The 52,590-nt window shown below is 45.2% G+C and overlaps 1 protein-coding gene across 2 annotated transcripts; it reads left to right on the top strand.

Moving 5' to 3' along the window:
• The first annotated feature begins 731 nt into the window (after positions 1 to 731).
• On the top strand, positions 732 to 48,580 carry APLP1 (amyloid beta precursor like protein 1). 2 transcript variants are annotated; one of them, XM_087970869.1, is made up of 17 exons: positions 732 to 1,271; positions 8,713 to 8,880; positions 11,070 to 11,199; positions 14,188 to 14,300; positions 15,115 to 15,293; positions 16,385 to 16,674; positions 20,889 to 21,019; positions 22,517 to 22,591; positions 24,955 to 25,113; positions 28,429 to 28,557; positions 28,724 to 28,823; positions 30,047 to 30,181; positions 32,321 to 32,344; positions 32,489 to 32,556; positions 34,786 to 34,854; positions 45,205 to 45,348; positions 47,025 to 48,580. In XM_087970869.1, the coding sequence occupies exons 1-17, from the start codon at positions 1,125 to 1,127 to the stop codon at positions 47,121 to 47,123; spliced, it is 2,160 nt and encodes a 719-aa protein (XP_087826995.1). In that variant the 5' UTR covers positions 732 to 1,124; the 3' UTR covers positions 47,124 to 48,580. The 2 variants fall into 2 exon arrangements, with proteins under 2 accessions (XP_087826995.1, XP_087826996.1); XM_087970870.1 differs by lacking the exon at positions 32,321 to 32,344 and having other exon boundaries at positions 739 to 1,271.
• Positions 48,581 to 52,590: the final 4,010 nt, after the last annotated feature.

Genomic DNA, 52,590 nt, shown 5'->3' with positions numbered 1-52,590 from the left:
TCTATTCTATTCTGCATTCTATTCTATCCTATCCTATCCTATCCTGCTTTCTATTCTATTCTATCCTACACTTATTATTACTTGTAAAGAAAATCGGAAACCACTTATTTCTATTTTCTCCTATTTCTTTTGTATTTTTAGCTTTGCTTTTCCCCTTCTCTTTTCTGCTTTCTTTACTAAGCATTACTTCTGTCATTTAAAAAAAAAAATCTTGTTTATTAAAAACCTTAATAGTGTTCCATGGGGACGGTGGGGGGAGGAAAACTGGAAAACCAGAGCTCTCTCCGGCTGGCCCGATCCAGCCCTGGGATGGGGAGGGGGGAGGGGGAGGCCTGATCTATCTACAACCCCCCCTCCCCCCCATTTAGCTTTGCTAAAGAGAACCACGCCAAAGCCGCCCCTCGGCTCTGTCCCAGCCCCGCGCGGTCCAGTGGAGGTTCCCTCGCCCTCGGTAGCCGGCAGAGAGGCGGCGCTTTTCCCCGCCGTGGCGGAGAGTCCCTGCCTGGCCGCCTGGAGGCGGGGAGGGGAGGGGAGGGGAGGAACTGTCCGAAAGGAGCTCCCCGCCTCGGTCTCCCTCCCGAACCGGGAGCAGCGCGTCCCGACGGTCTCCGCATCCCCAGCCGCGCTCCGCCCTCGCGCGCTCCGCCTCCCGGTGGCGGCGGCTCCGGCGGTCCCCTCCTCCTGGGCGGTTCCGTGGCTGCAGGCAGAGCGGGCGGGGCCAGGCAGGAGGCGAAGCGGGGAGGGGCCGGCCAGAGGCTGCAGCCGCAGCAGCAACAGCGGGGCAGGCGATCGGTGGCAGCAGCAGCAGCGGCGGGCGGCGGCGGCGGCAAGAGCGGCGTCGGGGCCAGCTCCTCCTGTCACACAGCCCAGCTGGCAGCAGCAGCCCAACAGCAGCAGCGGCGGCGGCGGCGCTGCTCCTGACTTAGCGCAGCGCAGCCCCGGAGAGCAGCCGCCTCCATTTGCAGCCGCCTCTCCTTTGCCTTGTGGCCGCCTCTCCCGCTCCAAGGAGGAGCCCAAGCCGAGCGAAGGGATCGGGCCACCCGCGCGCGCGGTCTTTACCCCCGGCGGGGGGACGAAGAAGCCCGAGCCCCTCGGCCGAGCGAGAGCGGACGGGGGCGAGAGCCATGGCTCCTGGCTCGACGGGATGCGCCTCGGCTGGCTGGGCGGCTGCTGCTAATGCGGCTGCTTTGGCGGCGGCGGCGCGATGGCTCCTGGCGCCCCTGCTCGTGCTGGGCTCTTTCCCCGGACCGGGAGCCGCAGCCAACACCCAGGTGAGCCCCGGCGCGGAGGTGGGGCGGCTCGAGCAGCTCAGGGCGCCTGGACCGCAGCAGCAGCAGCGCCGCCCGTTGCGCTTGAGGGTGGGGGGAGGCGGCGGCTCGGTGGGGAGGAGGGGGAAACCATCGGTGTGCAAGGTGGGGCTGGGAAGAAGGAGAAGGGGCTGCAGCCCAAGGTCACGGCGGAGATCTGCTCGGAGACCCTTCCCCGTCTCGGGTCTTTCCAAGGCATTGGGCGAGAAAAGGAAGCGCTTGCCGGGAAATCCCAGGAGGGAGGGAATGATGGGGCTGGGGAGGGGGGGGGAGGTGGATAGAGGAAAGCGCCCGTCTGCCTTCCACGCCCCGCTGCCCTCCAGCTGGGGGGGACTCCACCGTCTGTCATCCCCAACCCTCGAATCCGGTTGGGAAAGGCCACCGGTAGACCGGGGTCTGGCAAGGGGAGGTGGTGGGGGGGCTTCGTGGCCGTGGGAAAGGTGCGTCATCGTAGAATAACAGAGTTGGAAGGGACCTCGGAAGGTCATCTAGTCCAACCCCCTGCTGGAGCAGAGTCGTGGCTTTCTGCCGTTTGACTTGCCTTTGCCCGGCACCAAACCTTAAGAAAAAGCTGCTCTTTGCTTTGTGTGATTATTATTTTTTCTTGGCTAGAATTTGGGGTAGGTGAAGGAGATCCACTCCACCCATCCAACCAGATGCTTCAAAGTGGGAAGTGATCTGGCACTGGCTGGTGCCCTGTCCTTAATCAAATCACTTCCTCCCCCCCCCCCCCCCCAAAAAAAAAGGCATTGCAACCTTGTCCTCAAGACTGGGCAACTGTGATCAGCATTTCGGAGCCAATGGCCACCTTCTCATTTCATAAGCTGGTGGCAGGTTTCCAAGTCACATCCGCTGGAGGCTTATTGCTACAAATGAGCCCCATGGACTTACTGTTGGCTGGGTAGGCGAGGAAACCCACAATCTTTTTGCAAATCCCTCCATCTTCACGGAGGGATAAGTACGGGGAGCCAACATTGGCCCAGATCGTCTAACACAGAGAATCGTACTTGGCCATCTTGCTGTGTCTCGGTCTGGGACTGGCCCTTTGCAAAAACAGATGTACTCAAGCAAAGATGGCCAGAGAGCCATAGCTTCCCCATAGTCTGGTCGAGGGAAGGAGATGCTACCCTACTTATAGGAGGCAAATAGCCATCAGATGGCTTTCAGATGAGACTAGATGACCTCAAGCCAAAGGATTGGTCTCCACTGTCTGACTGCCTAGTGGATACTCTGCCTGATGTACTCAAATCCTGCCAAATGGGCTCACAGGCCTGCCATTCTCATTGGGGAACAACCCAGAAAATTCTTGGGTCGATGTTCGCAGGGAGATAAATGAGCTTGTATAGGGTCTCCCACGTCGTTTATTCCTTCCATGGCATTATCAGCATTTGAATATATTGAAGCAGAATCCATTTGTGTGTTTGTTTTTTAAAGATTTTTTTTTATTTTTTAGACAAACTTACACAAACAAAACATAAAACATAAAACCATCTTTCAATTACATACAGTGTGTCAGTTGGTATAAGTCTTTTGTGCTTCATCTCCATAGTCTTCACTTATAGTTTGTATAAATTCTCATATTATCAATCTAATGCATATATACATACATACATACATACATACATACATACATACATACATGGTCTAGGTGTGTTCGGGTCTTTTCCCGTGTAAGATTAAGAGTATCTTGGCGACGTTTGGCGAGGTCCCACTCGCCGAAATGTCGCCAAGATGCTCTTAATCTTACACGGGAAAAGACCCAACACACCTAGACCTACATACCTGTACCCATGAAAATCTACGAATATATATATATATATATTTTTCTTAAGTTTTCGCAGGTACTTACATGTATGGTATTCAGCTTTGTTCGGTATTTTCCCACGTCATTATAGTTGTGCTTTTAAAAGCACAACTATAATGATGTGGGAAAATAACCGAACAAAGCTGAATACCATATATACATACATACATACATACATACATACATACATACATACATACAAAATCATTATTAATCATTTATTTGACTATTACTATTTTCCATCATTTTATGCGAGCTATTCACCATTTTAATTTAATTTATGTTATAACATTCATTTCATCATCATAAATCCATCCAATAATAGTATATCCTTAAAGCAGAATCCATTTGGAATCATCAATTAAATGCATCTCATTTTAGCCCTTCTGCTCCAAAATCTGGAGAGGCCCTATACATATTCCAGTTTTAATAAGAGGCAGTGGCATCAGCAGTTTTCCATCGCAAATATTGCAGACTGTGTGTGACATTGGCCCTAGTGCAGCCCCTTCTCTCCCCGCCCCCCCAGCCCTGTGTGATAGGACCAGCCAATCCTCCCCAAGCTGGGATCATTAAAAGGCCTCATTCAGAAATGTGGGAAGAGGGCCCTTCAAGCAAGAATGAGAGGAGCTGCCAGCCTTTCAAGGCTACCTGGCCCGTGATTATGAAGGCAGCTTTCTCTCTCCGTCAAAGGATATGATCAAATTCTGCACCGAAGGGTTAATGCCTTGGTTTTATACATTTGAATTTTATTGATGGGGAGAAGGTTGTGGTTTTTTCCCCCCCTTTTGTGAGGAAGGGGGCTTCGCTCTCTTGCAAAACTGTGTTGCCATCCTAGGGGATCTGGGGGAACCTGCCTGCGAGGTGGAATTTCTCCTGCCAAATTGCCTAGAGGGAACTATAGAAAATCTGGGTTGAACAATAACCGGGTCGCAAACATGTTTCTTGAGTGAGGCGTAAGTGAGCCTTCCTCTCCCACTTCTTATGGCTCAGTGTGCTGGAACTAAATGCTGCTTCCTTTGTGGTTAGCAACACCTGCCACAGTTTCTTTCAATCCCACAAAAAGGCAGGTTGTCAGTGCATTCGGCCAATAGGAAAAGCCACGAGGTTAGGAAGAGTCTCAGTCTAGCCATCCCACTGCACCTGGACTGGTTTTCAGGTATCCAAAATGATGTGGTCCACTCCTAGGAGACTGGTACCACTGGAGATCTGAAGAGTTGGCAAGTAGGAAGGCAAGCAGGCAGGAAGAAAAGAAGGAAAAGGGAGGGAGGGGTGGGGGAGGGAGGGAGGAAGGAAAGAAAAGAGGAAGGGGGGAGGGAAGAAAGAAAAAGAAGGAAGGAAGGAAGGGAGGGAGGAAGGAAGGAAGGAAGAAAGAAAGAAAGAAAGAAAGAAAGAAAGAAAGAAAGAAAGAAAGAAAGAAAGAAAGAAAGAAAGAAAGAAAGAAAGAAAGAAAGAAAGAAAGAAAGAAAGAAAGAAAGAAAGAAAGAAAGAGAAGAAAGAAGGAAAAGAAGGGAAGAAGGAAGGAAGGAAAAAGAGAAAAGGAAGGAAAGGGAGAGGGAGGAAGGAAGGAAAAGAGAGGGAGGGAGGAAAGAAGGAAGGAAGGAAAAGAGAAAAGGAAGGAAAGGGAGGGAGGGAGGGAGGGAGGAAGGAAGGAAAAGAGAAAAGGAAGGAAGAAAAGAGGGAGGGAGGGAGGGAGGAAGAAAGGAAGGAAGGAAGGAAGGAAGGAAGGAAGGAAGGAAGGAAGGAAAGGTAGTATATGGGAAATGGCTGAAATAGCTCAGTGAAGAGTGACAGAAAATGCCTGTATGGGGAGAAGTATGTTGGAAGAGGGCATAGCTGAACAGAATCCTAAAGGAAGAACATTTAACATTAGCATATTCTGTCTCTTCTTCATCCGTGGAATCAATGGTTCCAGAGGATGGGGTGGGGGCTCCAAAATTAGGTTTATACACCACGATGAGCCATAAGATGGTTTGCTTCATTTTGGTGTAATATTGCACGTCAACGGAACTCCATCTTGGTTGTTTATAAGCTGTGCTTTCTGGTTTCATGGTATGTGTGAACCCAGGCAGTTGCAGCTTGGGTGAATAAACTGTGCTTTGGGGGAAGCTTTGCTAAACCACGATGCACGCACCCTGTTAGTGAAAGGGCTGTGATTTGTGTGCATGACCATCAAAGGCACAGGCAGGGCTGGTTGAGAATGCAACGGTGTTCAAAAACCACACAATTCTTGTCCTCCTCCAGCCACACAATTTTTGTCATCTTTTCATTGGGCAGCTCTCCAAGAGATTCCAACCCAACCTTTTTCCTCTTGGAGGAGACAAAGTCAACCGAGGCTGCACCTACACCCACCAGGCCACCCTTAAGTGTCCCTGCTTGACTTACAAGTGTTTAAGAAGGCCTGTGACTTCACCTTTGTTTCCCTTAGGAGGTTACAGACAACAGCTAAAACCGCCTCTCCATCCAATCCTTAAAAAAAAAAAAAGGACAATAAAAGGGAAGCCCCAAAATAAATGCGATCACGTGATTTTTACTTTCATAATTGGACTATAGCTTGAAGTACTTTAAAAGGCCGGGAGGAGGGACAATTTCTAGTGCAGCGGCAATGGGGGGGTGGGGTGAGACTAGATGGCCTTTAAAGCCTCTGGAGAGACCTTTGAAGCATCTTCTAATCTAACTGGATGATGCTAACATTCCCCAGATCTGGCTTTGCAGAGTGGGAGGAATTTCTTTCATTCTTCTCCAAAAGAGGCCGGAGAAGAGATCCTCCTGCTACGTAGAGGTTGGAAGGGAGCGTCCACCTTGTGTGGTCACTTCTTCCCCAGCCTTCAGCCCAGGCCCTTTTCCATCCATGTTTCCCCTGACTTCTAACAGAGAGGGAGAGTGGGGGGAAGAAGCTCCCTTAAAGGCCACAGCCCTGGAAAATGTTGGGAAAATTCTCCCACCGCTGCCAAAAGGGACATCATCCAACCGCAAGGGACTTCATCGCTTCCCCGCCAACCCTGCTCCTTCGGTGGGCCAAGGGACCGGCAACCCACCTCGCCTTCCTTCCGCTCACCCCTTCCCAATTCTTCAGGCCCACGGGAGGGCTGTCTTCCTTTTATCTCACACCCCCACCCCCACCCCGGCACACCTGCCCTGCTGCTGGGTTGGCCAGAAGCCCAGCCTTCGCCATCTTGGCCTGGTCATCTAAACCAGACACCTGGCCTTCCATCGGTGGGAGAAAGGGAAGAGAGCGGGATGGGAGAGCCCAGAGAAAGCAGGACCCAATGGGCACGTGGAGGAGTGGGGTGGGGGGGGGGGAAGGATGGGGGGGGGGAACCTTTTCAGAGGCTTTTTAAATTCCTTTTGAAAGCTTCCTCTTCCTGCCACCCCTTTGGAAGTCTGCCCTTTCCCCTGCTGTAAAAGGCAAAGCATCAAGGTTAGGGGAAAGAAAGAAGGGGGAGACCAGCTCAGCTCACCCAATGCCAGGTTGGGCATGTGGGGGGGTGGGGAACAGAGGCAGGGATTAAAGCTCATTTATTAATCCTATCTCCATTAACCACTTCCCACCCGAGCCAACATCCACCTTCCTGGGTTATTTACAGAGACAGCTCAGGCAGGCAGGCAGGCAGGCAGGCTGGCTGGCTGGCAGACCCTCAATTGGAAATCCACTCCACTCTTTTCTTTTCTCTTCCTCTTTCTCTCCCTCCCTCCCTTCCCCAACCCTGCATTTGATGTAGAGTCCAGTGGTCAGCCTTCCATCAAACTGCAGCAGCAGCTGCTTAATCACTTAAAGCATAGGCTTAGCCATGAGATCTAGCTTAATCCAGGCCTGATTTCTCTTTTGCCCCTCCGTTTTTTTGTTTTTTTGTTTTAAATCCATTAGGTGGACCCCACCCTCTTTTTTCCTCCATCCTGCCCCTCCCTAGGAAAAAAAAAAAGCCAGCTTCCACTAATATGCAGGCCACTGCTTCTCCCTTGTATGCTTCCCACCTCTGTTTTAGGGATGGACAGCGGGGGGAGATTTCTGATTTTTAAATTAAATTGTCGCTTTCCAGAAAAGAGAAATTGATGCACTGGGTGGAATTCAGTCCAAAGGTGGGAGTGGCAGGGCGGGAAAGAGAAATCGGCAGCTACATCGCTGCCGCTTCTTTCTGGTCATCTGCAACCCTCCAAATCCCCTTTTTGTGGGGTTAAACCTCAGGATTCTTCTCAAGCATTCTCATCCTTAAAAAAAACCAAAGCATTTCCCCTGCCTCTTCCAAGGCTCTGCAATTCACGGCCTTTTCCAACCCACAGCCAGCCTCTCTCTCTTTTACTGCGTCCAGTATTTTGGTCCCAAGCTTTTTCTGATTCAGCTAGCTCGCTGGTGGGGTTGTGTGAATGGATGCTTGAGAGGTCTGTGTCAGTAGCTGTCAAAGGGCACGCCTTACTAGCACTGAAGATGCTACTGGTTAGGGTAATGAAAGGTCTGCATGAAAACAAGAAAACTCAGTGAGCACCAAGGACCCCACAGTCCTCTTCCTCCCCCCATCTTCCTCCTTCTCCACTCCACAATCCCCATCTCCTTCTAGCACTGATGTTGCTACCTAGTTAGGGTAATTAAAAGTCTGCAAGAAAACAAGCAAGCTCAATGGGCACCAAGGAGCCCTCACGTCAATCTGGAGCTACAACTGTTCTTTATTGGAACGGAGGCTTGTTTCTTGCTTTGGTACGTAGGATGCAGTCATGGAAGCAGCTTTGATGTTGAGGCTCAGATTCCCGTGAGAAGGAGGAACAGCTAGAACTGAGAAGAACAAGGACCTCGCCAGCTTTTGCTACCCTTCCTTTTGCCCAACCCACGAGGCTAAGCTAAATTAGGTTTCGATAGTCTGCCAGATAGAACGCGACGTGCCTGGGAATAGCGTCTTGTGGGAATGCAGCCCTTGCGTTTCGCTAACTCAGGTACAGGACCAAAGGTCCAACCAAATCCAGCCCAAATTGGCCAAGCTGTGGCCTCTTTCTGAGAGGTGGTCCCCAACATCGGTACTGAGATGCTGCAAGAAGCTGTTGCTGGAGGGGCAAATAAGAGGAAGGGGGGTGCCTTGATGAAGAAGGAGCAGAGAGAGGGGGAGGAAGAAAGGTGAGGTGAGGAAGAAAGAAGGAGGTGGAGAAGGAAAACCTGGCAATTGTGGGTGGGGGGTGGGTTTGGACCCTGTGAAGAGAAACAGCAGAGAGGGAAGGGGCTGGTGATGCAGTATTAATTTCCATCTGGGAGCTGGTCTCCATGGCAACAGAGAAGATCTGGCAACTCCATTGGGAGCGGTTACCACAGCAACAACATCCTGGTGGTTGCTGGAGGAGGAGAAGCCGGAAAGAAAGATGGTGCAAACAAAGAACGGGAGGGGTGGGAAAAGAGGAGGTTAAAAAAAAAGATAAAATAAAATAAAGGAGCGGGGTGGGGGTGGGGGTGGAATTTGCTGAAGTGGCAGAGCCTTGCGTGACAGACGATGCCCTTTGGGTGTCACCTTGGCTGCCGTCCTATCGCAGTCACAGTGCATGCCTAGAGCATCCGCTTGGGCGTTTTTGGCCAGACATGTTGACTAATCTTCCCTCCCCCCCCCCTTCTTTTTGTGCTTTCAGGGGATGGGAGCAGCCCTTGGGCCCTCCCTGGGGACCCCCCAAGTGGCCATGTTTTGTGGGAAACTGGTCCTCCATCTCAACGTCCAGACAGGCCACTGGGAGCCTGATGCCATCGGCACCCGGACTTGCTTTCGTACCACTGAGGAGATCCGGAGCTACTGCCAGGAGGTATATACACACCAGCATGTACACACACACACACACACACACACAGAGTCATAAATATGCATAAGCGTGCATAAGTGCACAATCGCACCTACCGTCCCTGTCCTATTGTCCTCAATTATTAGTTCCTATTTCTTATATTTAAACTTATGTTTATTCTTCTTTCTATTGTATTGTAAGCTTTTGACAAAATAAGTAAATAAATAAAATAAATAAATAAAAATGTACGCCCCCATTGAGCTCATTTTTCTAGTACAGGTAGTTTTTTGGACAATTGAGCCCCAAATTTCCGTGGCTAAGCAAGTTAGTTGTGAGTTGTGAGTTTTGTCCCATTTTACAACCTTCCTTGCTCCAGGTATTAATAGCAATAGCCCTTAGACTTATGTACCGCTTCACAGTGCTTTACAGCCCTCTCTAAGCGGTTTACAGAGTCAGCCTATCGCCCCCAACAACAATCTGGCTCCTCATTTAACCCACCTCGGAAGGCTGGAAGGCTGAGTCAACCTTGAGCCTGGTGAGATTCGAACTGCCAAATTGCAGGCAGCCGGCAGTCAGCAGAAATAGCCCTGCAGTACCGCACTCTAACCACTGAGCCATTGCGGCTCTTAAATAATCACTGCGGTTGTTAAGTTGGTAACATGGTTGTTGAGTGAATGTGCCTTCCCCTCTTCATTGACTTTGTTGGTTGGAAGTCAAGCTGGGAAGGTCACAGACAGTGATCACATGACACTACAACTGTCATGAGTACATGCCAGTTGCCAAGCATCTGAATTTTGATCACCTGACCCTAGGGATGCTGCAATGAACTTAAGTGAGATACAAAATGGTCGTAAGTCACTTTTTTCGGTGCCAACAGTCACTAAACGAATGGTTGTAAATCAAGGACTACCTGTACCCATTCTTCTGATGTCATCACCCCTTCCTACTTTTTCATCACGACTCCTCTGAGCCAGTCCATCTGCTGTCAATCTTGCTGTTCCTACAAACCCGTCTTTTTAATTTTCAGCCTCCTACTTGCCAGGCCTATTCTTGTGTAATCAACCAACACCTCTTCTGTTGACAGTCCTAGAAACTCAGAAAACAACCTTCCGTTCCTCTTAATTCTTTTTCTCAAACCCTCTGACAGTAACTCCAACAGGGGTTAACTGAGGGAAAAAGAAATCGTATGTTCTATAGCAGGGGTGTCCAACCTTGGCAACTTTAAGACTTGTGGACTTCAACTCCCAGAATTCCTCAGCCAGCAAAGCTGGTTGAGGAATTCTTGGAGTTGAAGTCCACAAGTCTTAAAGTTGCCAAGGTTGGACACCCCTGTTCTATAGGTAGCCCTTGAGTTACAACCGCAATGGGCAGGCTCCGTGTTGTAAGTCTCGAGGGTCCTAAAGCAGGTTGCTCATATGACTGACCTGATTTTAGGATGGTTCTTTTGTGGCAGTCGGTAGTTTTGCCCCCTAAAATAAAAAAAATAAATGCTGCTTTTCAACAAAAATGCCATAAAATGTCACCCATGCAGTGGTGGGATTCAAAAATTTTTTACTACCAGTTCTGTGGGCGTGGCTTGGTGGGTGGGCCATTTGACTGGGTGGGCATCACTCCGGTTTTTTTTTTTGGCAGCACCCCTCCTCCAGGGTTTTTTTTGGGGTCTCCTGGGCCTCGGGAAGCCTCCTGGGGCTGTTTTTGCTCCCAGGAAGCTTCCTGGGGCCAGGAAGGCAAAAACAGAGCACGGTGCAGTTTGGGGGCGGCTGTGCACCCTTTTTGCTTCCTGGGCCTGAGGGAAGCTTCCTGAGAGCAAAAACGCCCCACCCCACCCCGTGGAGACTTCCCTAAAGTCCAGGAGGCAAAAGAGGGCGAAGCAGTAAGACAGCGAGGGGGATCCCGGCACAGCTGATCATCGGAACGACTGATTGTCGGGAGGGGGGGGGGAAATATAAAACGCAGTCAGCGATGTCGCACATGCACGATAAGGACTGACTGGGTGGGGAGGGGAGGGGAGGGGCAGGTGGAGAGGGGTGGGACCAGCCAGGGGCACGATTGGCCCGTTCTCCAAACTGCGCAGTATCACAACAACCAGTTCTGTAGAACCTGTCCAAACTGGTAGAATCCCACCCCTGCTTTCAAGTGTCCCAAGGGAGATCGACTTCCTGCTTTTCTCTTCCCTCTCTTTGATGCCCTACTAACGGCCGTTTGCCCTGCAGGTATACCCAGAGCTTCAGATCACGAATGCTGTGGAAGGTACGCAGCCAGTTACCATAGACAAGTGGTGCAAGAAGGGACGCTCATCATGCAAAGGCCAGATGCACATTGTGGTACCCTACCAGTGTCTTGGTAAGCACAGAGTCCAGCAGATGATCGACCTGTTTGCATTTCCAGTTGGGGATGATAAGGACTGGCTTTAAAATTGGGAATGAAATAATGTGTGGTTGTCATTTTTCTTGTCCCTTCTGCTGCCTTGGGAGGTTGTGCCTTTGAAAGCACCAGCTAGAAGGCAAGGGATGTCTTGCTACTGATAAAATGCAAGCCCCCTCCCCACTCCTTCGGGAGCCTTTTGGCAGGTGAGGGCTGAAGAAAGTTTAAAAACGTGTAGGGTAGGCCAGTGTTTCTCACCCTCAGTGGACTTAGGATGGATGGATGGACTTCAACTCCCAGAATTCCCGGCCAGCATGCTGAAGTTGAAATCCACACATCTGAAATCCATCCATCCGAAAGATGCTGAATTGAGAAACACCGATGCTGACTCATGCTAGAAAGTTATGGTCAGTGGTGGGATTCAAAAAATTTTTAATACTGGTTCTATGGGCGTGGCTTGGTGGGCCTGGTGTGGCTTGGTGGGCGTGGCTTGGTGGGCATGGCAGGGGAAGGTTACTGTAAAATCCCCATTCCTTCCCCACCCCACTAACCTGCTTTCCAGCTCCGTTCTCCTATTCAGGGCAACAAAAGAAGACCAGCCAATCAGCTGGGACTCAAGCGGCAGAGAATAGATGGGGGCGGGGCCAGTCAGAGGTGGTATTGGCCGGTTCTCCCAACTACTCAAAATTTCTAAATGTAAAGAAACTCCAAGTGAAATAGAAATAATTAGGAAAATCTGGATGTGCGTAGAAATGGACAAATTGACAAAAAAATTAAAAAAAGTAAGGATGAAAGTATTGGATAAGTTTTATGGTTGGTTAGAAAAGAGATAGGATCAAGATAATAAGAAATGATTAAATGTATGTATATATTATATACTATGTATATAGAATGTAAACATGCACTATTTTTATATGTGATTTAGCAATGTAAGACAACTATGTGGGTTAGGAGGATTGTACCATGTTCATTGTTTTTAATGTTTCTTTTTGTTTTTGTGTTTGTTTATTTAATAAAAAAAAAATTTAAAAAAATTCTGGTACCAGTTCTCCAGAACTGGTCAGAACCTGCTGAATACCACCTCTGATTACGGTATACACTTAGCTCTGATTTAGTGGAAATGGAGGTTACATTCACTTAGACCAGTTCAGTGGAACTTTATTTTTGAGCAGAAATGAAGAAGCTGCTATTGGTGCAGAAATTGATTGTGGACAAAACTCCTGTGTCATTCTTTTCCAGGAGAAAGTGCTGTGATAGCATTATTTTATTTTCTAAATGTTTATTGCATTATAATTAGCAAAGCAACCAGAAATCCTTCAATAGTTTAGAGTCTCAATATCTGTGGGATACAGTAGAATGACCAGTGACAAAGGATTTAGAATAGAATAGAACAACAGAGTTGGAAGGGACCTTGAAGGTCTTCTAGTCCAACCCCCTGCCTAGGCAGGAAACCCTACACCACTTCAGACAAATGGTTATCCAACGGAGGAGTTGCTTGCCATCTAAACTTTGGTGTAGAGGACCCCAAATTGTCTATCTCTGTAGTTTAACATTATTTCACCTGTCTTGGAGTTTTCCAAACTTGGGGTTGTAGATAATTCTTTTTTAGATCTTTTGGTCTTGCCTGCTTTGCAGATACTTTGAAGGAAATATTGTCTTTTGTCAAATTAAACTTTCGTCCATCCTGATGAACCTTTGACAAATTAACACCTTCCATACTTGCCAGACGTCAGATCCCATAATTCCAGGCCATTTAACACCAAATCTGATCTACCTCAAGGCAAATTTGGGGACCAACCTCCGTGCCTTCAAAACTGATGTTAAGCTACTCATCTCTCTGGGAAGAATCAGAGTGATAAAAGTAGAGGAACCTGCAGCTTTCCTAATCTTAAAAACTATGGGATCCTAGCTCCCATCATTGCTTAGTTAGCATGGTCAAGGATGCTGGCAGTTGTAATCAGTAAAAATCTGGAGAATCCCAACTTTCAGACCTTTAGTTAGTGACACAAAAGATGGAAGAATAGAGGAATCATTATAATCCTAATGATTGTAGCCTATCCTGTCAGGCATAGCTACAATAAATACCTCATCATTGCTCCTTTCTTCATTTATTTACTAGCTCGATACCTGTGCTTCGCTACGAAACTATGTGGTCAGGCTTAGTTTTGGGGGAGGAAAATAAGGGGGGGAATTGTGCCTCTGCCTACCAGCATCCATCCTGTCAGTGTGTGAAAGAGTTGAGGGTTGTTTGGAAACTGAAACAGTATTTGCTGTGTGAGCAAGAAGGAGACAGCAAGGAGCCTGGGCGTGGCTTAGCTCAACTGTTCTGTACTAAAGCTGCTTGGTGCTGTGAAACTAAAACAAACTCTTCTGCTTGTGTTTTGCATTTGGAAGATATTTCTTTTCAGGTGGGGAGGGGGAGTAGAACTCCTTAGCATCAGAGAGTGTTAATAATAATATACGAAATACTAATGCTCTGATGGACATTTTGAAAAATCCTTTCTTGTGAGCACCTAGAAGCCAAGAGGAACATACATGCCGAATTTCGAGTTTGTAGGCTTTACGGTTCTGGAGATTTTGTGATGATGAGTGAGTGGTATTTTGCTTTTATAGAGATTGATTGATTGATTGATTGATTGATTGATTGATTGATTTATAAACCATCAATGTCTACATGAACCGCATGTTGTCTGGGTACAATTAGTTTGGAGAAATAATAGTAATAATATTAGCAATAATATTCATAACATTAATAGTGATCACATAATAATAGCAGTATTTGCTTATCTCTCTCAGTAAACCTTCTATGCCATCATCTCTTATTTTTTTACTTTTTAAACATACAGTATATAATACTAATCTTAACTTCTAGCCTTTACTTGTACATATTAACTATAATAACTTTCTTTCGTCATTACTCCTTGATAGGGCAAAGTGATAAACCTACTTGCTGTTCTCTTTCCCCAGTGGGCGAGTTTGTGAGCGAAGCACTTCTTGTACCAGACAAGTGCAAATTCCTACACCAAGAGAAAATGGACTCCTGTGAGACCTACTTGTATTGGCATAGTGTGGCTAAAGAGGTGAGTAACTGTGGGCTTCTTACCAAGCATTTCTACTTGAGTCTGGTTGTCTGAATTAAGCCATCTCCTAAATTAGTGTTAACTTAGATCAAATCATTCTTAGTTGCGGTTAAACATAGCTGTGGTTAAGCTATAGTATGATTGCCTCATCCAAGCAGGTTTTGTAATGGTATGTAGGAAACACCTTGGGAGACTGGATCCAGAGATGCTACCTAGGGAACAGCCAGATAAGAGACGGCATAGCCCACAGCTGCATAACAGGCAGATAAAGAGGCTCAAAGAAGACCCTCCCTAGTTTCTCAGTCTGTAAAGGGTTAGGAGTGGCATGGTGGCCTAGAGGTGGAGACTGTGAGTTTGATCCTAGGTAGTGTCAGATACTTATATTTCTGGCCCCAAAGAGAAAATCTCTGCTGCAAACTCCATGTAGGCTCAGTTCCATTAAGTCATCCCTACTCCACCCCAATGCAAAAGATTACAGGGTCCTTAAAAGAAAAAGAAATAAACCAACAAGATGAGGGCAGAATAGTATTTTCAGACAGATGCTGTTAATATAACTTCACAGTAAAGTAGAATTAGCTCATCTGGCCACATCTCCAGTCTGCTCTACCTAGTAAGTAAGGCTTGACAAGTTTTCACAGCATGCACTGTGTTAAGTGAAGGATACTCTTCTCACGTTATCTGAGTTCACACGACAAAACTCAACTGTACGGCCTATAGGTTTACCTGGCACTCTAGGCAGGTTCACCGTATCGTGTGAACCAGTCTCGGGCTGTTGCCTCGCAGCATTTTAACCTTGTTCATGTCCACCTTTCAGGCCTGCAGTGGTGAACATCTTGAGCTACACAGCTACGGCATGTTACTGCCTTGTGGAGCTGACCGCTTCCGAGGTGTGGAATACGTGTGCTGCCCTTCACGCCCGCCAGCCATCAGGGTGGAGCAAGCTACGGAGGGACCCCCGGTGGTTGCCCATTTAAGGGAAGAAGCCCTGCGCAGGTGAGACGATGAGTCTGAGCAGGTCCAGCTGCATAGGAAGGCGGTTAAGATTCCATTGGAGACCAAATTTTACCCCTTGCAAAACTTATTTCATTTAGAATGTTCCTGGATCTGGCTCTTACAGGGGAAATCTGACAGGAAATGTTTAGATATATGTGTGTACATATCAGTGGTGGGATTCAAATTTTTTTACTACCGGTTCTGTGGGCGTGTGGCTTGATAGGCATGGCCATGTGACTGGGTGGATGTGGCTTTTTTTTTTTTTTTGCCTTTTTGCCACTCCCACCCATTTTTGGGAGCTTCCTAGCCTCAGAGGAGCCTCTAGGAGAGGGGGCGTTTTTGCTCCTCTAAGGCTTTTCTGGGGCTCTGGAAGGCAAAAAATGGAGGAGGGGGGCCTGAGCTCCTCCCTCCATTTTTTGCCTTCCTGGGCCTCAGCAAGGGGAATCCTAGCGCAGCTGATCTATGCACAGCTGATTGTCGGAAGGCGAGGAAAAAAAAGAAATACCTTAGGCGAATGTCAGGCGAGCGGGTAAGCGAGCATCGGGGAGGGCGATTGGGGAGGGCCAGCCAGAAGTTCCTACCAGTTCGGCAACCCACGCCAAATTCTTGCTACCAGTTTGCTCGATCTGGTGGCCGCTGAATACACCACTAGTATATATGTATACATATACAATTGATTGCTTTATTAGCCAAAATTGAAGACTGGTGCATGGCAGAGGTGGAGCTCACAACCTGTGAGAAGTTTGATCTCAGATAGCAACAGATATTTCTCTCTCTGGGCACAATGAGAATGTATCTGCTGAGGAAAAAAACCTCTGCATTGGCAACAGGAAGGGCATCCGGCCAGTAAACATTCAGCTCCATTCCGTTGCCTCGACTTTACCCCACAACGTAAGGGATTACGGGATCATTAAAAGACCAAAAAGAAAAAAAAGAAAAATAGCACAAAATTGAAGACATTGCTCCTACAGGATTATGTAGTTGAATGGGAATATTTTCCTTTTCCCATGCCTTTCCCCTGCTCTTCAAATGCATCTTCTTGCTTGATGGATTTGTTTTGGGATCTTAACTCGATGGGTCTTTTTTTCCAGCAACAAAGTACCAACAGGGCGTATTCCAATAGAGGAAGAAAGTTTAGAATTGGAGGAAGACAGAAATATGGATGAAGAAGAGGAAGAGGAGGTGGAGGAGGAGGAAGAAGAAGAAGAGGAGGAGGAGGAAGAGGAAGAAGAGGAAGAGATTCCTGGAGAGAGTGCTCCTGACTCTAACCGTTTCCGTGCTGCCTGGGATGACTATTATGTGGAACCAGGATATTACGATGACAGCATCACTCAAACCACCATCACCACTACGACTCAGACCACAGAAGAAGATGTCAAAGGTAAGCAGTGGAGGCAAAGACCCATCTTTAAGAGTCAACCTCATAGAGCACCTTCCAAGGTCCATGTCCTTTCTTGCTATTGCTTACCGTCTCAACCGAGACCCGGGGTTGGGCTGCTACAGATTCGCCTGGGTTCAGGCGGACCTGTAGCTAACGTTACGTCTGGTTCGGCGAACCGCTAAATCCCACCCCTGGCTGGTCCCTCCCACCATGCCCTGCCCCTCCGAGGAGTCTCTACGCGGCCCATTTTGGATGTGAGGTAAGTACAGGGACTACACAGAGGCTCAGGGAGGGGGGGGAAATGGGCCTTCTGGAAGTCCGGAAACGGGCCTGAGGGAGGCAGTTTTCACCAGGAAAGCCTCCGGAGCCTCGGGAAGGCGAAAAGCCTGCCCCGCACCCTCCCGCCATGGTGCTGGAGGCCAACTAGGCCACGGCCACTCAGCAACGGGGCAGAGAACCCGTCGCTGGAATTTTTGAAGCCCACCCCTGGAGAGACCATATCAATGAAGAGAGAGAGAGAGAGAGAGAGAGAAGGGCAGCCTCTAATGCTTCTCTGGATGACCACATGGTTAGATTAAACAGGCAAACAGGGGAAACATCATTTGCTAAAATCTTTTTGGCCTCCTGAGTGCCGCGGACGGTGTTGCTGGTGATTTCATGACGTCCCCAGAGGTTTGAAAAAAAAAAGGCTTGGCCTTTGAGGTTGTTTTGATGGATTTGAGGTTAAGTTATCCTCAAATGTCTCTCTAAACTGAAAAAAACAAAAACCAGGATGCTCTGGGACTTCAAAAGAGGCCCAGAGGGGGCAGAGTATCTGAAGGCCATAGGCCAGGGATGTCAAACTCAAGGGCCGGGGAGCCAGATCCGGCCTGTGGGGTGCTTAGATCTGGCCCACAGGGCCACCCTGCAAATAGCTAAGGGACTGGCCTGTGGTGCCTCTGCCAGGGAAAACGGAGCTCAGGAAGGCCATCCTCCCGAGGTCCGTTTTCGCTGTCAGAGGGTTGCAGGAGGCTGACACAGCCGAAAACGGAGCTCAGGAGTCCGTTTTTGCTGGCAGAGAGCTCTGGCCACCACAGGTGCCCCTGACACGAGTGACGTCGAGTTGGCCACACCCACCCTGGCCACACCCACTCCAGCACCCCCGAGGTCAAACACAACCCTGATGTGGCCCTCATTGAAATCGAGTTGACACCCCTGCCATAGGCAACGATTACAAATCTGTGGATTGCAGGTAGTCCAATATTTAGTGACCATTTGAAGTTACAACGGCACTGGAAATAGGGGATTATGACCGTTTTTTCATGCTTATGACCATGGCAGCTTCCCCATGGTCACGCGGTGAAGATTCAGATGTTGAGAAACTGCTATGTATGTCCCAGGATTGAGTTATCACCTTTTGTGGCCTTCTGACAATCCAAGTCAGTAAGGGCAGCAACAATCCTGTTGCTAACTTAACAACGGCGGTGATTCAGTGAACCAACTGTGGCAAGAAATGTCATCACATGGGGCGAAACCCACTTAGCTTGGACGGGGGGGTGGAGGGGTTGGACTGGATGACCGACAAGGTCCCTTCCAATTCTTTTAATCTGTTACATGTCTTGCTTAGCAACATAAATTTCGGGCTCATGTGTGGTTGTAAGTAGAGGACTACTTGTGCATCTAGAGGAAGAAAAAAAGGCCACCCTATGAAGACTGGGGTTTTTTTTTGTATGTATTTATTTTATTTTAATTATAAGAATACAACACAGGGCAGCCGTTCTGGTGTTACAATTGTTATACAGTACATATATAAATGTTACTTTACCATTTACAATCCTCTTGTTTGATACATGGTTTACTAATTATTCTAATCATCATAGGTAGTTATGTTCTGACCGTGCCTTCTTCTATGCAACCACTGATAGAATTTATTCCACATTTCATAGTTACTCAGATTCCCCCTTGTTTTTTAATTCTAATTTTAATTCTGCACAGGCCATAATTTTCCTTATTATCTCTGTTTCTGGCGGTATGCTTTCCTTCTTCCAGTATTGCACATATATTATTCTAGCCGCCATCAACACATGTACTATTAGATAAACTAAGTCCTTCTGGTATTATTATTCCTAGGAGAAAAAACTCCGGCTTAAATGGAATACACTCTCAAGGGCTTCTCAGAACTTTGAGCCATTGGCAGCCATGGTAAAAATCATTGCTCAAAGACAGATCAAAAGAAAGAGGAATATAGGCCAGAGGTGGTATTCAGCCAGTTCGGACCAGTTCTGGAGAACCGGTAGTAGAAATTTTGAGTAGTTCAGAGAACTGGCAAATACCACCTCTGACTGGCCCCGCCCCTATCTATTCTGTGCCTCCCATTGAGTCTCAGCTGATCGGCTAGGTCTTCTTTGGTTGACCAGCACAGGAGAATGGAGTTAGTGGTTAGTGGGGTGGGGAGGGAATGGGGATTTTGCAGTATCCTTCCCCTGCCATGCCTACCACGCTACGCCCACCAAGCCACACCACACTCACCAAGCCATGCCCATGGAACCGGCGGTTAAAAGTTTTGAATCCAACCATTGATGTAGACCGTGCAAAATAGGGACCTCTGGGGCACGGAAAGGAGAGAGGCAAGATGCCAGCTACTACTAGGTTGAGAAAGCAGGAAATGCTCAGCTGCTCAGCTGTTTCTCTGAGTGCCCATCACCTCCTCCTCGTCACAATGGGAAGTCTGTCTTGGAGACAGCGCTGAACCTAGCTCTCCCTGACACTAAAGGGTAGAGGATGCTTAGAATCAAAGCCTCGAGGGGGCTGGCCTGCTTCTTTCCGTCCTCAACCAAATCACTGCAGGACGCCATGCGCCCAAATAGATTTGCATGCATGGATGGTTTTAAATATTCGAGATAGGTGACTTCTGCAGGGTCAGGCATATTTTAACAGGGGAAGCAATTGCATCTGCTTTGGAATGCAAATCCATCGATGTCAGGCTGCCGCAGAAGTTGGGACCCATGGAGGAGAGTAATGGAATCTTAATTATATTCCAGGAAGAGTAAGGATTGCAGTTGAATTTCTGAGCAAGGGAGAGAACCCTGTCGTAATTACACTGAGCCAGATCTCAAGCCTTTCGCTAGCTCTTGCAGTGCCGCCCTCTCTCAAGGAGAAATTGGATTGTCTCTTATATCTCTAGTCCTAATCATGTCCAACAATAATGGATGAGTGTTTACATTCTCTGCATTCCTAGACTCCCTTTTTAGATAAGTCCACCTTTTTAGACTGGATTCACCCAGTAATTGAGCCCTGGTATGTAGCAGTTGAGCCCTGGTATGTAGCAATGTACAGGGACATGGTGGCTGAATGGCTTAGACGCTGAGCTTGTCGATCAGAAAGGTCAGCCGTTCGAATCCCTAGCGCCGCTTAATGGAGTGAGCTCCCGTTACTTGTCCCAGCTTCTGCCAACCTAGCAGTTTGAAAGCATGTAAAAAATGCAAGTGGAAAAATAGGGACCACCTTTGGTGGGAAGGTAACAGCGTTCTGTGCACCTTCGGCGTTTAGTCATGCCGGCCACATGACCAAGGAGACGTCTTCAGACAATGCTGGCTCTTTGGCTTTGTAACAGAGATGAGCACCATTGGGGGACACTGCTTTACAGCACTCTCGAAGCCAGGGATGTCAAACTCCATTTCTTTGAGGGCCACATAAGGACTGTGGTTGAACTTGTGGGGGGGCAAGTGGGTGTGGCCAACTGGTGAGTGTGGCCAACTGGGTGGGCATGGCCAACTTGATGCCACTCCCCAAACTGCTGGCATGTTTCCTCTTCGCATTGGATAGACCGGGCCAAAGCAACGCGGGCTGGCCCCTTACATTTTCCAGGACGGCCCTGTGGGCTGGATCTGACCACATCGTGGCTCAGATGCAGCCCACGGGCCTTGAGTTTGACACCCCTGCTCTAAGCGGTTTACAGAGTCAGCATATTGCCCCCAACAGTCTGGGTTCTCATTTTGCATGTCCTTAGAAGGACAGAAAGCTGAGTCCATCTTGAGCCAGTGAGTATCGAACTTCTGGCAGTTGGCAAAATTGGCCGGCCATACTGCATTCTAACCATGGTGCCATCACAGCTCTTATATAATCTTTTCCATGTGCCATGTTCAAAACAGTTCAAAGGCAACAACTTACGTTATCTTTGCTTTAAGACTGGTAAGAAGGCCTGGTCTTGTCTAACACAATTGCTGTCTATACAGTGACCCCAACCCCTCGCCCAACGGACGGGGTAGATGTTTATTTTGAAATGCCTGGAGATGGGAATGAACACGCCAACTTCCTGCGAGCCAAGATGGACCTGGAGGAGCGGCGCATGAAACAGATCAATGAGGTAATGGCTGGACAGACAGGAAAGAGGATTTGCTCAGCTTGCAGATATGCAAGCTTTCATTGTATGGTTCCGTTTGATGAGTTCAGACACACCCATGGGGCCATCAAAGGATTTCTCTTGACAGATTGCACTCCTACAATGACGGAGACGCTCTAATCCTGTTAGAAATGATGGATGTGCAATATAAATCATACTGATTTGTAGGAGCCATGTCTAAGTCTTTCTTTCTTTCTTTCTTTCTTTCTTTCTTTCTTTCTTTCTTTCTTTCTTTCTTTCTTTCTTTCTTTCTTTCTTTCTTTCTTTCTTTCTTTCTTCTTTCTCTTTTTTCTTTCTTTCTTTCTTTCTCTTTCCTTCCTTCTTCCCTTTCTTCTTTCTTTCTTTCTTTCTTTCTTTCTTTCTTTCTTTCTTTCTTTCTTTCTTCTTTCTCTTTTATTTATTTATTTGATTTATTTGATTTGTCAATAGCTTACAAAATAATAGGTATAAGTATATACATAGTTATGAATACATGAAATGGGTACATATAAGAAAAATAAAGAAACAATAGGACAGGGACAGTAGGCACGTTGGTGAGCTTATGCACGCCCCCTACAGGCCTTTTAGGAAAGGGGTGAGGTCAATAGTAGACAGTCTAAGGTTAAAGTTTTTGGGGTTTGGGGAAGAAACCACAGAGTCAGGTAGAGTATTCCAGACATTGACCACTCTGTTGCTGAAGTCGTATTTCCTGCAATCAAGTTTGGTGCGGTTAACCTTGAGTTTGTATCTATTGTGTGCTCTTGTGTTGTTATGGTTGAAGCTGAAGTATTCATTGACAGGTAAGTCATTGCAATGTATGATTTTATATACCATACTTAGATCAGACCAAAGACGGCGTAATTCAAGGTTTTTTAGGTCGAGAATTTCAAGTCTGGTGGCATAAGGTATTCTGCAACGAATAGAGGAGTGGAGAACTCTTCTTGTGAAATATTTCTGGACTTCTTCGCTTTCTTCTTTTTATTTCTTTTTTCTTTCTTTCCTTCCTTCCTTCCTCCCTTTCAACCTGCAGCAAGGAGAAGACCATGTTCAATGTCCCAAAGGTCCTTTTTTTCAAGAGGCACTATCTTGACTGGATGGTGGGAGCTGAAGAAGCTTCTTGGATGAGAAGCAAAATGTCTTCAAAGAAAAACCAGAAAGTCCAGTTCCCTCTTGAAAAGAGCACCTCTGGGACAACCATGACCTGGATGACTCCATAGACCATGCTCAATGGTTAGAGACAATGGCTCAATGGCAGAGGGATAGAAGGATAGTCAGTATGGCCATCTTCTGATGAAGCTTCTTGGATGAGAAGCGAAATGTTCCCTTCCTCTTCCTCAAGGACGAAAAGCAACTTTGAGACAACTATGGCCTGGATGATTGAGAATCTCCACAGATAACAGAAACTGCTTCTCCAGAACCAGTTTCTACAGCAGAAAACCCTTGTATGGATAACACCACTGTCCTTTTGTTATGATTTCACAGGTGATGAAGGAATGGGCTGAAGCTGACAACGAAGCCAAAAACTTGCCGAAAACAGACCGGCAAGCACTGAACGAGGTGAGATTGGCCAACCATCTCATTGGACTCCCATCCCTTTGTATTTTAATGTTTGTTTGGGGAATTTAATAATGACATTTTTAAAAAATTAAATCCATGTCAAGATTAGGTGAACTAGTAGATGGACCAGCAGATCCTTCACTTGTGGGTTTCTTGACCCAGGGCAATACCGTTTGTCCTTTCCATTCAGGTGTTAGAATTAGCTTTCAATTTCCATGGATGCTGCTTTGGGTTTTGTAGGGTTTACAATTCAAGTTAGTTTCAATGGCTTGTTTTAAACGGTTTAGCTGAGCTGGAATGACAAGGCCCTTCTGTTTTCTCTATCTGTTGTTTGATTCTATTCTGTGTTTATAATAGTTGCATTCTTTTTTTATTATTATTATTCGAAAACAACTTGAATGGGTTCTACTCTGAGAGAAAGCCCAAACATGTTTTTACCAAAAACAAAAGTTGAATCAACCCCATGGCTTCGTATCTGTTTCTTTTAGCCTGTCTGTGAGCAGATGTTGTAGCTTGTCTTTAGCGTACATCTATTGATAGCTGTCGGTTTCTAAATATTGATATTTTTTTTTAAAAAGAGTAATTTGTAATAAATCTCCAAATATCTTGGACTAACCTCCCTTATAGAAATTGGTCTCGCAACCTCCCCTGATGATCTTTGGTTCCCTTCTTAAAAACCTTAAACTTAGGTATCTTAAAAAGCTGAGGTGTTCATGCTGCTCTTTCAAAAATTTTGGAATCTACCATTTTTTCATACAGTAGAGTTGTTAAAATGTGTGGCAATCGTTTAATTGTCCTTTTGACAAAGTATTTTAAGCCATCCTGGCTTTTTAATTAACAGCCAGGATATAAACTCTCTAAACACATTCAAGTTAACTTAAACATCTGCTTCTAGGAGAATAAGCTCTGCATGGAATGCTTTGTTGTGTTTGCGTTTCATTGTCTCTATAGGTGGCTTGAGTAATTTTAAGCCTTTAATGCTAATTTTATTGCGTTTCAAGGAATTCGATGCTGTTGCTTTGCTACTGAACTATCCTGGCCCTTAGGGAGTTAAAAGGGAGTCTGTATATGTCTGCTCCAGGAATATAATTTTATATTTTGCTGTAATAAAGCTTCAAGGGTCTTTCACCCAAGGTTTTTCCCAAGTCCATGTTCACCTACCTTTTTTTAAAATAGATTTTTATTGTGTTTTTCCAGAAATACAAATCTCATTCATGTTTTTAAAAGTACAATGGCATCGACAAATATATATATCGTATAAATCTTATTCTATACATTTTTTTCTTTATATACATCAACACATATCTATTGTATCTATCTATATTTGTTTCTATCCTATATATGTTATATTCTATATATTTATCATATTACTCTCTTAAGGCCTCTTAAAATAATTACATTAATCTAATCTTATTTTTTTATATCTATTCTCTAACCATTCATACCATTTATGCCATATTGCATAATATTCGGAGTTGTCCTCTTTCATTTCTAGCATAAGCATGTCCATCTCTGCACATTCCAGTATTTTGTGTATAATTAACTCGTCTGGGGGAGTGTTAGGTCCTTTCCACATTTGTGCAAAAGCTATTCTGGCTGCCGTCAGGATATGCAAAATAATGTATTTTATCTTTTGGGGGTATTGATCTGTAATTATTCCTAATAGGAAAAATTCCGGTTTAAGTTCAATTTTTTATTTTAATCCAGTATTTCCTGGTCTTGGGGCATAGCCACCACATATGATAGAAGGTACCTGCCTTTTAATGATACAGTATTCATGCATCAAAATCACGTGAAGTGTTAGGACTGCTTTATAATGACTTGGTAAGACCACACTTAGAATACTACATCCAGTTTTGGTCATCACATTATAAAAAAGATGTTGAGATTCTGGAAAGAGTGCAGAGAAGAGCAACAAAGATTATTAGGGGGCTTCTAAAATATATGAATGGCTGTAGAAATTGAATATGTCTAGGCTAGTGAAAACAAGAACTAGGGGTGATATAATAGCGGGTATTCCAATATTTGAGGGGCTGCCACAAAGAAGAGGGAGTCAGCCTATTCTTCAAAGCACTGGAAGACAAGACAAGAAGCAATGGATTGAAACTAATCAAGGAGAGAAGCAACCTAGAACTGAGGAGAAATTTGCTGACAGTCAAAACAATTAATCAGTGGAACGACTTGGCCTCCAGAAGTTGTGAATGCTCCAACACTGGACGTTTTTAAAAAGATGTTGGATAACCATTTGTCTGGTGTATGGTTTCCTGCCTAGGCAGGGGGTTGGACTAGAAGACCTCCAAGGTCCCTTCTAACTCTTATTCTGAAATATCCTGAACGGCTTCTCTCTTCTTCTTGCTTTCTAGCACTTCCAATCTGTCCTCCAGACACTGGAAGAGCAGGTGGCTGGAGAACGCCAGCGGCTGGTGGAGACCCATCTGGCCCGGGTGGTAGCACAGCTGAATGATAACCGTCGGGCGGCACTGGAGAACTACTTGACTGCTGTACAGAACGACCATGCCCAGGTAGTTCAAAGGGTAGAGGAAGGCAAATGTTCGCTTGGAGAACGGAATGTGTGATTTGTACGTAAGCTGAGCTGAGAGAATGAGAAGCAGATTCTGCATGCGGATTGCAAACAAAGTAGACCGTGATCTTGGGACAGCACCTATTCACACCAGAGCAAGTGTTCTGACCTAGGCTTTCCAAAAGCACAAAGCCGACTCCTCTTCCCGATAAAACCCCTTTTAGTTAGTTTAAAGTGAATTCCTCTCCCGCAAAGTCCCCAGCCAACAGTCTTTTAAGAGATTTCACATCTACAGACCTTTATCAGGCTTGGAGAGCTGCCAGGCCGATATCTTTCAAGTGCCACTCTGTAGCAGACAATAGTTGGCAAGGAGTCAGGAACAGATCTTCACCCTAATGAATTGAACTAATTGCCTCCTGCAAACACCACTCTCCTTTTCGCTCCTCTTTATTCCCTCTGGGAGGGGCCATTCACCATCCACCTGTAGCTTTACTCCCGAATTGACCCTTGTTCCTTAGCTGCTCCCTTCTCCTGGCAGCTCTGCGCATGCGCACACTGGGAACAGGCTCCAGCTGTTCTTCTGCCTCACTGATCTCTGACTCTGAAGGCAGCTGATAAACTGTCTGACGGCCCTGGCCCCATCTCTGCCTCCGATGCAGAGCCCTCGTCAGAGCCTTCCCGAGACTCCAGGACTGGCCCATGTTCCTCCCCAACCCACTAACTGTCTGAATCTGCTGCCAATTCTGCTGGCCACTGGCGGGCCACAACAGCAAGTGTATAGAAGAGAAAGATGCTTTTCCCTAGCTTTCTGTTTCTTGCATGCAAGTGATGCAAGAGAAACATTATTTAAGCAATAGAGTTCAAGATCATGTAAAGAAGTATTTTCCCACCTTCCCAGCTCTGCGGATCACCAGCGACAGCAGGGAGGGGGAGCGGATGGTTTTGTGCACACACCGTTGATGCAAATGCAACTTTGCACGCTTGCACACTCGGCCACTGCTTGCACAGACCGGTTCCCAATGGGCCACGGACCAGTACCAGGCCACGGACCAGAGGTTGGGGACCCCTGATGTGAAGTGTAGTCATGCAGTGAAGAAGCAGTTAGTGATGTCACCACCCCATGATGCCCTGAAAGTGGCAAAGAGCAGAATGATGGAGCAGGAAAGTGAGATAACACTCACTGTGCATGTGGCGTTAGTTAGAAATTATCTGTTCCCTTGTATGAACAACTTATGGCAATATGCTACATTCCAGCTCCTGAAATCCTCAGCCAGAATAGCCACAGGCCATATCTAGATGAGGATTTAGGTCATCCAGCACATCTGGAAAGCAGCGTTGAAGAACGCTGATGCAGACAAGGTAACTGCAGAATAGCAAGTGGGGAGCATCATTCCCCCCACCCCACCCCCCCCCCCCACTCCCATTCTCTGTCTTGGTTTCCTGCTAAAATCCCAGAAGTCACATCCAGGCAATGACATCCAGAAATAAAACAGAGTTCGATTCCTCCCACTTTCTTCTCTGCTTGTGTTCCTAATTCTAAATTGGGGGTAGGATAATGTGGTGGTGGTGTTTTTTTGTTTTTTTTTCAAGCGCTCTGCCAAAAACGTTGTCTGCCTTTTTTTCTTTCCTTTTTTCACTCATTTTGATTTCTTTTTTTCAAAGAATTTTTCAGGGAAATTCTCCTGGGTAAAATACAGTTTTTGTTATCCTCCGTGAGTCTGGTTGTTTTCTTGCAGACGGTTCATTACGCAAACTAGGGAACATCATCTGTGCTAGTTCTGATGATGTTTACCCAGACTGGGTAATGAATTTTCTGCAAGAAAACAACCGAGCAATGAGAGCGCCATTTCAACCCTGCAGCTAGAAGTATTCTCCTTTATCCATTTTATTAAAATTTATTAAAATTAATTCTATTAATATTTATTAGTATTAATCAAATATCAACTTATTAAAATTAATCAATTTAAATATTAATTTTCTTATCCTTGTTAGTGGGATGGACACATTCTTCCTAATGATACAGAATACCAAAATGGGGATCCTACCATGTTAAATATATCTGGGTCCATATGGAAAGCACTCACAATTTTTGTTTTTCTTGTGGCCCCACTTGTTTATTTATTTATTTTTATTTATTTATTTGATTTGTCAACCACTTTCAAGATAATAGGTATAAGTATAAACATGAGTAAGAATACATGAAATAGGTACAATTAAATGGGGACATTAGGACAGGGACGCTAGGCACGGTGGTGCACTTATGCATGCCCCTTACAGACCTCCTAGGAATGGGGTGAGGTCAATAGTGGATAGTGTGAGGTTAAAGGAGTGGAGGGTTTGAGGATGTAACAACAGAGTCAGGTAGTGCATTCCAGGCATTGACCACTCTGTTGCTGAAGTCGTACTTTCTGCAATCCAGTTTGGAGCGGTTTACATTGAGTTTGTATCTGTTGTGTGCTCTTGTATTGTTGTGGTTGAAGCTGAAGTAGTCATTGACTGGTAGGGCATTGCAGCAGCTAATTTTGTGTACTACACTTAAGTCCAACCGTAGGTGGCGTAGTTCAAGGTTGTCCAAGCCCAAAATTTCAAGCCTGGTGATATGGGATATTCTGTTGTGAGCACAGGAGTGTAATACTCTTCTTGTGAAATACTTCTGGACTCGCTCGATTGTATTAATGTCCGATATACAGTAAACATATCCTGTAAACATCATGCAAAGTCTAGTCTCCCATCACTTTTGTTAAGCTCCTGATGGGCACATAGATGTCCATGATCCATGTTGTCCATCCAGGTTCTCTCCAGGTTGGCAATACCACAGAGGGTTACCGCTGCCTTCTTTCCCCAGTCTTTTTCAGCTTTCCAATCTAGTGCACAGCCCTTCCAAGTCACATATTCTGTTTAGCTTTTTCAAAACCAACCAAAGCTTGGTTTTGGGTTGTGCTTCCACCTGTACTTATCTGTGCCTGAAAAGGAGGAAACCAAGAGAGGCCAGTAAGAGAATCCATCTGCTCAAAGGCCAACTACAGTAGAACTTCTGATCACAACCATAATTTGTTCCATAACTTCGGCAATTTCTTCGTCTTCTAATGTTTCGTCTTCAGGAATATCTGGGTCAGGGGTCATGTTTGATCACCACCTGAGTATGCACTCGTGACCAGTTTCAAAAATTTTGTGAATTTTTTGGTCGGAACCCGGTTTGGTCGTGGTCGGAAGCATTCGTAACCAGAGGTTCTACGTGTATTGAGAATCGGGCAAGGAACGGTAGACAATCAACCAAGATTCAACTAATTTAGGCCACACTCTTCTTTTGACACAGCCTGATCGCATCCTGGCAGCTCTGAAGAGATACGTACGGGCCGAACAGAAAGATCAGCGCCATACTCTCCGCCATTACCAGCACGTGGCAGCGGCTGACCCCGAAAAGGCCGAACAAATGAAGTTCCAGGTATGGTTTTCGTCTGCCTATGGCCGCCATCTGGCATCTTTGCAATTAACATGTTTCATGCTGGCTGGGGAAGTCTGTGAGTTGAAGTCCACATATATTCAAGTGGCCAACTTTGAGAAACACTGTTCTAGAAGGAAACATTTTCCGTTGTTGTGTGTTTTCCCAGGTGTATACTCATCTCCATGTCATTGAGGAACGGATGAACCAAAGTCTTGCGTTGCTGTACAAGAATCCCCAGCTAACTCAGGAGCTCCGAGGAGATATAGGTACATGGGTCAGATCCTTCATATATCCCAAATATCATCCCTTCTCAACTCTTAAATTAAGTCTTCCGTTCTTCACTCACCCTATTGCTTGTAGACTAGGATGCCTTCCCAATTAAGTCAGCCTGCTCTTAAGTACTATACCAGGGGTCTGCAACCCACAGCTCTGGAGCCACATGCAGCTCCAGCTCCCTGTCGCAAGTCGGCACTGCAATTGTGAGAAGAGCTTCCGGTTAGGGAAGGGAAAAAGCACAGAGTGCCAGGAGGAAATTCTATGGCAAGGGGTGGGTCTTCCGGTCAGCTGTACAATTGATAGGGCTTTCAGTTAGGACACGTAAAGGAAACAGGATGCCAAGCTAGGAGGGGGACTCTATGGTGGGGGAAGTGGACGTCCAGTCGGCACCAGAATTGAATGGGGGGCGTTTCCAGTTAGGACCTTTGTGGCTCCCAGGAGACACGTTTCCTAGTGTGGGAAATGGGTCAAAATGGCTCTTTGAGTGTTTAAGTTGCTGACCCCTGTACTATACCAACAGCGGATACTTCAGTACTTAGTTTGATTGGTTACTTAAGTTGATATTCTCATAGTATCATTTCTACTACCCAGGGTGAGTCATTTTCGAAATACTTTTATATGTATCCAGAGGAAGGAAGAAGCACGGTAAAACAGCCCAGATTTTACTGTTATGAACTGAAGAACTAAAGAAGCTTCTTTGGATGAGAAGCAAAATGTTTTCAAGGAAGAAAAAAAAAACAAGGAAGTCAGTTGCCTTTTGGGAAAGCACTTTTGGGGCAACCAAGAGCTGGATGATGGAGAATCCCCATGGATACTGTAGAATGACCTATTATGAGAAAAAGGATCTATATAAAGGGAAATGATAGGTGGATCACACAGTCATCCAGATGTTTAGGCTGAATTTAGCCTTTTTATACACCTTGAGTGCTTCCCAAAAGGCCTGGAATTGCTATTTCTTCTTCAATTGTAAAATACCTCGGTTTAGCCCAGTTGTTTATCTGCAAAGTGCATCTGTCCTACGGGTGAAGGGCTAGATTTTTCTCAGAAGGGAAATTTTCTTATAAAAGAATGAATGAATCTGAGCATCTCTTGAAATAAAACCTTTGCAAAAAAAAAAAAAAAAATTGGGGCATCTTGTAGCAGGCAAGGTAGAGTCTCAAAACTCTTAAGATAGGGCTCCAAACAATCTACTTCCCCTTTCTCTAACTTCTAGAGGAGCTCCTGCGATCCGAACGGGTGTCCACCAATGACCTGCTTACTACCTCCATCTCCGAGACCCGTACCACTGAAGAGTTCTTACCCATGGACAGTGGGGAGGATCTAGCTGCGGAGACCCGTGATGGAGAAGGTGGGTCAGATCAGTTGCCCCTCACTGCTTTCTCAAGTCTTTGCCAAGGGTCAGGAAAGTGGAAAGAGGAAACCACCTAGAAATACAGCGGTGGGATCCAACTGGTATAACAACCAGTTTGGAGAAGCGCGCACCTGTGCATCGGGGTTATAAGTGTCTTCTTTGCGGTCCGTCATAACTTTGAATGGTCAACTAAGCAAGGGGTACTTAAAACGAGGCCTACCTGACATCACAGCCTTTACTTACACTGTCTGGGAATGATGTAAGAAGTTTTTCAATGCATCTGTTTGAGCACCAGATTTGTAGAAGGTGCCTTTGTGTATGAAAAGCAAATGTAGGAGTTGCATTCACCCAGGGGTGGGCTTCAAATTTTTTAGCAAGGGGCTCTCTGCCATAATGATTGGCTGGCTGGGTGTGGCTGGGTGGTCATGGGAGTGAGTGGGTGTGGCCAACTCAATGTCGCTTCTTTGCCCTGATTACCTTAAAAAAGGTAATATACCAAAAAGTTGTTCATTATTTCGTACATTTAATACTTAAATAAAAGACTGGGTGAAACCAGCTTAATAGCAGTGACTGTGAGAGGAATCTTGGAGTCTTAGTGGAGTTTCTGGTGAGTTACGTGATTCTTATTATTTGGGAATTCATCCCCACGGAGGCTAGTGGCTATGTTATCTGATTTTCTCAATGGCTCTCCCTCGCAAACACTGAGTGGATTGTTTATCTAGCTTGCAACACTTTTACGAGGTGTGAAGTGCTCTTGGCTGAATGCCCAGAAGTTCAATTAAGCCTATTAAGAGCTTTCCCTTGCTGCTTGTCTTTCTGAGGTTATTGGGAGCTCTTGGAGCCCCGCAGGGTCTTAGCTAGGGGCTCTCCCGAGCCCTTGCGAGCCCCCAGCAGCCCACCCCTGCATTCACCCTACACACAAAACATGCATACTTTGAACCTTGATTGTTTTGTTTGTTAAACTCAGAGTATTGTGTGAATCCAAATCCTTTTACAGGTAGTACCCTCAGGTTACAATGGCGCATTCCGCGACCATTCAAATTATGCCAGCATTGAACAAAGGGGACTTATGACTGGTTCTGTTGCAGCATCCTTGTGATCAAGATCCAGGTGCCTGGGTGCTCAGCTCACAATTACGATAGGAGGGTATGTGTGGTCATAGGATCGCAACTGATGATCTTCTCTGCCAGCTTCTCACAAGTAACAGGGAACGTAATAAATAGATCCCATAAGATGCTCCTGCTGCATTTTCTCCCAAGGAGCCCCATTATGGAGTACAAGATCCCAGAAATCTTATATTCTGTAACATCCCTGCTCACTTGCACTTCGTAGTGCCTGCCCACAGCCTCCTCTAGAGTTGAGCCCACCCACACTCAGCGCCCACCCATGGCCCTCGCCAGCCTGCTTGCTTAGGACTCAGTCACATCATCATCATCATCTTTTAATGACCCCATAATCCCTTGTGGGGTGGGGTTGGGGCAACTGAATGGAGTTGAGTGTTTACTGGCTGGATGCTCTTCTTGTCTCCAATGAGGAGTTATATCCAGCAGACATAATCTCAACATGCCCAGAGAGAGAAATATCTGCCTCTACCTAGGATCGAACTCACAACCTCCTGACTGTGAGGTAAGAGCTCTACCTCTGGGCCACCACACCACCCAGGACTCAGTCACATGAGGTCCTCTTTTAATGACCCCTTTCCCTGGATTACAACTGGGACTGCCACGGTTGCTGTCCCTAAGCGATGTGAGTACATGACGTCCTGCTTTATGACTGCATTATTTTACCGATGGAAATCCCCATCCCAAATTCCATCACAACCTGAGGACTACCTGTATTAGATTTTGGCTCAAGGTATTTTATAAAATTAGAAAACGAGTCAACTCAGTAGCTAGTTAAGTGAATTGTTTTAAGCAAACGTTCTTTTTTTTCCCCACCAACTTGTTGGAAAAGAAATGAGGAAGAGAGTGTCCCTTCTTTCTGCTCCTGCGGTTTTGTCTCCCCTGCCTCAGCATCGTATTGTGTGTCTTTCGCCTCTTCTTCTCAAAATTATCTTTCTTTCTCTGTTCTCTTTTTCCTTTCTGCCATGCTCTCCTCCTCCTCCTCTCCTTCTGATGCTGTGTGGGGAATGGGCAGATTCTGACTCAGCCGACAAGAAAGGTAAGTTCTCAGCTCTAAATCTTCATGGAGTCCTTCTCTGTAGGCTTTAGTAGCAATGACTGAGACCAAAGGAAATGGGTGTGTGGATTGTTACCAACCGAGGCCTTGGTTCCTCTAACCCTCACCCGATTCTCTTCTCTTCAGCTTCAGGGCTGGCAGAATACGACTATCCAACTAGTGACAAAGCCCTGCTGTATGAGTATGAACATAAGGTAGGTGCAGAGGAGACCTTCTGGCCCTTTTTATTGCTGTTTATTACAATTAAAATGGAGAGAGAGAATTATATGGGGTCCTCTAGGGCAGTGGTCACCAACCGGTGGGCCGGGAAGCACTGGTGGTCTGCAAGAAAATTTTGATGGTCCGCAGAGAAATGTCACCCCCAAAGCAATTAATCCAGGCTGCGCGGGAACACAAGGCTGCGCCGCCCACATGGCCCTTGGGAACACAAGGCTTGCATCTCTTGCATTGCGAACTACACGAGGTAGTGAGGGGAAAGGGGAAAGGGTGGGGGTAAATTTGCCCCATGCGCCCCACGTGCCTTGCCTGGCCACCGGGCTGCTTCTTTCCGCTTCTTTCTTCTTCTGCTTTTGGCTGCACGCAAGGAAAGCAGCAAAAGTCTTTCTTTCTCAGCCCCAAAGTCTGCCAGAAATGAGTCTTTGGGACCCTGCAAGGCCTCCGGCTCCAAGAGGCTGCGCCGCAAAGACTCCTTTCTGGCGGAGTTTGGGGGAGAGAAAGAAAGTCTTCTGCTGCTTCTGCTGCTTTCCTTGCATGAAGCCAAAAGTCTCTCTCTCTCTCTCCCTGAGAACGGAGCTGGAGACGATATCCTGTGATCCCAAATAAAGAATGATCAATCGGTAGGAAAACAGGGTGGGGAATTTTCCTGCAGACTTTTTTTTGGATTTTCCCAGGATCTTTGGTCCGCGGGATTTAAAATTATGAGTTTGGTGATCCCTGAGGTCCAAAAGGTTGGCGACTCCTGTTTTAGGACAATGCTTCTCAACCTTGAAGATATACATTACATAAACCATGACAAAATAAATACAAAATTATGCATTAGATTGAAATTTCATTGCCTACAGCTCTCAAAGGGTCATCACCTCCACTATGCACCATATAAACATGACAAAAATATAAATAAATACATAAATAATAAAATTATGTATACACCCACATATATAGACTTCGGACACTAGTGTCAAGCAAAATTGATGGAGCTGTGTTTTAAAAAAACCTTACTTTGTCCTGAGTAATTCAGAGCAATATTTGTGGTTTCCATCTCTCGTGGGGGTTTTACCCCCTCCTTTTTATTGTGTTGTTACGAATCGTGATGCAGTATATTATTCAAAGGCAGTGAATGTTTATGTAACATCAAATTATTTGTTGTATAATAGAGGTTTTTTATTTTAAGCTGATTACTTAATATTGAGGGTTAATCTCATGACATCACTCAGAAAGAGGTCAGATTAGGAGACGGCTCCATCCACTTTGCTTGAAATTGGAGACCAAAGACTACCGATTCTCTTTATCATTTGATGTTCTAGGTCAGTGTTTCTCAACCTTGGTGACTTTAAGATGTATGGTCCCTTAACTGGCTGAAACATGCAGGCTGGGGAATTCTCACACATCTTAAAGCCACAAGTGGGGGGAAAAAAACCCAATATTTTGGGCCATTGATTCAACCTGGAAAAATGGCAACGGGCTTCTTATATGCAGTTGATTTATTTATTTAGCATATGGCATATCATGCATGGATTAGCAATACATATTCACATTTCATCTAGATTAGTAAGAACACAATAAAATATAAATGTTAAAATGATCAATCTTCAAATACCAATGTCTAGGCCATCTAACCACTGAAGCATAGTTACTGGGTTAATAGATGCCCTCACCTTACAATGTGATCTACAGTTTGACATGGGGTCCCACAGTCACACTGAGGGGAGGATATTATGCTCCATTTATACATGGGCTCCCAACAGATGCCATGTGAGGTACAACTCTTATTCAGGATTGTCCATTGCTAATGTGGTAGTTTAAAGCCTGGCACATTTTTTTTAAAATGCAGTGATACGTACTGAGTCCATCTCTTTTCCATGTATTAACTTTGCTATGTCCAAGGAGACGTTTGAGCTGCAAGTGCTTTCAAAAGAATAATTGCTGTCTTGTGACGGTTGATGCATTGCCATTATCCCATTAGGTGGAGGACCGGGCCATGTTTCCCCATGTTCCACCTTGAAAAAGGGAAAATGCATCTCAATTTAGGTTAGATATTGGAGTAAGGGAGCTATGTAAAGGAATGAGATTGCAATTGTCTCATGTGACTGGAATGATTTTGCACGAAGAGGAAGAAAATGTTGCTGGATTACCCATCCAGCTTTGCACCCCTGGGACTGTATAACTTAAATCAAAAACCATTCCCCCCCCCCTCCATCCCATAGGTCAATGTGTCTGCCTCAGATGTCAAAGGCATGGTGTACAAGTCCCAAGAAATACAACGGGATGAACTGGTAAGTAGCTTTCAAGGCACATTCCCTTCCACCTATCAAGTGGGCTTCAGCTCCCCTAATCTTCCTTGTGAGTCATGTCTACCCTGCCAAAAAAGGCCAACACAGTTCTAGGTTGCATTAATAGAAAGAGAGAATCAAGATTCCATGAAGTGTTAATCTATATACAGTATATAAAAGTGAAACACCCCTCACGCATCATCACAACATCTCCAGAACCGTAAAGCCTACAAATTTGAAATTTGGCACATATGTTCCTCTTGGCTTCTAGGTGCTCACTAAGAAAGGATTTTTCAAAATGACCATCAGATCATTAGTATTTTTATTATTATTAACATGCCCTGATGCTAAGAAGTTCTACTCCCCCTCCCCACCTGAAAAGAAATCTGTTCCAATTGCAAAACACAAGGAGAGGAGAAGAGTTATAGTTTCGCTTTTAGTTTCACAGCAGCAACCAGCTTTAGTACAGAACAGTTGAGCTAAGCCACCCCCAGGCTCCTTGCTGTCTCCTTCTTGCTCACAGAGCAAATACTGTTTCAGTTTCCATGTTTCAGTTTCCAAACAGCCCTCAACTCTCACAGTGATAGAACACTAGCCAGATGAATACCGATGGATGCTGGTAGGCAGAGGCAGAATTTTTTTTCCTTATTTTCATCCCCAAAAACTAAGCCCGATCACAGAGTTTCGTAGCAAAGCACGGATATAGAGGTAGTACCAATTTATAAATGCCCTGGTCTTCTCTCTCTCTCTCTTTCTCTCCATGAAAATTGATTGAATGGCAGTGCCTAGCATCTCTTTGGCAGGTCCCTGTTCAACCGTGTAATAATTCTGAGATGTAGGGTTTGGGGTGGGTTTTTTTCTTCCTTTTCTCAGACAGCAAGGCACAATCGCTTTTCTTGAATTGGGTGTTATTGTTACAGCGAGCTCATATTATGTGTTATTTCAGGACTCTTGGGAGAATTCCATCTGCTGCCGGTGATTTATGAGTTTAATCTATCTGTTTGTTCTAAGGTGTCCTCTAAAGATGATTCAGTTTGTGTCACTTCTTCAGATTTATTGCCTTGGTGGAGAATAATTTGGATCTATTTTGCCAACCTTGCCTTTGTCTTGGGCAGATGCAAAGCAGTCATTTAACTTCTCAATAATATTTCTCTCTCCCCTAAGTGCTCTTTTTACATCTAATGACCCAAACCATTATGTCTGGCAGACTTCCTGCTTCTAATGCAATCCTTTTAACATTCTTCTCCTTGGCTTTTATACCTCTTATCTAGATTATATTTTCTTTCTTCTTTCTTGGCCCAACCTTATTAGGCATTTTATTATGTTTCAACTGATAGTATTTCAATTCTTTGAGGATTTTCCCCACATGGGCAATAGCTTTATTTTTTTTCCCTAAGGGACACATTTTTTAAATTCTATTTAGTCACTCCAATGTTTTCTTTAAAACTGTCTTTGAAGAAGTCAAGCAAGCTCAAATTTGTCAAGCTGTGGCTATATTTTTGTGCACAGGTGGTTGTTGTTTTTTGCATATATCTTAATGGATGATTTATAATTTGTTTTACATTGAAACAACAACTATTGTAGGCGTTGGGAGCTGCAAATATTTGTGACTTTCGTGTCAAGCTCTACAGTACACTTGGCTGAATTGGAAGTAAACAGGAGCAGTTTGAAGCCGTCAGTTTTAATTATCTTGAGTGCTTACAGTAGAAAGGTGGTGCTTAAATCTAGCGAATATATATACACGGCTTCAAAATCCAGCTTGCTCAGCCATTATAGAAAGTATAACTGGGGAGTTAATAGCTCCAGGATAAAGGAAAAGCTTCAAGGCTATTCAAAGCTGAGTTGCAAAACGCAGAGAAAATAGATTTTCATATCCATATGCACAGCTGGAGCCTTCTCAAAGCAGCACACAAATATATTAAATCAGGCTTCCCCGGCTTTGGTGCCCTCCAGCAATGCTGAACATCCAAAGCCTAGAAAATTCCCAGTCCGCTCGGTTTTGTGAAACTGAAGACCCAAATGCCTGGAGGGCATGAGGTTTGGAGAGGTTGTAATCAATCAAGTGACAAAGTCGGTTTTAAATTAATTACAGGAGCAGAAGAGGCAGGAGCAGTTTTGGGGAAAGCCTGAGAATAAAGAAAAAGCCAGATGGAAACCGATCAAATGCTTATTTAACATCACATCCTTGTTCTGATAATGGCCAGTGTTCAGAAGAAAGTCATCCAGTAGAGATAGAAGCATGATTGTGTTTTGTTTTCATCAACTGAAATTGAAAAAGATACTCTTTCTAAAACTAGAGTAAATATAGTTGTATCTTGTCTTTGACGGATATCTTGACCTCCATCAAGAGTTGTGGGTGGCCCTCCAACTTATGATACTGAAAACATAAATAGAATAACAGAATAACGGAAGGGTCTTTAGAGGTCTTCTAATCCAGCTCCCTGTTTGAGTAGGAGACCCTATACCAGAGGTCAGCAAGCTGTAGCTCTGGAGCCGCATGTGGCTCTTTTATCCCTCTGCTGCGGCTCCCTATGGGTCAGCTCCACAATTGATAGGGCTTTTGGTTAGGACAGGACAGGTAGAGGAAAAAGGACACCCCACTAGGAGGAGACTCTATGGTGAGGGAACCGCCATAGAGTCTGGACAGCTCCAGAATTGAATGGGGGGCTTCCAGTTAGGACCTTTGTGGCTCTTTGTGTGTTTAAAGTTGCCGACCCCTGCCCTATACCAATCCAGACAAGTGGCTGTCCAGTCTCTTCTTAAAAGCCCTCAATGATGGAGCATTCACAACTTCTGAAGGCAAGCTGTTCCATTGGTTCATTTTCCTCCCTGAGGAAATTTCTCCTCAGTTCTCGGCTAGTCCTCTTCTTGGTTAATTCCCATCCATTATTTTTTTGTCTTGCCTTCTGGTGCTTTGGAGAATAGGTTGACCTCTTTTTTGAGGCAGCCCCTAATATTTGAGCGTTGCTATAGTGTCATCCCTAGTCTTTCTTTTCTCTAGACTAGACATGCTATAGACACATAGACCAGGCGGTAGTAACAAAATATGGCTCATTCCTATAGAAAGCCATGGGCCTTTCCCATGGATGTCAAGGGAGTTATTCATTTGAACCCAAGGAAATAAATACACCCTGCTGCTCCTTTGCCTTTTCATAATTGCCTCTTATTTACCAGGGATTGAGTCTTGAAATCATGTTCTGAATAGATCATCTTTCCTTCACCTGGGATTTAAAAACTATGGGGGGAAAAAAGAGACCTTTGCCTCATCAAATTGTTATATGTGCTTTGTCTAACATCTTCACTATTCCCTCAGTTGCATGCTTAATTCCAGATCCCCATTCTTGTCAGTTGATTTTGTGCCCTGCGTACATCTGTTGTAACATAAAACTGTTTATACTTGGCCTCTGTCTTCTGGTGGTTGATTGTTAATTCAGCTTCTTTTCCCCACAATAATCATTGGCATTGTATTATTCAGCCGGAAGCAGAGTAAGCTTGTTTGCATCTTAAAATTCCCTCCAAAAGAAAATTTATCCTAGGGAGATTTCATCTTTTTTAAAAAATCATTATTCTTTCCATGCCTGAGCTCATCTCTGCTTCATATCCCATTCCACTTCATTTCTTATGATTTTCTTTTAATTGCGTCAGAAGAATAAGTAATTCTTCTGATTTGTGGGCCCGTAAGGATGATAGGGAATTGAGAGAGAAGAAATAAGAGGTAGAAACCTCTTGCGTCTATGAAAAACAAACATTAGAAGCTTGTAATCACAGCTTTGTTCTCTGCAAAATCCAGAGAGATGACAACAAACTCCAAGCTTTGCTACTTTGGTGAGTGTTTGTGAAATTGGAGGTTGTTTTCAACAACAAGCTAAAATGCCAAATACAACAAATTGGCATGAAAAACACTGTTTTCAGAACTCCAATAGGCCTTCAGACCCACGCAGCATTTTACATCTGAATTACAGATGCCTCAAGTGGAAATATTAATGTAAGCATTATTTGTAATCTCTAAAGTCTCTGAAAATCGTACACAACTGAACAGATGAAGGCAGATTGTTTGTAACAGTGTCCTGGGGCATAAGAAGAAACCCAGTTCTCTATCTGCTGTGAATATTTAACAAATGCTTCAGGGATCAAAAGCTTACTTCAGTTACTCCTGTACTTGGCAATGCTTGTTGTAACAGTTGCTAATCCCTTTCTTCTTAAAAATAAGCAGTGCCTTTTGTACGCAGATTCCTCGGGCTTTATCCCGATCTCAGCTTTATGAATAAATCATAAGTTCTTGTCAGAGATGAGAACTGAAGTAGCAAGCAAGCAACCCTTAGTAGTCATTTCAGAATTCAGTTGGTTGAGGAACAGAATATATGTGAGGCAAAGCTAAATCAAAATTAAATGTAAAATTAAATTTATTAAATGTAAAATTAAATGTAAAGTAGCAATGTCTCCATATTGATGGAAACTTACCAGTGTAAACGTTTGTAAGATAATAATAGAATAAAAGAGTAGAATAGAGCTGGAAGGGACCTTGGAGGTCTTCTAGTCCAGCCCCCTGCTTAAGCAGGAGAACCTGTACCATTTTAGATAAGTGACTGTCTAGTCAGGGTGTCAACCTTGGCAACTTTAAGATTTGTGGACTTCAACTCCCAGAATTCCTGAGCTAACATGACTGGAGGAGGAATTCTGGGAGTTGAAGTCCACAAGTCTTAAAGTTGCCAAGGTTGGACACCCCTGGTCTAGTCTCTTCTAAAAAACCTCCAGAGATGGAGCACCCACGATTTCAGAAGGCAAAGCTGTTCCACTGGTTAATTGTCCTCACTGGTAGGAAATTTCTCCCTAATTCCACGTTGCTTCTCTCTTTGATCAGTTTCCAACCATTGTTTCTTGTTCTGCCCTCTGGTGCTTTGTAGAATAATTTGACCCCCCCTCTTCTTTGTGGCAGCACCTCAAATACTGGAATACTGCTATCATCTCACCCCTAATTCTTCTTTTCTTTAGATTAGCCAAACCCAAATCCTTCAACCGTTATTCCTATGTTTTAGTCTCCAGGCCTTTGATCATCTTAGCTGCTCTTCTCTGCACTTTTTCCAAAGTCTCAACATCTTTTCTGTACTATGGTGACCAAAATTGGTATGGCCTTATTAGGGTTTTATAAAGCAATTCAATATTGATGAATGAAATATTCAGTTTTGAACTGTAACTCTGTAACTATCAAGGATTATAGATCAAAGTCAGCTGAATCTATAGCGCAAGGTGCAGTAAGGCTGAAATATCCCGTTTCTGTTTAATTCATTGTAGAATTAGAATCTTCGGAGCAAAATAAGTGGTTTGGGTCTTGGAGAACCTTAAAGCATCCATAGAACCACTTTGGGGGGAAAAACCCCTCCAAATTGGGTTATTTATTCCCACAAGAAGGGGAAATGGATGCTTAGTTCCCTTGGCCAAGGAGGGCTAGGCCAAAATGAGCTGTCTACCTTTGCTACAGACCAATAGTTCTCAGCAGTTTTAAGATTGTGTGAACTTCAGGTCCTAGAATTCAATTCTTGGATTTGAAGTCCACGCATCTTAAAGTTGAGAAACACTGCTATCGACAAAAAACATGCCATCTTTTAGAGCAGTGTTTCTCAACCTTGGCAGCTTGAAAATGTGTGAACTTCAACTCCCAGAATTCCCCTTGCCAAGGTTGATCAACTCTGGTTTGGTGTAACTTACTTACCATTCCCTGGTAGATTAATCTTTAAGGATTCTCCAAAGCCTCTTAAGCAGGGCTGGGCTGCTGGGGGTTCGAGAGAGCCCCTCACTAAGATTCTGTGCAGTTTGGAGAACCCCCAAACCCCACTCCTGGCTGGCCCCGCCCAACCCTCCCCTCCCAAGAGTCCCCCCCCCCGGCCCGTTTTGGATGCAGGTAAATGCACGGAGGCTCAGGGAGGTTGAAAAGTTCAGGAACTTTTCCAGAAGTTCAGGAAGGCTGGAAACGGGTCCATTTCTGGCTTCCAGAGAGGCTGGGGACGCCGTTTTCACCTTCCCGGAAGCTTGAGGAAAGCCTCCGGAGTCCAGGGAGGGCAAAAACACCACCACCTCCTACCATGGTGCAGGAGGCTCACTAGGCCACACCCATGATGGCCACGCCCACCCGGAAACCAGGCAGAGAACCCGTTGCTATAATTTTTGAAGCCCACCCCTACTCTAAAGCATTCTGTACCTCGTACTTTCCTGGACTTCGGCTCCTGGTCCCCACAGGCAGTGACCATGTTGGCTGAGATTATGATTCTGTAGAGATTCTCAGTCATCGTCCAGGTCATGGTTGTCCCAAAGGTGTTTTTTCAGGAGGCCACTGGACTCTCTTGTTTTTTTTTCTTTTGAAGGCATTTCGCTTCTCATCTGAAGAAGCTTCTTGGATGAAAAGCGAAACGTCTTCAAAAGAAAGAAAGAAAAAACAAGGAAGTCCAGTGGCCTCCTGAAAAAGCACCTTTGGGACTGAGGTGATGAGGTTGGGATATCTGGAAGTTACTGGATTGAAGACTCCCAGTCTGTAACTTTTCCTCCCTTCCTTCTCTAGCCTTGATGGAAATGCCAGTCTTGTTACTAGACTTGTCACGTGAAGTGTTAATACCGCTTTATAAGGCCTTGGTAAGGCCACGCTTGGAATACTGCATTCAGTTTTGGTCACCAAAATGTTGAGACCCTTAGAAAGAGTGCAGAGAAGAGCAACAAAGATGATTAGGGAACTGGAGGCTAATTTGGACCTGTTCCCCATAGAAAAGACAACACCAGGAGCCTCAAAACCTGGGTGGGCGTGGCCAACTCAATGCCACTCCCACCCAGTCACATGACACACACCCAAAGCCATGTCTACCCAAGTTTTGTGGCTCCTAATGTTTTCTATGGGAAATGGGTCTCTCTTCTTCTCACCCACCCTCTCATTTCTGTTTTTTTGTGTTTTTCCTTCTCAGGCCAGGGGAGGAATGACTGAGAGGGGAGGGCGAGGGGCTGGGCCAGCCAATGGTGGGATCACCCAACAGGGAGCGACAGCAGAGGGCCCAAAGAGCCTCATGCAGCTCCAGAGCCGCGGGTTGCTGACATCCGAGCTGAAGGGAACCAGCAGCCATGTTGGAAGACATGATAGCAGTGTTCCAATATGTTCCAATATCTCAGGGGCTGCCACAAAAAAGAGGGAATCAAGTTATTCTCCAAAGCACCTGAGGGCAGGACAAGAAGCCATGGGTGGAACCTAATCAAGGAGAGAAGCCACTTAGAACTAAGGAGAAACTTCCTGACAGTTAGAACAATTAATCAGTGGAACAACTTGCCTCCAGAAATTGTAAATGTTCCCAACACTGGAAGTTTTTTAAAAAGATGTTGGATGACCATTTGTCTGAAGTGGTGTAGGGTTTCCTGCCTAAGCAGGGAGTTGGACTAGAAGACCTCCAAGGTCCCTTCCAACTCTGTGATTCTATTCCATTCCATTCCATTCCATTCTATTCTATTCTATTCTATTCTATTCTATTCTAGGCTTCATTGGCAGTGGTTGAGCCATGCCAAGTTTAGAAGCAAATCAGACCACCCAAAACCAAAATTATAGAACTCCTGGAAGTTTGAAGTGTCAGTTGAAGGAAATTCCCCACACCCCATCTCCCCGAAGATTAAGTGCAATCTCAGCCTGTGGCCTCCACCCAATTTAAAACCAGTTTCTGAGTTTTTGGGGTTTTTTTTCATTTAAGCACACGTATACAATTTCATTGAGTTCCTCCAGGCAGTTTTTAATAACAATTCACATGCATGCAATTTTAATACCACCAGATGAAAAAATAATAATTCAGGAGCAAGCAGGTAAAAATTTGACAAAATAGGGCATTTAAAATGTTGTGTGGTTGTGTTTGGACAGACCTCTAGCCGGTGACACTTTTTTGTGTGTGAATTAGTGAGCAAAATAGGGACCCTCTAAGACAGAGGTCTCCAACCTTGGCAACTTTAAGACTTGTGGACTTCAACTCCCAGAATTCTCCAGCCAGCTCTGGGAGTTGAAGTCCACAAGTCTTAAAGTTGCCAAGGTTGGAGACCTCTGCTCTAAGATGTTCAATAGGCACGGCAGAAAGAAGGATTTTCCCCAAGCCATATGTGGTACCGGTGACTTATGGCCAGTTGAGCCCAAAATTTCCATTGCTAACAGCTGTAAAGTGAGTTTTGCCTCATTTTACAACCTTCCTTGCCATTGTTGTTAAGTGAAGCACTGCAGTTGTTAAGTTAGCAGTGTGGTTGTTAAGCGAATCCGGCTTTCCCGTCGACTTCAATTGTCAGAAGTTTACAAAAGGTGATCACATGACCCTGGGACTCTGCAACTGTCATAAGTACATGCCAGTTGCCAAGCATCCAAATTTTGATCACATGATCATGGGGGATGTTACAATGGTTGTAAGTGTGAAAAATGGTCAAAAGTCACTTTTTTTCGGTGCAGTTGTAACTTCAAGCGAATTCACTAAACAAACAGTTGCAAGTCGAGGACCGCCTGTGTTCCTGGCAAGGTGTGGATGAATAATTCCCTCCATCAGTTATTAATAAATTGGTATGGCAGAAAGATGGCTCTGACTTGATATTCTGGTTCTAAACTCTGGGTTTAAGCAGAAAATTATGGTAGAGCCATTGAAATGGAGTTGGTTTCTTTCTTCTTCTTGTGCCATATCCGTCATTGGACGTTGGCAATCATGTTGGCGATCCTACTTTTATCAACAGCCGCACAAAAAAGGTGCTGTTGAGTTTTGTCCAAACCAGCCCCTTAGATTTTGAAGCCCTGATCTTCTTCTTCTGCCTGGACCTTGTTTCCCTTCAATCTTTCCCTGGAGGATTAAGTGAAGGATGCCGTATTTTTCCAGGTGTCGCATCCCATGTCCGAAATATTCTAATTTTCGCTTGTTTATGGTTTTGATGATTTCTCTTGGGCTTTCCCAGGCAGCTTATCACCTCCTCGTTTCTGATTTTGTCAACCCAACTTATACATAACAGTTGGTCTTCATCCTGAAGAAAAAAGGGTATTTTTTTTTTACATAACTTTTCACTTAAACACAGGTTCACTTTGTGGCAACTTTGAGCTTCGGATAACCCAATTTGGTCACTAAATCACCCTTTGTGGCTCTTTGATCGAACATTCTAGCCATAAGCACATCTGTTCTTTTATTTCTTTCAAGGGATCCAGACATCTTCCCGTAATATTACAGGACTAGGTCACCCCACCCCATTGCACCCCCACCCTATGCTCCAAAAGCAATATTTTGTTACCAAGGCAAATGTTAGGAGGGGGAAAAGTTGAATTATCTGCCAAATGTATTTCATTGCAGATGTTTAGACATCTAGAGGGACTTAGAGGGATGTTCAAAGTTGCACGTCATGGTTTAGACTAGAGGTGTCCAACCTTGGCAACGTTAAGACTTGCGGACTTCAACTCCCAGAACTCCCCAGCCAGCATGGCTGACACCCCTAATTTAGAAAATCTTTAACCTCTGCATTGGGTTTTGAACTCAAATTTCTGTATCTCTGGTGGTCTCAGTTACATCAAACAGGGAGAGCATCTGTTACCATCCGTTATGAGCCAGCAGTGTACAGCAGCTGCCACAAAAGCCAACACAGGCCTAGGCTGCATAAACAGAAGGATAGAATCAAGATCATGTGAAGTGTTAATACCACTTTATAATGCCTTGGGATAAGACCACACCTGGAATACTGCATTCAGTTTTGGTCGCCACGATGTAAAAAAGATGTTGAGGCTCTAGAAAGAGTGCAGAGAAGAGCAACAAAGATGATTAGAGGGCTGGAGGCTAAAACATTTAAAGAACAGTGGCAGGAACTGGCCATGTCTAGCTTAATGAAAAGAAGGACTAGGGGAGACATGATCGCAGCCTTCCAATATCTCAGGGGCTGCCACAAAGAAGAAGGAGTCAAGCTATTCTCCAAAGCACCTGAAGGCAGAACAAGAAGCAACAGGTGGAAACTAATCAAGGAGAGAAGCAACGTAGAACTAAGGCAGAATTTCCTGATAGTGAGAACAATTAATCAGTGGAACAGCTTACCTCCAGAAGTTGGGAATGATCCAACACTGGAGGCTTTTAAAAAGATGTTGGACAACCATTTGTCTGAAGTGGTGTAGGGCTTCCTACCTAAGCAGAGGGTTAGACTAGAAGACCTCCAAGGTTCCTACCAACTCTGTTATTCTATTCTATTCTACCACATATGCGTCTTTTATCAAAAGTCTGTTCTTTTAAGGAAGTATTTCCTTCCATCATCCTTCACCATTGTAGATATCTAAGGTGTCTTCTTTAGCAAACAGGAAGATTGTCCTGAAATCACACTGATTCTGTTTTTCTACAGGAGCCTGACACCTTGGTAACCATCAACCGAGGAGCCCTGATTGGCCTCCTCATCGTAGCAGTGGCTGTTGCCATGGTGATTATCATCAGCCTCCTGATGGTTCGCCGAAAGCCATATGGGACCATCAGTCACGGCATTGTTGAGGTACCGTTGGGAAAAATAAGCTATCTGCTTTTGGGGTCCAGGCCAATTTTCCCATGTTGCAGGTTTTGAGGAGAATTCGAGACTTCATGAAAGTTTTTGAATGCTTTCGCCCACACTAGGTTTGTCCCCACTCTGTTTATCTATATGGGAGCAGTGTTGTGTGGAGGAGAGCATTGTCTGCTGTTCTGAAGCATTGTAGAGATCGAAAGCACATAGTGGCTTCCTTAGAGCTGTGCAGGGATGAGCTTCAAAAATTGTAGCAATGGGTTCTCTGCCCGGTTGCTAGATGGGCGTGGCCTAGTTGGCCTCCTGCATCACAGGAGGGGAGGGCGTTTTGCCCCAGGCTCCGAAGGCTTTCCTCAAGCATCGAGGAGGGCAAAAACGGCTTCCCCGGGCTCCGAAGGCTCTCTAGAAGCTGGAAACGGGCCCATTTTGGGCCTTCCCGAACTTCTGGGAGGCCCGTTTTTCATCCTCCCAAACCTCCGTGCACACCCTGCACTTATCTGCATCCAAAACAGGCCGCCTGGGGACTCCTGGGAGGGGGCAGGGCGGGGTGGGCAGGGCCAGCCAGGAGTGGGATTTGGGAACTGCACAGAATCTTAGCTAGGGGCTCTCCCGAACCCCTGCAAACCCCCAGCAGCTCCTGGAGCAGTGGTGGGATTCAAATTTTTTTACTACCGGTTCTGTGGGCGTGGCTTGGTGGGCACGACAGGAGAAGGATACTGTAAAATCTCCAGTCTGAGGCGGTATTTGCCACTTCTCCGAACTACTCAAAATTTCCACTACCATTTCTCCAGAACTGGTCAGAACCTGCTGAATACCACCTCTGCCCTGGAGCTACGGCTATAGTAGCTTTCTTCTTGGTGCATTGTTCTGCAGACACACAGGAGAAGAGATTCCATTAAATGATATCAAAAAGAAAGGAATGCAAGTTTGGACAGGACCCAATGAAAAGCATTTTTGTGAATCAGGGACATCGACTGGGATGGTCTTGGGAAACAGCCAGGCAGCATGGAGGTCTCAAGTGAGCCTCCAATCTTCAGACAGGTGTAAGAGATCCAGAACTGACTTCCAGTGGCAGCTGGCAGTCTGGGGAGATTCCTGTATTATAGGCAGAGTATAATAAAGTAATTAGTTGGAAGCCTACGCATGTGGATCTGGTTGATTGTGCCTGGCAGATGATATTAGCATATGATGATCATCATCATCATCTTTTAATGACCCCATAATCCCTTGCGGGATGGAGTCTGGGCAACTAAATGGAGCTCACAGAGTGTTTTATTGGCCAGATGCCCTTCCGGTTGCCAGTGTGGAGTTTTGTGCAGCAGATAAATTCTTAGTGTGCCCAGAGAGAGAAATATCTGCCTCTACCTAGGATTGAACTCACAGCCTCCTGATTGTGAGGCAAGTGCTCCACCTCTAGGCCACCGCACCCCTCCATATGAGGATAATGAGGATGAGGATGGTATCATTATTCTACTGCTTTGCACATACACTGAGAGCTTTTGCACGGGAGACAAATTCCTTGGCCAAAGAAAGTAATTCAATTCATATCCTTAAGAACTCTACTGATCCACATTCCAAGCTCCAGACATGTTGGTTAGAAGCTCAGTGGAGCCCCATTGCTTGACTTTAATTAACTCTCTTCTCCTTTTTTTTTGTTCCCCTTCTGGCAGGTGGACCCCATGGTTAGCCCGGAGGAGCGGCAGTTGAACAAAATGCAAAACCATGGCTATGAAAACCCCACGTACAAATTCTTTGAAGAGATGAACTGAGTTCCTTGGGGATGGGGCTTGTGGCATGACCAGGGTGGTGGGCATGACCATGTGGATGGAGGGATTGGCATGTAGAATGGGAGAGGAGTGTTTTCCACTCAGAGTCCTTCTCCTTTTCCATGCCCCGTCTGAGCTTCGCTCCTACCACCTCATCCGCCTTCTTTTTGTTCTTCCATTTGCCATCCTGCTTCATACTTTCTGGGCTTTCTAGCTACTGCTACTACTTGTCATTTCTTCCACTTCTTCAATTTTACTTCTCAAGGTCTAAATGCCTATCGCAACACACGTGCACCATGGTTGCGTTCACACAACATGCTTTAACCAGCTTTCTTACAAACCTAGGGGCTACCTTTGCTGGAGCACTCGGCTCGGTTCATTTTAATCTTGCGTTGTGTTTCTTTAAATGGCTTAGCATGTTGGGCAAACACATCCGATTTGGTGAGTTTTCTGGTTTGATGTACTGTGGAAACCCACCACGTCGGTTAATTCAATCATCTAGTTCGGCATGTTGTGTGAACTGAGGCATTCCCACCAAGCTGCCAGCATCAGGTTTCAACTCTTGTATTTTAAGCCAACTCATCCCAATGGGTAAACTGCATGTTGTGGAGAGAAACAGTTGAATCTACAGAATCATCATGCAATTTATGGGGGCACCAAACGTCACATCGTACACTCTTAAAACCTATATGTTCCAATCAGTAATCAGTACTCATTGTGTGACTTTCACACGTGCATCTTCCTAACTTACCTGAAGCCAAATCTCATGTTAAAAGGACAGCCCATAACTCAGTATCCCCACAGAAAACATATCACCACCAAGCCCCTAGAGACACTGATTATGTGGTTTTCCACAAAGCAGAAAACCCTACATATTCCATGGCACACATTTGTGACTTCACTTTGCAGGATTTTGTTGAAAAATGGAACACTTCCAGCATACCTGTAAGACAAGGGTTCCCATAGCATGCTAAAATCACCCATTGCTAATCTAGCTTGCCTCTGGCATAGAACCCAATTACATTTTCACTTGCTTGCCTTTTTCTATCTCTGTTTATCTTCTGCTTCTTTACTACACTGAACGCTTCACTCCTTGCACCTAATTTATTGGAAAGCCAGCTAAAGGCTGAGTAGATTGGGATAAGATAGCATCCATCAGCACTTTACTTGACTAGTTTGGAGAGGGAAGACACAAAGATTGAAGCTCTTTTTCTACACAGACACAGCTGTTCCTTCCACTTCCCTTCTCGTACTATGTAAAGCATAAAAGCAGGTTTGCTGAAACAGATTTTGGCTATGTTCACACCATCACAGTTAACCAGTCCAGTTTACAAACCTCACAGCAGCTGAATTCATACAATATGCTAAGCGGAATTTAAGTTGTTGGTTTATATTTCTTTTTGGTAGCTTAACAAGTTGTGTGACTCATCATTTTACGGTTCGGTGATTTGCGCAGGCCCCCCAAAAAAACCCCAGGTTAATTCAGGAACAAAATTAAGCTTCTTGTGTGAGCACAGCCCATAAGGCCGATCCTTCTCCCAGCCCAGTAATGTTAAGTCCCATTATAGGGCTAAGCTCATAAGCATATATGCTTGTTTGTTGTTGTTTTGTTTCTTACACCGGGAAGTTTTTCTTCCAGTAGCAATTTTGCCACACGTCTTGATCACTTTGCAAAAGTATCTTCTGAGATCAACCATCTCAGCAATCCCAAATGGAAAGAGGTAGGGGGGCAATTGGACCATCTCTGGTGCCATTTCTGCTAAACGATCTGTAATTGCTGGCAGCTACTAGACAGAATGGTGTGCAGTAATTGTCCTATTGCTGCCTTGTTTGGATTGAACCATTTTGCTATGGGGGAGGGGGGTGTTGGACCAAGGAAGATACCTTTCCTACCAAGGGTTCCTGAGATCACTTAGAAGAGGCAACCTTAGAGATGCTTTTATCTCGGTACCCCTTAAGCCATAATCCAGCCTTCTCCAATCTGGGTGCCACAGAATCCCCTAGCCCAGGGGTCCCCAACCGCCGGTCCGCAGACCGGTACCGGGCCGCGGAACAAGCCTTACCGGGCCGCTGGTTGCTGGGCGCCGCCATCTTTTTGGTAAAAAAGCAATTTTTCGTCAAAAGATGGCGGCGCCAGCGTGGTGAGCTTTTCCGGGTAGAAAGCCATTTCTACCCGAAAAGCTCACCAGAGCGCTAGCGCCGCTTTTTGACGAAAATCACTTCGATGACGTCACCGGAAGTGATTTTTCATCAAAAAAGATGGCGGCGCCCAGCTGACGCCGGAACCGGGCCGCGGCGCCCAGCTGACGCCGGAACCGGGCCGCGGCGTCAAAAAGGTTGGGGATCCCTGCCCTAGCCAACATTGCTGACAACTCTGGGAAGTTGAAATCCACACATCTAGAGGACGGCCAAATTGAAGAACCATCCAAAATTGGGAAAGGACCATTCAAACCTGCTGCTGTGCGTAGAAAACTCACACTGAAGCATCCCTAACAGATGATGATAAAACCTATGCTTAACTACGTTCAGCAAATGCGAACATAACGGCCTCTTTGGTGAGGCTGGGAAAATTAGTTTGGGACAGGCAGGCAGAGAAGTCACTGGGCTAAGAACCACGCTGGAGAGATAAAAGGGATACATTCTTTTCTTTTTTTTTCATTTTCACACAGTGGAAAAAGTTATTTCCAGACTCAAAAAAATCTGCAGGTGTGGGAGGGCCTCACCTCTCACAACCGGCCTCCTCCAACTTTGAGGAAAAAAGTATGTCAGGATTTCTTCCTTGAATGTCTTCTTCTGTGTTTCATAGTTACCTTGTCATGCCCTGTACTGTTTACCGTTTAGATCTTGTTCGTTTTTAAGCTGAGGTTTTTTGAAATCAAAAAGCGACGTCGGAAAGACAAGGCAGGAGATGGAATTCAACTGCCAGCCCTCCCACCAAACTAATAAAATATTGTCACTTCTCTAAGATGGTGCTGGACCCGGACTTTTCAATAATTGGGGGCTGGAGGTGGCTGGGAATTGGAAATAAATTGAGGGGAGAGAGGGAGATATTTGTCAAGCTATTCTCCAAAGCACCTGAGGACAGGACAAGAAGCCATGGGTGGGAACTAATCAAGGAGAGAAGCAACTTAGAACTAAGGAGAAATTTTCTGACAGAACAATTGATTAGTAGAACAACTTGCCTCCAGAAGTTGTGAATGCTCCAACACTGGAGGTTTTTAAGAAGAGATTGGACAATCATTTGTCTGAAGTAGTGTGTGGTTTCCTGCCTAAGCAGGGGGTTGGACTAGAAGACCTCCAAGGTCCCTTCCAACTCTGTTATTCTGTTGTCTACTTGCGAGAAGGATGCAGAAGAAGTTTAAAGGAGAACTTTAGAAGACCAACTAAGTTCCCACATTTGGGGCCTCTTTTTACCTAAGCAGTACGTGGCTGCCATGACTTTTAAGGAAACCTGATCCATTTAAAACAGGGGTATCAAACTCAAGGCCCGGGGCCCAGATGCGGCTCATGGGGTGCTTAGATCTGGCCTGCAGAGCTGCCCTGGAAACAGCAAAGGACCATCCCGCAGTGCCTCTGTCAGCAAAATCAGAGCTTGGAAAGGCTGCCACGGCCCTCCGAGTTCCATTTTTACTGGCAAAGGTTTGTGCTGTGGCCCGTCAGTGGCCAGCGGAGTTGGCAGTAGGTTCGGACAGTGAGGAGGTTGGGGAGGAACATGGGCCAGTCCTGCAGTCTGGAGTAGGCTCTGGCGAGTGCTCTGTGTCAGAGGCAGAGATGGGGTCAGGGCCGTCTGACAGTTATCAGCTGCCTTCAGAGTCGGACATCAATGAGGCAGAAGAACAGCTGGAGCCTGTTTCCAGTGTGTGCACGTGCAGAGTTGTCAGACGAAGGGAACAACTAAGGGACTTGGGAGTAAAGCCACAGGTGGACAATGAATGGCCCCTCCCATAGGGAACAAAAGAGGAGTGAAAGGGGAGTGGGGTTTTGCAGGAGACAATTAGTTCATTCCTGCATTCTTGCCATATTGTGGCATCTGAAAGATATCGGCCTAGCCACTCTCCAAGCCTAATAAACAGGTGGGATTCTACTAGTTTGCACCTATTCGCTAGAACCGGTTGTTAACATTCTAAGCAGTTTGGAGAACTGGTTGTTAGAAGAAATTCCTGGCCTAATCCTGTAAGGAAGGCAGGAAGGAAATATTCTGGTGTTGCTTACAGAAACTGCCTCTCCATTGACCCTTATTACATTCTTGGCAGGACTAGACTTCCTGTCTCAGGAACTTCTCTGGAGTTATTTCCCCCTCCTTTGCTGGTACTTTGCTTGTGTGGAGTGACCGTTCAAAGTTACAACGGCACTGAAAAAAGTGACTTATGACCATTTTTCACAGGTGCCCCCAACACAAGTGATGTTGAACTGGCCACACACACCCCTGAGCCCGCCAAGGTCAAACAGTACACCGATGGGGCCCTTAATAAAATCAAGTTTGACACCCCTGATTTAAAGCTTTTGCACTTACACAATTTAGCTTTCCTGTATAGATGTAATGATCCCCTTCATTGAGGAAAACCTGCATACATTATTAAGAGAAAACAGACAAATAAACTTGTTTGGATGATTTTGCAGCAAAAATCGTGGATGTTTGGGAAAAGAAAAGTTTAAAATGGATGTACCTGGAGAAAAGACATGAAATGGCGCACATTTTTTCACTGATTGATTGCCAGATTTGCAAGGGGTTTTGTTTCCATAGGAATATGTCAGCCCCAGGAAAAATTGAGAAAACTGTTTTGCAACTCCCTATTCTTTAGACATTTACATTCCTATTTCCTTAGCCTGCTTCACAGTTCTCTGGTTTTCCTTTCACCCTTATTCATTAGTGTAAACCGATTGCTATAACCAAAGCAGAGTTTGTGCAAACCTAATTTGGAACCTATGCCAATGTATGGTTTGGCCAAATCTGAGATGAGGAAAGATCTCTAAAGAGATGACTAAAATGTCATTGAATTGAAATTAGCATATCTCAGTTATATTATATTCTGGACATCATCTTGAGCAGCCTTTAAGCTTTGATACCATTAACATCCAATCCAATGATGTATGATACACCAATCCATGTCAAGTATCATACAATTAGTGCTTTTAAAATCATGTGGGACATGCTAGTTGATGAAGGTAGGTCATATGTTCAACTCCAAATGCTGGACATTAAAAAAATAGCAAATCCCTGCATTTTTCAAAAGACACTAGAAAAATGGACATGTTCCTGCCAAGGAAAGTGATGCCCAATGAGATCATAGTCTAGCTGTGTGACACATCTATGCAAGGTCTCTGAGAGGATTCTAGGTAAAAACAAACAAACAGCTGATTTTATAAAAGTCCAGCTCTTCAAATAAAGATATGGTTTATTCTAAATGGTTGCTACCCCCACCCACCCCCCAAAAAACCTTGGCGTTGGATATTGGGGTTAAATCAGAGA

The sequence above is a fragment of the Notechis scutatus genome, chromosome 8 (genome assembly GCF_049901735.1).
Source record: "Notechis scutatus isolate UNSWTSFEM ecotype Mainland chromosome 8, rNotScu1.2, whole genome shotgun sequence".
In the NCBI taxonomy this organism is placed as follows: domain Eukaryota; kingdom Metazoa; phylum Chordata; class Lepidosauria; order Squamata; family Elapidae; genus Notechis; species Notechis scutatus.
This window is presented reverse-complemented; position numbering and strand designations above follow the sequence as displayed.

Coding starts and splice junctions, on each gene's coding strand:
- APLP1 (XM_087970869.1), top strand. CDS start 1,125: ATGGCTCCTGGCTCGACGGGATGCGCCTCGGCTGGCTGGGCGGCTGCT. Junction 30,182..32,320: donor GGAGACCCGTGATGGAGAAG/GTGGGTCAGATC, acceptor GGGAATGGGCAG/ATTCTGACTCAGCCGACAAG. Junction 45,349..47,024: donor TCAGTCACGGCATTGTTGAG/GTACCGTTGGGA, acceptor CCCTTCTGGCAG/GTGGACCCCATGGTTAGCCC.